The following is a 72,089-nucleotide window of genomic DNA, read 5'->3' as shown; positions in this document are numbered from 1 at the left end:
TTACTCTTTCACTAGGGTCACGAAAAAGATGAAGGGAAAAGAGAGAGAGGTATTTCGGCCAAGGTAGAAAGTGAGGGAAGGCTCAGTTTTTTTGAAGAGAGAAAATTCTGTCAGAAAGCTAATGAAAGCATGTGTTGTGAATGAGCCATCACTTTCTATTTATAGGCAACTACTAGGTTTAGGTTTAGAATTATTTGGCATTAAAATAATGAAAATAATAATTTGAAAAATCATCATTAAGTGGCCGGCCACATGGTGTTATTGGGCCTTACTTAATTTTGCAATTTTATCAAATTTTATCTCTATTTTCTCAAAAACGCCAATTTTCCAATTCTAACCTTTTAAATGCCAAAAATAATTATTTAATAACTAAAATAGATTATTAAATAATATTGTTATTTAATTTAATTTTTAATTAGACATATAAAGTCTATTGATAAATAAATAAACCTAGAAAACTCTTTTCCTTACAATTTCACCCCTGCTTAGTGAAAATTCATAAAATTAGACATAGTCTAACTTTAGAATTATAATTGATCAATCACGAATCAATTAATGAGTCTTACAAGCAGAATGTTCTCAACTAGAATGGGGACCATGGATCTATATGCTGAGCTTCCAATAAGTGAATCAAATTTACCAAGTAAATTCCTACTTATTAATTCTTCGTTGAATCCACTCTTAGAACTTAGAATTGCACTCTCAGACTTATATAGAGCATATTGTATGTTTCACGATACCAATATACTATCTCATTTAACCATTGTTATAATCTTATTGTGATTTAAAGATCCTCTATATAGATGATTTACATCGAGATGGGATTTCTTTACCGTTCTCACCCCTCAATGTATTTTGCCCCTTAAAACACTTAGCTACCTGTAAATGGTGTTTAGTGATCTAATAATTAGTCAGTTAAACAAGAGCTCATCCATTTACTTCTATTTGCTAAGCTCGAAGGGAATCATCACTTGACTTCTATACACCAGTAGAAGCTATAGATTCCATATTTATGTTCAGCACTCCCACTCAATCATGCTATCATGTTCTCGAAATATACGTATCACCCTGACCCGAAAGTAAGCTTAGCTAATAAATCTAAGAACATGAATAGCACTCCTGAGTTGAGCCTAAGCATATCAGGATTTAGATTCTTTTCAATCTTAAGATCAACTACTGATATTGACTTGGAAAGATATGTATAACGGTAAGTTTGTAATATCTTAACTTAGTTGCAATATCGGTCCAGTCCAATGTATACTCCATACATTCGAAACTAGTATACTTTACTAATGTCCTGGAAAGAACACAACACTTACTCCAAGTGTAAGTACACATCATCGCTGATTATCACATTAGTGTAAATCCAATAACACTGATGAAACATGGACCAAAACTTTTGATTCATATGATCACAATCACATTCCACTGTGTTGATGATACTGTAATTGTGAATAAACATATGATCTGGATTTAACTGATTTTGTATGTATGAATGTAATAAACATATTAAACATGTTAAACATATTAAACCATTAGCATGTAAAATTCATGCAAACATCAATCACTTCAAATTTCTTATATTGATAACTAATCAGATTGTAAAGAGTTTTATTTAGGGCATAAAACCTAACAAACTCCCACTTGCACTACTATAAAACAAACTGCGCAAATAGGTCAATCCGATTTCTCGATCTTCAGATCAAGTGTAGTATATTTGAATCCACCCAAACTTCTGGAAACTAGTTCATAAAAACTCTTATGAAACATCCTTTACTATATGTTTTACTTATCAAGGGATACTGAAATCTTTACTGTTTTAAATGTACATCTGAATTAACAGAAGACATATCTCTCATATTTTAAAATATGTAATTGAGATAATACAGTGTAGACTTTTCTTCAGTGATATAACTTTCTGGTATTTTCGAATAGACCAAGTTATAGTTCTTCTCTGGTAGAGCTTGAATTATTATACAATAATTCCTCCACCCCCAAAGTAAGCACAATCTTATAGAAATCGAAATTAGATGGTGAGATACAAAGACAACTGATACACAGTTCCTTAATATCTGACATATAGATCACTTTCATAAATCCTTCTTGAATATCTTCTAATGTTCCCTATTTGATTACATCTCAGATAGCTCCCACTCAATAGCAGATGTCTGGTTAAATAATACTTTTAACCTCTGATTGTTTAGAGAGTTACCTAGTTGTGACTTTTGTATTAGTCTGAAACTTTAAGTCAAGACTAAGTCATCAACGTAGCAGACTAGTATTTGAAGTTAAAAATACATGCCAGAGATTAAAGTAATCAAAATTAAGATACCATAAAATTTTATGAGGATTAAGAATTCTTGGTTCAAGTCATTCGAATGGACTGAACTAGAGTTCTTTATCTTATTCTCATAATTCTGATAAGCTATACCTATCCATGTGAATGGTTAGATTTGCTTTTCAGTAGTGTTCTTAAGTACCTATCACAATTATCAACCTAATGAAGATGGGTATAGAATTTTAAAATTCTCCCACTCAATTAAGGTAGTGTGAAACTTTAACAAAGAACTTTCAAAGGTATCAAACTTTTACTTCTAACAGTAAAAGAGAAATGGAACATACAATCAAGATCAAGAACTTATATTGACAGTAGCTGACTCATTATATTACTTCTATGTTTAAACAAGATATGTGTTTCATAGGGAATTGTGGATTAGACTCCACCCCTAAGAATATACATATAGGGTACTATGGATAACCTCCACCCCTAAGTATATAGAGATTATGATCCACCCCTAAAGGTTGTAAAGATCATGATTCTCTTAGTGTGATAGAGTTTATGTGGAGTTGAATACTATCCGGAGTTCATTAGATATAAAAGATCGTTGAACCGCATAGTTTTCTTAACTTTTCTCCACCCCTATCAGATCATAAGATCCTTTTATTAAACAAATTCTTAATAATTGTATGAGAATTAACAATTATTGATAAACATAGAAATAATTTCTAGTGTTTATATAATATAACTCTATGAAGAGTTGTAAATATTATAGAATTTGTATCAATAATAAAAACACTTACACATACAAACATACAAATATAATGTGGTAATTGTTGATGAAGATAAAATAAATGAAGCTCAATCTCATAATTTGCAATAGGGAATTTCGAAAAAAAACTTTATTAATATTAAAAAATGTATTGCAACAATATGAGAGAAACAGGGATAAATATCCTTAACTAAAATTTGAAATCCAAATTGTCTTTAAACTAAAACAATTAATTCAAAAATAAATTGAAGAGCTTCATCTTCATCTGGACGATTTCACCCTTGGTCCAGCTTGCTGATCCAACTCAATTGAGTTCAAGTAGCTTGGCCTATAAGAAGAAGAAAACAAATAAACAAAGTTAGTCTAGAATCATAAATCCAATTGGATAATAATTCACTAAAACTCTTAAAGTTTATAAAAGGAAATACCTTGTTTCTTTGCAAGAAGTTTAGGACACTGGGTTTCCAATAACCTTTTTCATTGCAGTGAAAACACTTTCCTTTAAGTGTAGCATCACCAGAAGGAGCAGCCTTTTTCATGACTTTTGTTCGCTTCTTGGTGTTCTTCCACTTCTTCTTCGATTTGGGCTTTGAAGCAGAGGCAACATTTGCTTCAGGTTTTATCGTCCCATTACAATTACCAGGATGAGGTTAACTCCCTTTCTTCTTGGGTCCTCCAATCAAATTTTCATAAGTTTGAAGGTCATTGACTAATTCATGAAAGTCAATTTCCTTCTTATTCATGACATAATTTGATGTGTATGGTAGAAATGCTGGAGTCAGGCTATTCAAGATAAGACTAACTTGAGTAGCACTGTCCATTTCAGCACCATGATCCTGGGCTTCTTGGAAATAACTGGACATGAGGAGAACATGATCACGCACGTTTTGATGAGGTTTCATCCGTGCGTTAATGTGCTTCTTAGTCGCGTTAAAGCGTGACGGAAGTGATGCCTTACCGAATAGCTCATTTAACTTCGTCATAACTTCAGCAGCCTTCTCAGTTTTAGAAAACCGAGTTTTGAGGGTGTCAACCATGCTAGAAAGCATAAAGTATAGAGCTTTGTCATTTGCCTTCTGCCAACGCTCATACTTTTCTTTCACAGCTTTGGATGCATTATCCCCGAGCACTTCAGCTGACGGCTCAGTTAAAACAAACAAGGCACTTTCTCCTATGAGAGCAATATTAATGTTCTCATTCCATTTATTAAAGTTAGATCCATTCAGCTTGTTTTCAGTCAACAGTGATAACATGGGATTCATTTTGACAAAACAGGATACTACAAAATAATAGAAATCAACAAATAGAAATTAATAATGGTTTAACACACAAAATCAATTCAGAAATTATAAGCACATAGCAAGTAGGAATGATATGAGAAAATACTTAAAAATTCAATCCTAAATAATTTCTAAGGTTTTCAACAAACTGATATCAGTGTCCCGTTTAGGCGAGAGTCAAAGCTACCATCCATTGAATAGAGTTGTCAGCTCATCTAAAATGTTAAACATTCTAGCAACCTTTATTCGATCAAGATCAGAATCCAGCGTTGTCCCGTTTAGGCGAGAGTCAAGGTTATTCTATCTCATGAGCTTCTACCATTGTTTCGCAATTTGCAAGTCAAATATGGTCGCCACCATTAGGGTGATCTATACCATATAAAACACTTACAAACCACTTATCATGCGAGATTAAACGGTGCAAAATTGCTAATGAACGTTCCTCCATTAGGGAGGATTACTCACTAAAACAAACGCGGTGTAAAATCCACAATGGAGATCGAATATCTAAATAATAATAAAGCTCATTGTTTAAAATGTATTTTCTTTATTATTCTAATAAATAAATCTCATTAAATTCTATTTAAGAATTAAAATTCAAAAATAAGAATTTAATATAATATTTATAAAATTATACTTAGATGGTGATTGAAATAAAATTAATTATTTCCATCTTAGTAATAATCTTAAATATAAATATTAAGGAAATTAATTTAAGTTGAATTAAATAAATAATTAGCAACTTAAAATTTCCTTTGAGAATATATTTATTGGGTTCGAAAATATAATTTTCGAAAAATAATAAAAAATAGAAAGGAAATACTTCAAGCAAAAATATTACCTATCTAGATTTTCTTTTGACTAGTTAATTCAATTTCTAATAATATATATATATATATTTTAAATTCACTTATTTTAAACTAATCAATTAAATGAAAAAATCATTGACTTGAGTTAGTCCAAGAATTAATTAAAATAAATAATTAATTTACAACTCAATCTATTTTTCAAAAAAAAAAAAATCGAAAATATTGCATAAAATGCAAATTTCGAAATTGATTAATAAAATAAAGAAAAATATGTATATTGAAAATTATTTAAATTTAAGTTGAAAAATTAAATTTCAACCTAAAAATAATTTTCTATTTAATTAAGTGTCATGAAAAATCAATAAATATTTAAGTATCATGATGAAAATCAACTTAGATATTTAGATTTTTCAAGTTAATTAAATGTATTAAATTCAAGAAATAAATAATTAAGTGTAGAGAAGGCTTAATTATTAATTTCTATTTAATACTAGGAAAAATATATTTAATAAAATTGTACCAAAATTAATTATTTAAATAATTAATTTCACAAAAGTATAATATTTTTCCTATTTAAATATTAGAAATAATAAGTAGTCTAGAAATTATTATCTAGAAAATATCTTATTTGACTAAGTATCTTTTCAAAATTTGAAAAAATATCTAATTTAAGTTATATAGAAAAAATCTAAAACTTAAATAATTTCAAATCTAGATTTAATTAAATATCACAAATTAAGTTGTAACCACTTAATTTGAAGATATCTTTTAAAGTTAATATTTGAAAAGATATTAACCAAAAAATATCTAAGATATTCCATTTCAAGTTAATATTTGAAAAGATATTAACTTAAAAAATATCTTAAGAATCTTTAATAATTGATGCCTAAGATTCCTCAACTTGATTTAAAATTTAAATCAAATATTCAAATTTAAGTTAGTTAAGAAAAATCAGTTGATACAACTAATTTATAACTTAAATAGGAACATTTAATTAAATAAGCTCCAGAAAGAATCCAGTTAGTTAAAATTCTACATTTAATTAAATACAAGAAAAATACAAATAGTTTGTCTAGAAATAATATCTAAACTAAAAGTGTTTTTCTTAAAATTAACTTTAAAATATTAAAATGAAAATAAATTTTCATATATTTTAAAAGTTAATTATGTTGCTAATTCAATTTTTATTAGGTCAAACTAATATAATTAACCTAGTACAGTTATTCAAATCAGGCAAATGGGCCTTCACAATTGGGGTAGTTCATGTGAGGGGGTGCTGGGTTCAGTATGTCGTACCCACTTCTATGGCACCCAACTCTCACACAAGGCCCAAAAGAGAGGAATTTAACCTTAAAATAAATAACTGTTATTAATTGAATAGGTCCAATAACTAAATGGACCTAAATAAAATCTATCATGGTGTGACATTTTATTTAGCAACAACCTATATGCATCTATATAATAAAATAAACATAAAGGCTCAGACAGGCACACTTTGGATGGATCCTATCATGTTGCTAGGTCATACACAGATGAAAGAAGATTGTAAAATTTACCTGTTACAAATTATTAACTTGACCAAGGGAGCCATCAGATCATTAGATCTGGCAAAAAGTAACCATGGCTATTTGCAATCAAGTAATAATAGGTTTTTAAAACTTACACACAAGCTAAAAGCACATACTCCTGCAACAAGGTTAGCTGGATAGTTGGAAGTAGGATTTATTTAATTTTAAATAAATAATTTCGAAAAATAAATAATTAAAAAAAATATTTTAATTAATTTCGAAAAAATAAAAAAAATTTAATTAATTTTCGAAAATAAAAAAAATTTAAATTTCGAAATTATCTAAAAAATAAATATTTGAAATTAAACATACTTTTTAAAAAATTAGGTTTCAACCAAACTAAATATCATTTCAAAATTTGCTAACTACTTTTAAAAATTAAATGTTATTTTAAAAATAAAAATTAAATAAAAAATTAGAAAAGATAAATAAAATATCTTTTCAGATTTTAAATTTAATTTGAATAAAAAAAATAACAAAATTTAAAAGTTAGCAAAATATCTTATATCTATTTAAAATTACATGATTATAAATATCTTATTTTAAATTTAAATATGGTCAAAAAATCTAAAAAAAATTTAATTAAAAAATCTTAAAAGATAAGATATTTTTAAAATATCTTAAAAGATAAGATATTTTTAAATATGTTAAAAGATATTATAAATATCTTTAAAAGATATTATAAATATCTTAAAAGATATTATAAATATCTTAAAAGATAAGATATTATAAATATCTTAAAAAATCTGACCTTAAATTTTAAAAAAAATATAATCAAATTTAAAAATAAGATAGATTTTTAAGCAAAAAGATAAATACTAATTCTATTCAAATTTAAATTACACTAATATCTTGAATTAAATTAAAAAAAATATTAAATTAATTCAAAATGATAATTAGAATTGAATTAGGAATAGTAATAGTATATATACAAAACCATACAAAAAATTGGAAGTTAATTCCATGAAAAAGTATGAAAAATTGAAGAAAATAGAAAAAATTCGAAACTGTACGGACAGTTCTGCGATCGCAGGAAACTATCAGCACAGTCCCGATTTTGTCAAATCTTCAAAAAATCATAACTAATTCAAATAAAATCCAAATTGAGTTCTGTAAAAGGCTAACTTGCTTAACGTTTTCCATACTATCCAATAAAAATAATTCCAGAAACGAAATCACAATTATTTTTCACGAAAATTTCACAAACATCAATCAATCATCAAATAACACTCAATACAACATGATACCATCCAAAGAACATACAAACAATCGTTTTAAAGTCCAAATTACATGTAAGTAAATCAATTACCATGGCTCTGAGGCCAGTTGTTGGGAATTATTTTACCAGGATCTTACATCTACTCACAAGTATGTTTATTAACATCCTAAATATGAACTTTCTAAAACGATAAAATAAACACATATAAAGTTAAGAAAACCTTACATTGATGCAGCGGAATTAATGTCTCATTCCACTCAGATCTCTAACCCTTGATTCCTTTCTGTAGCAGAGTATAATCAAGATCTGAGTCCGAATGTCCTTCTTCTTCAAATTTGATCCTTCACAGTCTTCCATGATTGAGTTACTGCTTGCTGTGTGTGGGCACTTACTCTTTCACTAGGGTCACGAAAAAGATGAAGGGAAAAGAGAGAGAGGTATTTCGGCCAAGGTAGAAAGTGAGGGAAGGCTCAGTTTTTCTGAAAAGAGAAAATTCTGTCAGAAAGCTAATGAAAGCATGTGTTGTGAATGAGCCATCACTTTCTATTTATAGGCAACTACTAGGTTTAGGTTTAGAATTATTTGGCATTAAAATAATGAAAATAATAATTTGAAAAATCATCATTAAGTGGCCGGCCACATGGTGTTATTGGGCCTTACTTAATTTTGCAATTTTATCAAATTTTATCTCTATTTTCTCAAAAACGCCAATTTTCCAATTCTAACCTTTTAAATGCCAAAACTAATTATTTAATAACTAAAATAGACTATTAAATAATATTGTCATTTAATTTAATTATTAATTAGACATATAAAGTCTATTAATAAAAAAATAAACCTAGAAAACTCTTTTCCTTACAATTTTACCCCTGCTTAGTGAAAATTCATAAAATTAGACATAGTCTAACTTTAGAATTATAATTGATCAATCACGAATCAATTAATAAGTCTTACAAGCATAATGTTCTCAACTAGAATGGGGACCATGGATCTATATGCTGAGCTTCCAATAAGTGAACCAAATTTACCAAGTAAATTCCTACTTATTAATTCTTCGTTGAATCCACTCTTAGAACTTAGAATTGCACTCTCAGACTTATATAGAGCATATTGTATGTTTCACGATACCAATATACTATCTCATTTAACCATTGTTATAATCTTATTGTGATTTAAAGATCCTCTATATAGATGATTTACATCGAGATGGGATTTCTTTACCGTTCTCACCCCTCAATGTATTTTGCCCCTTAAAACACTTAGCTACCTGTAAATGGTGTTTAGTGATCTAATAATTAGTCAGTTAAACAAGAGCTCATCCATTTACTTCTATTTGCTAAGCTCGAAGGGAATCATCACTTGACTTCTATACACCAGTAGAAGCTATAGATTCCATATTTATGTTCAGCACTCCCACTCAATCATACTATCATGTTCTCGAAATATACGTATCACCCTGACCCAAAAGTAGGCTTAACTAATAAATTTAAGAACATGAATAGCACTCCTGAGTTGAGCCTAAGCATATCAGGATTTAGATTCTTTTCAATCTTAAGATCAACTACTGATATTGACTTGGAAAGATATGTATAACGGTAAGTTTGTAATATCTTAACTTAGTTGCAATATCGGTCCAGTCCAATGTATACTCCATACATTCGAAACTAGTATACTTTACTAATGTCCTGGAAAGAACACAACACTTACTCCAAGTGTAAGTACACATCATCGCTGATTATCACATTAGTGTAAATCCAATAACACTGATGAAACAGGGACCAAAACTTTTGATTCATATGATCACAATCACATTCCATTGTGTTGACGATACTGTAATTGTGAATAAACATATGATCTGGATTTAACTGATTTTGTGTGTATGAATGTAATAAACATATTAAACATGTTAAACATATTAAACCATTAGCATGTAAAATTCATGCAAACATCAATCACTTCAAATTTCTTATATTGATAACTAATCTGATTGTAAAGAGTTTTATTTAGGGCATAAAACCTAACAGAACGTTCCTCCATTAGGGAGGATTACTCACTAAAACAAATGCGGTGTAAAACCAACAATGGAGATCGAATATCTTAATAATAATAAAGCTCATTGTTTAAAATGTATTTTCTTTATTATTCTAATAAATAAATCTCATTAAATTCTAAATTAAGAATTAAAATTTAAAAAGAAGAATTTAATATAATATTTATAAAATTATACTTAGATGGTGATTGAAATAAAATTAATTATTTCCATCTTAGTAGTAATCTTAAATATAAATATTAAGGAAATTAATTTAAGTTGAATTAAATAAATAATTAGCAATTTAAAAATTGCCTTTGAGAATATATTTATTGGGTTCGAAAATTTAAAGTATATAAAAATACAATTTTCGAAAATAATAAAAATAGAAAAGAAATACTTCAAGCAAAAATATCACCTATCTAGATATTCTTTTGACTAGTTAATTCAATTTCTAATAATATATATATATTTTAAATTCATTTATTTTAAATTAATCAATTAAATGAAAAAATTATTGATTGTAGTTGGTCCAAGAATTAATTAAAATAAATAATTAATTTACAACTCAATCTATTTTTCAAAATAAAAAATTCGAAAATATTGCATAAATAAAATGCAAATTTCGAAATTGATTAATAAAATAAAGAAATATATATTTTGAAAATTATTTAAATTTAAATTGAAAAATTAAATTTCAACCTAAAAATTATTTTCTATTTAATTAAGTGTCATGAAAAATCAATAAATATTTAAGTATCATGATGAAAATCAACTTATATATTTAGATTTTTCAAGTTAATTAAATGTATTAAATTCAAGAAATAAATAATTAAGTGTAGAGAAGGCTTAATTATTAATTTCTATTTAATACTAGGAAAAATATACTTAATAAAATTGTACCAAAATTAATTATTTAAATAATTAATTTCACAAAGTATAATTTTCCTGTTTAAATATTAGAAATAATAAGTAGTCTAGATTTTAGTATCTAGAAAATATCTTATTTGACTAAGTATCTTTTTCAAAAATTTGAAAAATATCTAATTTAAGTTAGAAAAAATCTAAAACTTAAATAATTTCAAATTTAGATTTAATTAAATATCAAAAATTAAGTTGTAACCACTTAATTTGAAGATATCTTTTTAAGTTAATATTCGAAAAGATATTAACCTAAAAAATATCTAAAATATTCCATTTTAAGTTAATATTTGAAAAGATATTAACTTAAAAAATATCTTAAGAATCTTTAATAACTAATGCCTAGGATTCCTCAACTTGATTTAAAATTTAAATCAAATATTTAAATTTAAGTTAGATAAGAAAAATCAGTTGATACAACTAATTTATAACTTAAATAGGAATATTTAATTAAATAAGCTCCAGAAAGAATCTTAGTTAGTTAAAATTCTATATTTAATTAAATACAAGAAAAATACAAATAGTTTGTCTAGAAATAATATCTAAACTAAAAGTGCTTTTCTTAAAATTAACTTTAAAATATTAAAATGAAAATAAATTTCATATATTTTAAAAGTTAATTATGTTGCTAATTCAATTTTATTAGGTCAAACTAATATAATTAACCTAGTACAGTTATTCAAATGAGGCAAATGGGCCTTCACAATTGGGGTAGTTCATGTGAGGGGGTGCTGGGTTCAGTATGTCGTACCCACTTCTATGGCTCCCAACACTTACACAAAGCCCAAAAGAGAGGAATTTAACCTTAAAATAAATAACTGTTATTAATTGAATAGGTCCAATAACTAAATGGACCTAAATAAAATCTACCATGGTGTGACATTTTATTTAGCAAGAACCTATATGTATCTATATTAAAACAAAATAAACGTATAGGCTCACACAGGCACACTTTGGATGGATCCTATCATGTTGCTAGGTCATACACAGATGAAAGAAGATTGTAAAATTTACCTGTTACAAATTATTAACTTGACCAAGGGAGCCATCAGATCATTAGATCTGGCAAAAAGTAACCATGGCTATTTGCAATCAAGTAATAATAGGTTTTAAAAAACTTACACACAAGCTAAAACCACATACTCCTGCAACAAGGTTAGCTGGAGAGTTGGAAGTAGGATTTATTTAAATTTAAATAAATAATTTCGAAAAATAAATAATTAAAAAAAATATTTTAATTTTCGAAAAATAAAATAAAATTTAAAAAAAATTTAATTTCGGAAATAAAATAATTTAAATTTCGAAATTTAAAATTAAACCTACTTTTTGAAAAATTAGGTTTCAACCAACCTAAATATCATTTCAAAAAAATTTGCTAACTACTTTAAAAATTAAATGTTATTTTAAAAATAAAAATTAAATAAAAATTAGAAAAGATAAATGAAATATCTTTTCAGATTTCAAATTTAATTTAAATAAATAAAATAACAAAATTTAAAAGTTAGCAAAATATCTTACATCTATTTAAAATTACATGATTATAAATATCTTATTTTAAATTTAAATAAGGTCAAAATATCTAAAAAGATTTAATTTTTAAAAAAAATATCTTAAATGATAAGATATAATTAAAAATATCTTAAAAGATAAGATATCTTAAAAAATATCTTATAAAATCTGACCTTAAATTTTTTAAAAAAAAAGATAAGATATAATCAAATTTAAAAATAAAATAGATATTTAAGCAAGAAGATAGATACTATTTCTATTCAAATTCAAATTACACTAATATCTTGAATTAAATTAAAAAATATATTAAATTAATTCAAAATGATAATTAGAATTGAATTAGGAATAGTGATAGTATAAATACAAAACTATACCAAAAATCGGAAGTTAATTCCATGAAAAAGCATGAAAAATCGAAGAAAAACGAAAAAAAAATTCGAAACTGTACGGACAGATTTGCGATCGCAGGAAAATATCAGTACAGCCCCGATTTTTTCAAATCTTCAAAAATTCATAACTAATTCAAATAAAATCCAAATTGAGTTCTGTAAAAGGCTAACTTGCTTAATTTTTTTCATACTATCCAATAAAAATAATTCCAGAGACAAAATCGCAATTATTTTTCACGAAAATTTACAAACATCAATCAATCATCAAATAACACTCAATACAACATGATACCATCCAAAAAAACAAACAAACAATCGTTTTAAAGTCCAAATTTCATGTAAGTAAATCAATTACCATGGCTCTGAGGCCAGTTGTTGGGAATTATTTTACCAGGATCTTAGATCTACTCACAAGTATGTTGTTTAAACACCCTAAATATGAACTTTCTAAAACGATAAAATAAACACATATAAAGTTAAGAAAACCTTACATTGATGCAGCGGAATTAATGTCTCCTTCCACTCAGATCTCTAACCCTTGAATCCTTTCTGTAGCAGAGTATAATCAAGATCTGAGCCTGAATGTCCTTCTTCTTCAAGTTTGATCCTTCACAGTCTTCCAATCTATGATTGAGTTACTGCTTGCTGTGTGTGGGCACTTACTCTTTCACTAGGGTCACGAAAAAGATGAAGGGAAAAGAGAGAGGGATTTCGGCCAAGGTATAGAAATTGGGGAAGGCTCAGTTTTCTGAAGAGAGAAATTTCTGTCAGATTACTAATGAAAGCATGTTATGAGACTGAGCCATCACTTTCTATTTATAGGCAACTACTAGGTTTAGGTTAGGATTTATTTGGCATTAAAATAATGAAAATATTAATTTGAAAAATCAACTTAAGTGGCCGGCCATGGTGTTGTAACGGGCCTCACTTAACTTTGCAATTTTATCAAATTTTATCTCTATTTTCTCAAAAACGCCAATTTTCCAATTCTAACCTTTTAAATGCCAAAACTAATTATTTAATAACTAAAATAGATTATTAAATAATATTGTCATTTAATTTAATTATTAATTAGACATAAAAAGTCCATTAATAAATAAATAAACCTAGAAACTCTTTTCTTTACAATTTCACCCCTGAATAGTGAAAATTCATAAAATTAGACATAGTCTAACTTTAGAATTATAATTGATCAATCACGAATCAATTAATGAGTCTTACAAGCAGAATGTTCTCAACTAGAATGGGGACCATGGATCTATATGCTGAGCTTCCAATAAGTGAACCAAATTTACCAAGTAAATTCTTACTTATTAATTCTTCGTTGAATCCACTCTTAGAACTTAGAATTGCACTCTCAGACTTATATAGAGCATATTGTATGTTCCACGATATCAATATACTATCTCATTTAACCATTGTTATAATCTTATTGTGATTTAAAGATCCTCTATATAGATGATCTACATCTAGATAGGATTTCTTTACCGTTCTCACCCCTCAATGTATTTTGCCCCTTAAAATACTTAGCTACCTGTAAATGGTGTTTAGTGATCTAATAATTAGTCAGTTAAACAAGAGCTCATCCATTTACTTCTATTTGCTAAGCTCGAAGGGAATCATCACTTGACTTCTATACACCAGTAGAAGCTATAGATTCCATATTTATGTTCAGCACTCCCACTCAATCATACTATCATGTTCCCAAAATATACATATCACCCTGACCCAAAAGTAGGCTTAACTAATAAATCAAAGAACATGAATAGCACTCCTGAGTTGAGCCCAAGCATATCAGGATTTAGATTCTTTTAATCTTAAGATCAACTACTGATATTGACTTGTAAAGATATGTATAACGGTAAGTTTGTAATATCTTAACTTAGTTGCAATATCGGTCCAGTCCAATGTATACTCCATACATTCGAAACTAGTATACTTTACTAATGTCCTGGAAAGAACATAACACTTACTCCAAGTGCAAGTACACATCATCGCTGATTATCACATTAGTGTAAATCCAATAACACTGATGAAACAGGGACCAAAACTTTTGATTCATATGATCACAATCACATTCCACTGTGTTGACGATACTGTAATTGTGAATAAACATATGATCTGGATTTAACTGATTTTGTGTGTATGAATGTAATAAACATATTAAACATATTAAACCATTAGCATGTAAAATTCATGCAAACATCAATCACTTCGAATTTCTTATATTGATAACTAATCAGATTGTAAAGAGTTTTATTTAGGGCACAAAATCCAACAGAGGATTGGTCCATGGACGTATGGGAGTCCTTGGGCGACGAGGGAGACTATTCGGACAGTATCGAATGGGGCATGATAGAGGCGTTGGCACGTTAGCTTGGTGTTGGCATCTTGCCGCACATGCTACCTTGGTCTCGAGTGACAAGGTGAGCATAAGTGTTGGGATTTGTCTTACCATGGTGGGAACCTATGGACAGTGTGAGTATCTTGGCTAGAGAGCCTCGATGCATGGATGCACTCATGGATGCTTGCGAGCATGACTCGACGAGACTTGTTCGAGAAACGGAAGTGCGCCCGAGGCACACGGTCGCACGAAAAATGAGCCCATTGTTACTCGGATGGTTGGAAGGCTGAACTTGGCTTAGAGAAGTCAAGGTGCCGCACGGGTGTTCCGCTGCCTGAGAAGGTGAGCCCATGACACTCCGCATGGACTCGGAGAAGCTTAGGCTCTTGCAAAATTCAAATCAATAAATCAAACAAATACACATATGAATACAATATAATTGTGTCATTCCATGGAAAAAAAATAAGCCTTTGATTTAATCAAATCACTCATATCTGATGAAAGCTAGGGCGATGTAAATTGCTTTCTAGACACAATACTGGCAAGAAATTAGTTAATTGCTCGAGGAACATATAGAGGAATAAAGAGGCTTGGTGTCGAGGTAACTCAGAGAATGATCGGGGATATATTGGAAAAAAAATCAATAGAACTCAGAGTGCGCTTCGCTGGTGGAGCAAGAATGTGTTTGGGGAATGTGAGAATAAGATTAAGGAATTAGAATTTGAGCTCCAAACTCTTCAATCCAAAGAAGTCCATGAAGTTGATGAGTTGGCTGAGGAAGCTATCTTAAAAACATTGGGTGAAATGTCGAGACGTAAAGAATCTATGTGGAAGCAACAATCTAGGGAGCTACGGCTCTCAAAAGGCGACAGAAACTCTTATTTCTTTCATGCTTCTACCATGGTTAGAAGGAATAGGAATCACATATGGAACCTGAAAAACTACAATGGATCTTTGTGTTCGAATGCCAAGGAGATTGGCACGATTTTGAATGACTATTTCATTGACCTATTCTCTTCCAAAGGAGCTGTGTCTTACGAAGGTTTGGATGATTTGATTAGTGATTCTATTTCTCCAATGGAGAATAGCTTTCTTACTGCGGTACTCGATAAGGAAGAAATTCATTCCCATGTGTTTCTTATGCACCCCTTCAAGGCTCCTGGCCCGGATGGTTTGTCGGGGTGCTTCTATCGCAAGTGTTGGCAGATGGTGGGAGATGACGTTGTTAATTTCATCCAACGGTTCTTTACCTCTGGAATTTTGGACCCTGGTCTTAATCACTCTTTCATATGCCTTATTCTTAAAGGATTTAATCCGGATAGCGTGGATCGGTTTCGACCTATTGCTCTTTGTAACTTTGTCTACAAGATTATTGCCCGTATCATTGCGCATCGATTGAAAGTTGTTCTTGATCATATCATTGCCCCAACACAATTGGCGTTCCTTTCGGGAAGGTGGATTGCGGAGTCAACTCTTCTCACTCAAGAGATTGTGAATGCTATCAAGAAAAAGAAAGGAAAAGGGGGTCTCTTAGCCATCAAAATGGATATGAACAAAGCGTATGATCGCTTGGAGTGGGGTTTCTTGAAGGCTGTCATGGAAAGATTCGGGTTTTCTCCTCATTTTATCAACTTGGTGATGTGTAGTGTGTCAACTGTTTCTTATTCCATCCTTCTCAACGGGAAACCTCTGAAAAGATTCAAGCCAGGACGTGGAATCCGACAGGGGGATCCCATGTCACCTTATCTATTTCTCCTTTGCAATGAAGTGTTCTCTCGGCTTCTTACTCTTGAACAAGATAGAGGTTTACTCCATGGTATCAAGGTGGCACGAAATGTCCCTGCTATTTCTCATCTCATGTTTGCGGACGATACCATCATTTTCTCTAGAGCTAATCTCAGGGATGTGGAGACTTTGAATGGTTGTATCCAAAAATTTGAAGATTGGTCAGGACAAATGTGTAGTAAACAGAAATCGGGGATCCTCTTTTTGGGTAATTGCTTTAACTCGCTTCGGGCAGCCATTGAGAGCAATTTGTATATGAGTGTTGTCCCGGACTCAGAGAAACACTTGGGTAATCCTTCTATTTTCGGTCGGAGTAAGAGGAAAGATTTTAACTTTCTCAAAACCAAGTTGGTGGAGAGACTTGAGGGGTGGAAACTAAAGTCGCTTTCTAAGGCGGGTAGAATGGTGTACATCAACTCGGTCGCTTTGGCCTTACCGAATTACGCTATATCTACTTTTAAAATCCCCCTCTATTCTTGTCGAGAGCTTGATGCGGTGGTTCGAAGGTATTGGTGGAATGGCTCGCTCGACAACCAGAATATGTGGGCTGCCAAGTCGTGGAATTCTCTTTGCCAACCCAAGATGAGGGGGGGCTTATGCTTCCGCCGTTTCAAAGATATTAACCATGCCTTACTTGCTAAACTTGCTTGGTTTTTGGCTTGCAAAGTAAATAGACCTTGGTGTAATATTCTCAAAGGAAAGTACTTTCCTAGAGACTCTTTCTGGAGTGTTCAAGAAAAGAATTCTGATAGTTTCTTGTGGCGAGGCATCTTGGGAGCTAGGAATAAGATTTGCAAGGGGGCTTGTACAGTCCTTGTTTTGGGTGAGGATGTTGATGTGTGGTGGCAGCCGTGGATTCCATGGTTAGACTATGATCAATTTCGTGAATTGATGGAAAGTATCCGTCCCAAAGCCCCTAGTCTTAGAACTGTGGAAGATTTGATGTATAGAAGCACAAGGAAGTGGAATATGGGCTATCTACGATACCTTTTCGGTTGTGATGTGGGTAACAAGATTGGCGACATCCAAATTGATGTAAATGCTACCAGTGACTTTCTTATCTGGAAGGAGTCTCTGGTGGGAAATTTCAGTGTTAAGGGGGCTTATTGGATTGACCAACAAGAGAGGTTTGGAGATAAAGATGTGTTATGGAGCTGGATTTGGAACTCTAAGGTTCATCCACAGATGAGTTAGATGTTATGGAGAGCGTGTTCGAGTTTGTTGCCTACGGGTGACAAATTTCTCCCCTTGGAAGCAAACACATGTCCCGTATGTCATATGGCCCCTGAATCGGCTATTCATCTTTTTGCTAAATGCAGCTTTGCTACTGCTTTATGGTTCTCTAGTCCTATGCCCATCAGGATCGACAGGGTGGCGGGTGACAATATGCGGGAGGTCATTCGCAATCTTTGCAGTCTTTTGACTCCTCTCTTCAGCCCAAACTTCTCAACTGCATTGGGGTGATTTTGGATTGCATTTGGAAAACCAGGAATAAGGTGTACCATTCTGTGGATTATATTCCTTGTGTGAATTTGGTCAGAGGGGAAGTTTCCAGCAGAGTGTCTGAGTTATGCCATGATGTTGAGGCCAATCTGAGTCTGTTGAACAATCATAAGGGGGATGTCTCGCCGAAGATATACACGAACACTTTTATCATGGTGGACGGTTCTTTCAAGGATGGTAACTACGGGTGTGCTATGGTGGCCCTGGATAAAGGATCTATGGAGTGGTGGCAATGCACCTCCTTAGGTGTGGGAGAGTCTGCGTTGGAAGCTGAGATGCAAGCTATTCTGGTGAGTCTGCAGTGGGCGTTTCTGCAACAGTGGGATAATTTTACAATTATCTCGGACTCAAAGGTGTTGGTGGAGGCTCTTCGTTCAAAAGAAGCTCCGGCTTGGAAGTGCTCTGCGCTTTTTTCTCTTATTTTACTGAAGCTATCTCAATTTTCTTGCTGTTATTTTGTTTTTGCTAAAAGAGAGTACTTCTCTTATGTTGATGGCTTAGCCAAGTCGGCAAGAGCTTGTAATGCTGGCTGGCAGAACTCTAAGGGGGAGGAATTTCCCCCTGTGAATCCCAGTTCCCTTCTTTCTTCAATCTAATTCGAACTGAGGTTCTTTCAAAAAAAAAAACATATAGAGGAATAATAGTAATTTAAACTTTAAAATCAAATATCATGCCTAAATTTAACTACCCGCATCAAGAAGTACCACCCATACATTGGAGAACACTCGAATATGTTGAGAAGCCTCGTCGATATATCGTCTAATATTGATATTGAGTTGAGGAAATCAATTTGAAGTTTGAGAAATTAAAAACAAAAACAGAAATTTAATTGTTTTATATTCGGGAATAAGAATAGAATAAAAAGAATAATTAAGGTTTGAAAAATAAGATGATTGACATGTCATCATGTAATAAGTAAAAATAAAAAATATTAATTTAAAAAAAAAATAATTAATAACAATAAATATTATTCATTTGATCAAATTTAATTGTCAATAATTAAATACTCATTTGTGGGTAATACCCACTAAGAGCACACTCATATATATATATAGAGAGAAAGAATTAATCTATGTATCTTGGTATTTCAGTGAGATTTCGCTCACAATAAAAACAAGAAGGAAATAAATTTAAAAGGTGGTAATGTAATTAATTGATTTTTCTTATATATTTATTTATTCTTATATGCTCTCATAAATATTTTTTAGTTTCTTTTGTCTTGTATTTTATACATGCAACATTTAATTATGCGTTATATATACATTTAGGTGGCGTTTGGTTGGAGGTAATGAAATGGAATGGAATGGAAAGGAAACAGTTTTCATTCTATTCCTTTGTTTGGTTGCATTTTAAAGTATTGGAATGACATTCCAATGGAATGCTCTTTCTACCATTTTGGTGGAATGGCTATTCTATTTTAAAAAGAAAGGAATGACCATTGCAATGTAACAATAAAAAAAATTTAATTATTTTTTTTATCATTTTTTTTATGCATTTTAAATTTTATTCTATTCCTATTCCTATTCATATTCCCATTCTTATTCTTATTCCTATATTTTTATTCCTCCCAACCAAACGCTTTCTTAGTAGTTTATGGTATATAAGATTATTCGTCGTGTATTCTATCATTTTAGAGGTTATTAATTTGTGAGTGGATATTTTTAATCATTTAAACTTTTGTTGTTCACTTGTACTTTATCCATGTCAAGTTTTTAGCTAATGGTAAAGTTGAAATATACAAGAGTGATGATCACTAAATTTCTTAGTTATTATATTTAGGCTTTATTTTAAGTATGCTATCACTCTCAAACAAAATATAAGAATAATGTTTGGTAGAATATAACTAATAAGTAACCCACATAAATATATATATATAACCTAAATAAAAGCCACAATATTTTGGACTTCTTTTCATTAATTTACACATATACCCTTTTCAATCTATAAATATAACAATACAAACAAAATACAAAATATTTTGATTTTTTTTTTCTCATTGAATTACACTTATACTATATTAATAAAGTTATAGATGCTACTAGCTTATATTTCAACATTTTTTTCTCATCATATTTAAATATTATTATATAGTATATTTTGGAGGTATTATTTAGTATAATTTAAAATTAGTGAATGAAATCAAATGGACATTAAAAACTAAGTAAGAATAAATTTGTAATTTTAATATTTGAAAAATAACCTAAATAAAAGCCACAATATTTTAGGCTTCTTTTCATTAATTTACACATATACCCTTTTCAATCTATAAATATAACAATACAAACAAAATACAAAATATTTTGATTTTTTTTCTCATTGAATTACACTTATACTATATTAATAAAGTTATAGATGCTACTAGCTTATATTCCAACATTTTTTTCTCATCATATTTAAATATTATTATATAGTATATTTTGGAGGTATTATTTAGTATAATTCAAAATTAGTGAATGAAATCAAATGGATATTAAAAACTAAGTAAGAATAAATTTGTAATTTTAATATTTGAAAAATATTATTATAACAATAATAGCCAGAAAAATATACCACATTATAGATTTATTAATATTATATATTCAAATATTTGAAACAAAGTATATTGTATTAAATAAATTATTTTACATATCAAATCCTATTACCAAAGAATTTCAAAAATTAAAATAAATAAATAATAATAATAATACATGAAGTATAATTTTTTTAAAATAATCAATTAAAATCGTAAAAATAATTGTAATAATATGTGCATACGTTAATTAAAGAATAAATTCTCTATTTTTCATTTTTATATTACAATAATTTTTTTCTAAAAAAATGAGAGAATTAAAGATAAAAGTATGCCAAAAAAGAATATGACACTAAAAAATTATATACTAATAAATGTAAGTGGAGCTATATATATAAGATATTATGTCAAAAATTAACATGATATAATAATATAATTTTTCTTTTTTAAAGGAATAATATAGATTTTTAACTTAAGCAAAAAAAAAAAATTAAATTTAAATGAGAATTATGTTTATTGTGGATTTTAAGTTATTTTGAAAGATGTTCTTTTAAAATTACTAATTTATTTAAAAATAAATTTAATTTAATATAACATAATATTCATATACAACGTACCCAACACGTAAAAAAAAAAAAAAAAAAACTTCACTAGTATATATTAAAAGATATGAAAATAGTATAGGATTTTAGTGATGGGATCAATGCTATAAATTGATTGAAATCAATCATTAATCAATATATATAAAGGAGAAGAGTGAAGCGGTGACATGAAACTCTAAAACTATTTTTCTCTACTCTCCTTAGTTCTCTCATTTTTAATAGCATAAATCTATAAATTATATTTTACTATTATTTTAATAAATCAATTAAAAACTCAAATATCTAACTTTAAATCTTCAAAATTTTTAAAATCATCAATCATCATCAATATATATAAAGGAGAAGAGTAAAGCGGTGACATGCCACTCTAAAATTATTCTAAAACTATTTTTCTCTACTTTTCTTAATTCTCTAACTTTTAATAGCATAAATCTATAAATTATATTTTACAATTATTTTAATAAATCAATTAAAAACTCAAATATCTAACTTTAAATCTTCTACAATTTTTAAAATATATATAACTTTAAACTTATATATTGATTGTTCCTTCCAATTCTCTCTCACGTGTTTTCATCTTCTTTTTTTTTTTTATGAAGATTATTTTATATAAATAAATATATATATATATATCTCTCACTATTTCTTCTTCTTCTTCTTCTTCTTCTTCTTTTATTTTTTATTTTTTGTTTTTTTGTTTTTTTTTTGTTTTTAGTAAAGATTCTCCATCTATCTTTAATCTTATTTATTTTTTTCTCTTTATTCTTTTATTTAATTTAAGTTTAAGTAACTATTAATTTTTGATGTATACATGACATCTCGATATTAACATAAATAGTAAGACCTCGATTTTAAATATTTCTCTATAATTTGAAGATATATGAACTTTTTTTTTTTTTATGTTGACAACTTCACTATCATCGATATCTTCGAATTATTCATAATTTACTCATTAGTATAAATTATTTAATGTAAAAAAAGTAATTTTTTATTGATAAATTCATAAAAAGTGATGAAAAGAATATTGTAACTTTTTTTCCTCATTCTCATATGATACCCTCTATTCTTCATTATATATATTTCTATCACTCTTTATATAATTATTTTTAGTATTTTTTTTTTCGAAAAATGTATTTTAAATCAAACTTTATATATATGTATAAATATATATATATTTTTTTTGAAAAAAAATAACTTTAATTTATGATTTATAACTGTTGATATTATGTTTTAATTATATAATTATAATTATAATTATGATTTATTTTAAATGTATATATGCTTATGATTTGTTTTAATTATATATATAATTTTTGTTCTTTCTTACCTACTTATAGACCATGCTTCAATATCTTTATCTATTTTTCTCTTAACTAGAAAACAAATCGCGCTTCCCGTGTGGTCATATTCTGTTTAGTGATAATAAAATTAATGAAATTAAATATATATATTAAAAAATACTAAAAAAATATATACTTTTTACTAAAAGTAAAATAATTTAGGGTGATTCTACAATGCACCCCTTAAAATGGATGTACTGATGCACCCTTAACTTGTTTCGGCATCTAGAAGAATTTTTTAGTCAATTTTTTTTTTCATATTCATATATGTTATATCTATTTAAGATATCCTACAAAATTTTGAAAAATTTGGAATAATTTACAATATAGAAAATAATGTTCAAACAGTCTATTTTACACGCGTATAAAATAAAATAGCCACGTGTGCAACACGATGTTTGAACGTAGTTTTCGGCGTGTTAAACTTTTCTGAATTTCTTAAAATTTTGCAGGATGTCTAACGTACATGACTATGAGAAAAAATTAGACCAAAAGATTATTTCGGATGCTAAAACAGATAGGGGTGCATCAATATATCCATTTTAAGGAGGTGCATTGTAGAATTTTCCAATAATTTACTACTTTATTAAATTTAATTCATATGCTTTATTTAATTTATTTACTTATTTTTAAAATTTCTATAAAGATTGATGCATTATATATTATTTTAATAAATAAAATACTTTTAGAAGTTATATCAAGAATAAAATTTTAGAAAAATAATAAATTTATTGAGAACTCTAAAAAATTTAGAAAGAAAATCATCATAAAATTTTTATTTCAAAAAGAAAAAAGTCAAAATATATCTTCAAATATTATAATAAAAATTAAAAATTAAAAAAATAGAAAAACATGAAGGAAAAACTGTTAGACTATAATGTAGTATATGTAATATAGCATATACAAACGATATGAAATGCAAAAAATAAACTGTAATCATATCAATAATATATGCAACAAAAGGATCGATATACCTCCAGCCATTGATCTTTGAGCTTCAATCTCCGCGATAACTTCGGTATTGGAGTTCGGGCTTCCTCACTCTCTCAACTCTCTTTAGATGGAATTTGCTGAATGAATTCAGAATGAGTGAGAAGCTCGGGGACCGAGACCCTATATTTATAGGTGAGATACTCCATCAGTATCTGTGCCACATTAATTGTCAAAATATTTTGACAATTAATTAGGAAATCAAATCAGGTAATGAATATAGAAATCTGACCATATATAGAATATTACATAATTGATTTTGTCCAGATTCAATGAATAAAAAATATTCATTTATCAGAAAATCAATTATTTATTTATTTCCTTAAATAGAAAATTATTTCCATAAATAGAAAATTCATTTCTAATATTAAAATATTCTAATATTCTCCCACTTGGTCAGCATTTAAACTAAAACATTCAAACCCAACGTTCCTCATTATATAATAAACATACGAATCATAGCGACATGTCCTCATTATGAATCGAGTATTATCTTCCATGTATTACAATACATTTACTATATAACAATGTACTTTATGTGGCAATGTACTTAAGTGAATAAACCCTAAACCTTATGTTTATTCAGGTCCTCTGAAATTTTTCTCGAATGTAAAATTAAGATGCGCATAAATATGAGAAAAGTCAAAATAAGAGTTTCATTAATAATAACTTTATTTGTACAAATTACATAAGGGAACCAAGTCCCATGTTCTCTACATGATCCTTGAATTTATGAGGTGGCAAGCCTTTTGTCATAAGATCGGCAATCATCAATTCAGTGCTAATGTGTTGAATGACCACTTTATTTTCTTTAAAACGTTCTCTAATAGCTAAGTACTTAATGTCGATGTGCTTACTTCGACTTCCACTTTTGTTATTCTTAACCATGAAAACAGCAGCTGAATTGTCACAGAACATCTTTAATGGCCTTGCAATGGAATCGACCACTCTAAGGCCTGAAATGAAACTCTTTAGCCATACACCATGTGATGTAGCCTCAAAACAAGAAACGAACTCAGCCTCCACAGTAGAAGTAGCAGTCAAAGTTTGTTTGTTACTCCTCCAGGACACAGCTCCACCAGCAAACATAAACACGTAACCAGATGTAGATTTACGTGAATCAGTACAACCAGCAAAATCTGAGTCTGAGTAGCCAACCACTTCTAAATTGTCAGTTCGTTTGAACATCAGTTTGTAATCCTTAGTACCCTGAAGATACCTCATTACTTTCTTTGCAGCTTTCCAGTGGTCTATCCCCGGGTTACTCTGAAATCTTCCTAACATTCCGACAGAATAAGCAATGTCGGGTCTTGTGCACACCTGAGCATACATTAGGCTTCCGACAGCAGAAGCATAAGGAATGTTCTTCATTTGTTCTCTTTCAAAATCATTCTTTGGACACTGGCTCAACTTTAATTTATCAACCTTCACAATTGGAGCAACGCTCGGTGAACAATCTTTCATATGAAATCTTTCTAAAACTCTGTTGATGTAGGCTTCTTGAGATAAACCTAAGATACCTCGGTATCTATCTCGATGAATCTTAATGCCTATGACATAGGATGCTTCACCCATGTCTTTCATCTCAAAGTTCTTTGAAAGAAATTGTTTCATTTCACGTAGCAACCCTTTATCATTGGATGCAAGAAGAATATCGTGCACATATAAAACAAGAAAACAGATCTTACTCCCACTTTCCTTCAGGTATATGCATTGATCCATGACATTCTCTTCAAATCCAAAGGAAGAGATGACATCATGAAACTTTAAATACCATTGACGGGATGCTTGTTTTAATCCATAGATGGACTTCTTAAGCTTGCATACCAAATCCTGACCTTCACTAGAGGAGAATCCTTCTGGTTGTTTCATGTATACCTCCTCCTCTAGATCACCCTTCAGAAAAGCAGTTTTTACATCCATCTGCTCCAGCTCTAAATCAAAATGAGCAACTAATGCCAAGATGACTCTGAGGGAATCTTTCTTTGATACAGTAGAAAAAGTCTCCGTATAGTCAATTCCTTCCTCTTGAGTGAATCCTTTAGCAACAAGTCTTGCATTGTACCTCTCAATGTTGCCTAATGAGTCTTTCTTAGTGTTATAGACCCATTTACAGCCAATGGCTCTCGCCCCATTAGGGAACTTTACAAGTTCCCAGACTCTGTTGCACCTCATAGAATTCATTTCATCATCCATAGCATTGTACCACAATTTTGATTCTCTGTTGTTCATAGCTTGTAAAAACGTTTCTAGATCATTTCCAATTCCAATATCAGATTCTAATAAATACACAACATAGTCTTTGTAAATCTTTGGTTTGACAGGTCTAGTAGATCTTCTTAAGACTTCACCAACAGGCTCTTGGGGAGCAGCAGCTGGTTCAGCAGGTTCAGCAGGTTGTTCAACAGTTGCAGGCAACTCTTGAACATCTTGATCTACTGGATTATCATTACCAACTTGTGGATCTTCAGTGATTGGTAATGGTTGTTCAACATTCGTTTGAACTACAGGCGTGTTAACCATTATCAATCTTGCTTTTGATGTGGAAGGTTCTGAAGGATCTTTCTCAGGACCTAAGTCCTTTGATTGATCACTCCCACTGATCAAGGCATTCTCAAGAAATTTTGCATTCCTTGATTCCACAATTCTTGTGCTATGAGATGGACAATAAAACGTGTAACCTTTAGACTTTTCAGCGTACCCTATGAAGAATCCGCTTATGGTCCTTGGGTCCAATTTCTTCTCTTGTGGATTATATATTCTGACTTCAGATGGACATCCCCAAATGCGTACATGATTTAAACTTGGTTTCCAACCTTTTCTTAATTCAAAAGGAGTTTTTGAGACTACCTTCGTTGGAACTCGGTTTAATATGTACACGGATGTCTTTAAAGCTTCAGTCCACAAGGATTTAGGAAGGTTAGAGTTGCTACTCCACACCATGTCCATTAATGTTCGGTTTCTTCTTTCTGCAACACCATTTTGCTCGGGTGTACCGAGCAAGGTGTAATGGGCAACAATCCCATTTTCTTCAAGAAAATTCACAAATGGACCAGGTGCTTGTCCATCTTCTGTGTATCTACCATAATACTCACCTCCTCTATCTGATCTCACTATCTTAATTTGCTTGTTGCATTGTTTCTCTTCTTCAGCTTTAAATATCTTAAAGACATCTAATGCTTCACTTTTATTATGAAGTGAGTAGATATGCATGTAGCGTGAGTAATCATCTATGAACGAGATGAAGTATTTCTGACCATGTGAGTCCATATCTGGACTACATATATCAGTATGTATGATTTCTAATATTTCAGAACTCCTATGGACACCAGTTTTGACAGACTTGGAGGTTTGCTTTCCCTTAATGCAATCCACACAAGTATCAAAGTCAGTAAAATCTAAGGTATTGAGTACCCCATCTTTTACCAACCTTTTAATTCTATCAATGGAGATATGTCCCAATCTCCGGTGCCATAATGTACAGGAATCCTCTTTCATAACACATCTTTTGGTGCCAGCGTGAACATGCATAACATTATTTGTGGTATTATTATGTAAATTAAGGCACTAAAGACCATCAGACAAAATACCATTTCCAACACATTCAGATTTATAATATAAATTGAAATATTTGTCTCAAAATGTAAAGGAAAAACCAAAAGGTATAAGTCTTGAAACTGAAATCAAGTTTCTAGAGAAACTTGGTACGTAAAAAGTCTTTTCCAATTTTAAAATAAAACCAGTGCTTCAAACTAAATTGCATGTTCCAATAGCTTCCACATATGAGCCCATCTTGTTTCCAGATAAGATGCTTTGCTCACTTGCCATTGGCTTCCTTAGATTTTGAATATCCTGCAAGGAATTTATTATGTGAATTGTTGAACCGGAATCAATCCACCATGTGTTAAGATTAACATTAGCCATATTAGATTCATAACATACTAAGGAAATTGGATTACCTTTGTTATCCATCCATTTCTTGAACTGGCTGCACTCCTTTTTCGCATGTCCCTTTTGTTTACAAAAGAAACATTTGATGGAATCTTTCTTTATGGCAGCCTTGGGAGCCACGGGCTTTTTCCTTTGTTCTTCTTGAATGGTTTGCGTTTCTTAGGTTGAGTGGTCAGGTGAATACTTTCTCCTTGCTCCTGTAGGAGCCTGGCTTCCTCTTGAACACACATGGTCATCAATTCATTGATAGTCCATTTTTCTTTATGTGTGTTGTAGGAAATTTTGAAAGGCCCATACTGTGGAGGAAGATTGTGAAGGATGTAATGAACCAGGAAGGTATCAGGAATGATAACGTTGAGTTTCTTCAAATGAGCAGTGATGTCCCTCATTTTAGAAATGTGTTCTCGAACTCCTTTAACACCGATGAGTTTTGTGGACGAGAACTGTAAAGCCCGCTTAGTTAATTTGGAAATTAGCAGTTATTTATGTTAATCATGAAATTATTTATAGCTATTTAAATAATTTAGTATTGATATTTATGGAATTCAGATATGCATAATTATGTCATCAGCAGTTTTTATATTTCGCATTTCCGGTGTCCGGTATTTTGGAACGCGGCGTTTGGCTCAGTAGAAATCACAACTTAGTATGTTAGTATTTTGGGGACGGGTTTTAGACATTGGGAATGTCGGGAATGGCCGGGAATTTAGAATGTCCCAAAAATACCCCTTTAATATGATTTTATTGATTTTATGGTGGAGGGGCAAAATGATCTTTTTGCCCCATTAGTGTTTTGTCTTATATGAGTTTATTAAATAAAATAAATGTTTATTTATTTAATTGCTTTTGGCTGAAATGGGTTTAATAAAATGGCATTATTCTTCATTTCTTTCTTTTTTCCAACACTTAGTCAAATTTTAAAGAAATTAGAAAGTTTTAAAAAATAGAAAATTCTCTCTCTTTTCCTCTTGCATTTCGGCTGAGACTTGGGGTTCAAAGCTAGGATTTTTGGTGGTGATTCAAGCCCTAATTTGCTACTCTAGAGATCTCTTGTTGTGGTATGTGTTCCCTAGTTTCTTCTCTTTAAATTTCTTGAGAAAAATGTGAAAAAAAATGTGATGCATGCATGATTTCTAGTTGAGTTTGCTGCTGTGTTTTTATGGTTAAATTGTGTGATTCAAAGTATGTTATGTGATGTTAATTGAGTGGTTTGAAGCATGCTAGATAGGGTGTTCAAAGCTTTGTTGTTTTTATGTAAAATATGTGATTTTTTTGGATGAAATGATATGATATGTTTCTGTGTTATTGCTGGATGTTTCAGTTAGTTTGCTGAGGTTATATTATGCTAGTTTAAGGGGTTTTAAGCTAGTTTGATTGCTTGTTTAGGTGGTTTGCTCAAGCTTGAGTTTGGAACTCAAAGCTTGAGCTCCAATGGCAAATTTTGTATTTGTGGTTTCTGGGTAGGCTTGTTGCCTTGGATTTGTTCTTTAGGGTATTTAGAACAGGTCTGGAAAGTTTGGGACCAATTGGGGTCGAATTGGTCAAGTTATGAGATTTTATGGTTGCTGCCTGCGAGGAACCGGAATTCCGGTTGAGCATCCGGAATTCCGGATGGGGTCCTGAATTTTCCCAGAACCGGAATTCCGGTTGGGCAACCGGTCTGCCGGTTGGGGGATTTTTCAGAACCCTAGTTTTCCTCGTTTTTGGGTTTTTAGGGGTATTGCAATGCTTTTTATCGATAGGGAAACTTTTAGTTTCAAGTTTTAGTCCCCGGGAAGTGATTTAGCGTGTCACTTATAGCGTTGTGATCTTTATGGTTTAGGAGCCAGTAATCCGCCGTTCAGCTTCAGTTCCAGTCAGGTTGACCGGCACACCTGAAATCGGAATCCAGGTAAGATTAGTATAACAGTATGCATATGTAGATTACATGTTTAGCGTGCATGTAGGAAGCCTGCTAGATTACATTAGATATGTATTTAGGCTTCGAACCACCCAACCCTGTCACGTCGGTACAGGCTGGAGTATGACCAGCAGCCGGAGTATGACCGGTTCGACCGATCAGGCTGACACTTGGTTGGTGGTTCAGTGCTATTGACCTATCCCGTCGGTACAGGCTGGAGTATGACCAGCAGCCGGAGTATGACCGGTTCGACCGATCAGGAGGATACTTGTCAATAGTACCGTCCCCTGAACGTTCAAAACTCAGTACCATGTTGGACATGGCAGTAGTGCTCAGTACCATGTTGGACATGGCAGTAGCGGGACTCAGTATCGTGTTGGACACGGCAGTCAGTTTTATGTATGATATTATTATGCTTTTCTTACTGAGTCTGTCGACTCACAGTTTACGTTCATGTGTAGGTAAAGGCAAGGCTGTAGCTGATGGACCGTGACCGAGCATATGAGATTGTACATGTCGGGGCGGTTAGGCCTGGAGCGTACGATCCTCGGGACGGAAGTGAGATTTTTGTAACTGTCGTTAGACGACTTTCATTTTGATGTAAAAGTTGAACAGTTAAAACGTTTGTAAATATTTTTATAAATCGGGATCCCGAGACTTTTGTAAAATGGTTTATAAGTTAATGAAAAAGCAAAATTTTTAATTAATCACGTTTTTCCATAAACCTCGTTGATTAGCAACGAGCTGCACAGTACGTTTAAAAATCACGTAATACGCCTAAAATAGTTAGGGTGTTACAATTTGGTATCAGAGCCGCCAGGTTGTCTTCCGAAGATCGTCACGACATGTACAATCATCATCAGCAGTTAGCTCGGTTCACGGTTCAGTAAGCCTTTATTGCTTTAGTAGTTTATTTTATTCAGTTATGAAAAAGAAAAGCCTGTTAGGAAGCATGTTAGTAGCCTGATAGTAGAATAGGCGCATGTTTCATTTCTAATTTCCAAATTAAGCGGCATTAGTAAGCTCGCCTTGAATACGACCTGATATGCCAACTCTTGGTTTCGCAGGCGGTTCTAATTAGATGGACGCCAGGCGGACTACCAGGAGTCGGGGCAACTCCGTGGGGTCGAATCAGGGAGAGGGAGCTCGGTTTCCCCCACCTGCTAGGGGCCGAGGCAGAGGTCCCCGAGGCAGGGCTCGTGGTCGGGGTGTTGAGGACCCGCCACAGGCTGCCCAGGCTCCCCCAGCCGATCAGGGAGCCCCGAATTGGGAGTTGCGGTTTGCGGAGATGCAAGCCCGGATCGAAGAACAAGACCTCGAGATTCAGAGGTTGAGACAGCAGGGTGCTCCTGCAGTTCCAGTGCCCGTAGTTCCAGTGGCACCTGCCCCTGCTGCCCAGGCCGAGATGGTAGTGGCGGCCCATAGATTGGAACCTTTGTATGAGCGGTTCCGGAAGCAAGCACCTCCGGTATTCCTAGGAGGTCCAGATGTATCGAAAGCCGAGCAGTGGCTTACGGTGATCACCAGAATCTTGAACTTCATGGGTGTCACCGGTAACGACAGAGTGGTGTGCGCCACATTTCAGTTCCAGGAGGATGCCCTGGTATGGTGGGACATGGTGTCTCAGATTCACGATGTCACCACCATGACCTGGGAAAGGTTCCAGGAACTCTTCAACGCGAAATACTATAATGAGGCGGTCAGAAGCGCCAAGAGGAAAGAGTTCGTTCACCTGACCCAGCGGGAGAACATGAGTGTCACTGAGTATACTACTCAGTTTGACCGGTTGGCGAGGTTAGCCTCGGGAATTGTGCCGACCGACTTCAGCAGGAAGGAGAAGTATCTGGACGGGTTGAGTCCCAAGATCAGGCATGACCTGATGATTACCACTGACGACAGCACCACCTATGCTCAGATGGTGGAGAAGGCACTGCGAGCTGAGGGCGCAGTGGGGTGTATGTCAGATTCAGCCAGTACTCCGGTTGGTGGCGGAGCTCCTACCCCTCCTGCATCAGGCTTTAGCAGGGGGAGTAGTGGTTCGGCCATTGATCAGAGGAAGAGGGCACCCACTGCTTCCGGCGGCTCGAGTCAGAACAAGAGGTTCCGGGGGAACCAGAACAGAGGGAGTCGTCCTGGTGGTACTGAGACCCGATTCTCCTACCCCGAGTGCCCTATCTGCAAGAGGCACCATCGGGGAGAGTGCAAGGGGCAGGGATGCTTTCATTGTGGCATGCCCGGGCACTTCAAGAGGGAATGTCCCCAGCTCCGGCCAGAGGCACCGAGAGCTCCAGCGGTACCCACTCCAGCCAGGGTATTCGCGATCACGCAGGCTGATGCAGATGCCAGCCCATCAGTTGTTACAGGTCAGCTTTTTATTAACAACTCGCTTTATTCAGTGCTGTTTGATTCTGGGGCTACACGTTCTTATGTGGCGGCCAGAGTCTTTAGTAAGTTGGGTAGACCCTTTGATAGATATGAATCAGGGTTTGGAACCCTGTTACCTGGCGGAGAATTGGTTATCTCCAATAGGTGGATTAGGTCTATGCCGATCAGGATAGATGGTAGAGAGTTAAGCGCTGATCTGATAGAGATGAGCTTAGTCGAATTTGATATTATTTTAGGAATGGATTTCCTATCTAAATATTCGGCGAGCATTGACTGTAAGAGGAAGATGGTGGTCTTCCAACCGGAAAGTGAAGAACCGTTCGTATTTGTGGGTTCGGTTCAGGGATCTCGGATCCCGGTGATCTCGGCTATGTCAGCGAGAGAATTATTGCACGGTGGGTGCTTAGGGTTTCTGGCCATGGTAGTGGACACCACTCGGCCAGACACCATTCGGCCAGAGGACATCAGTGTGGTTCGGGAATTTTTGGACGTTTTTCCCGAAGAACTTCCAGGGTTACCACCTCATCGGGAGATTGACTTCGTGATTGACTTGGCACCAGGGGTGGATCCGGTTTCTAAAGCCCCGTATAGGATGGCTCCAACTGAACTTAAGGAATTGAAGATTCAGCTCCAAGGGTTGCTTGACATAGGGTTCATTCGGCCCAGTGTGTCACCCTGGGGAGCCCCGGTTTTGTTCGTGAAGAAGAAGGATGGATCTATGAGGATGTGCATCGACTACAGGGAGTTGAACAAGCTGACGGTGAAGAATAAATATCCATTACCTAGGATCGATGACTTGTTCGATCAGCTTCAGGGGAAGACGGTCTTTTCTAAGATTGATCTCCGTTCGGGTTATCATCAGTTGAGAATCCGAGAGGAGGACATTCCAAAGACGGCTTTCCGCACTAGGTATGGACACTACGAGTTCCTGGTTATGTCATTCGGACTAACCAATGCTCCTGCAGCATTCATGGACCTGATGAATAGAGTATTCAAGGATTTCCTCGATATCTGTGTGATTGTGTTTATCGACGACATCCTCGTGTACTCTCAGTCAGAAGAGGAGCATGAGTTACATCTTCAGATGGTACTGCAACGACTTCGAGAACATAGACTCTACGCCAAGTTCAAGAAATGTGAGTTCTGGTTGTCTCAGGTGTCCTTCCTAGGGCACATTGTGAGTAAAGATGGGATCAAGGTGGATTCCGGAAAGATTGAATCCGTCAGGGATTGGCCGAGACCGAAGACAGTGACAGAGATCAGAAGCTTTTTGGGATTAGCTGGGTACTACCGTAGGTTCGTGGAGGGGTTCTCCAAAATTTCAATGCCCCTAACCGAGCTTACAAAGAAGAATCAGCGATTTATCTGGTCAGATAAATGCGAAGCTAGTTTTCAGGAGCTGAAACAGAGGTTGATTACTGCTCCGGTACTAGCTTTGCCTTCGAACGAGGAGAAGTTCGTGGTCTATTGTGACGCATCCAAACAGGGTTTGGGGTGCGTATTGATGCAAGCCGATCGGGTTATCGCTTACGCCTCCCGTCAGTTAAAGGATTATGAACAGCGATACCCGACTCATGATTTAGAATTGGCCGCAGTGGTTTTTGCACTGAAGATTTGGCGGCATTACTTGTATGGTGAGAAGTGCGAGATCTATACCGACCATAAAAGTCTCAAGTATTTCTTTACTCAGAAAGATTTGAACATGAGACAAAGGCGTTGGTTGGAATTAGTGAAGGATTATGATTGCGAGATCCTCTATCACCCCGGAAAAGCCAATGTAGTGGCCGACGCCCTGAGCAGAAAGGGTCCCGGGCAGGTAGCTAGCATGGTTCAGATCTCACCCCAGCTAGCCGAGGATATGGTTAGGTCCAGCATTGAGTTTGTGGTAGGTCAGCTTCACAACTTAACGCTGCAATCTGATCTGCTAGAAAGAATAAAGGTTGCTCAGACATCAGATCCGGAGTTAGTGAAAATCCGAGATGAGGTATTGGCTGGTCAAGCCAAAGACTTTTCAGTGTCAGATAGTGGGATGCTTTTGTATAAAGCCAGGGTTTGTGTCCCGAACAGTGTGGACTTGAGAAACGAGATCTTTGAGGAGGCTCATTCTACTCCATATTCTCTGCATCCCGGCACCACCAAGATGTACCAAGACTTGAAACCGTACTTCTGGTGGAACGGTATGAAGAAGAATTTGGTAGAATTCGTATCGAGATGCCTCACGTGTCAGCAGATCAAGGCTGAACATCAGAGACCTGCAGGGCTGTTGCAGCCTCTAACCCTACCAGAATGGAAATGGGAGGATATTACGATGGATTTTGTGGTCGGGTTACCTAGGACCACGGGTATGTATGATTCCATCTGGGTAGTGGTGGATCGATTTACGAAATCTGCTCATTTTCTGCCGGTCAGAACAACATTTACAGTGGATCAGTTGGCAGAGTTATATGTCAGGGAGATAGTGAGACTTCATGGGGTACCGAAGTCTATAATTTCGGACAGGGATCCGAAATTTACCTCCAAATTTTGGCAAAGTTTGCAACGGGCAATGGGTACAAAGCTAAAATTCAGTACAGCATTCCATCCTCAGACAGATGGTCAGTCCGAAAGGACAATTCAGATATTGGAGGATATGTTGAGAGCCTGTGTTATGGACTTTGAGGGTTCATGGAGTAAATACCTACCGTTAGTGGAATTTTCATACAACAACAGTTACCAGAGTACGATAGGGATGGCACCCTATGAACTGTTGTACGGTAGGAAATGCAGATCCCCTATCCACTGGGATGAGACAGGGGAGAGGAAATACCTAGGTCCAGAGTCAGTTCAACGGACCAATGAGGCAATAGAGAAGATTAAAGCTAGAATGCTTGCCTCCCAGAGTAGACAGAAGAGTTATGCAGATCCGAAACGTAGGGATGTTGAGTTCCGAGTAGGGGACCATGTGTTTTTGCGAGTATCTCCGATGAAGGGGATTAAACGTTTCGGGAAAAGAGGCAAGTTATGCCCTAGATTTACAGGACCTTTCGAGATTCTCGAGAAGATAGGTCAAGTGGCATATCGGTTAGCATTGCCTCCAGCTTTATCAGCAGTGCACAACGTATTTCATGTCTCAATGTTGAGAAAATACGTTTCAGACCCCTCTCATATACTCAGTTATGAGGGCCTTCAGCTTCAGTCAGATATGTCTTATGAGGAACAGCCAGTGCAGATCCTGGATAGGAAGGATAAAGTCCTTCGGAATAAGACCATAGCGTTGGTCAAGGTTCTCTGGAGAAACAGTAAGGTGGAAGAAGCCACCTGGGAGCTAGAATCAGATATGCGAGCTCAATTTCCAGAGTTATTCAGGTTAGATTTCGGGGACGAAATCCTTTTAAGGGGGGGATAGTTGTAAAGCCCGCTTAGTTAATTTGGAAATTAGCAGTTATTTATGTTAATCATGAAATTATTTATAGCTATTTAAATAATTTAGTATTGATATTTATGGAATTCAGATATGCATAATTATGTCATCAGCAGTTTTTTATATTTCGCATTTCCGGTGTCCGGTATTTTGGAACGCGGCGTTTGGCTCAGTAGAAATCACAACTTAGTATGTTAGTATTTTGGGGACGGGTTTTAGACATTGGGAATGTGGGGAATGGCCGGGAATTTAGAATGTCCCAAAAATACCCCTTTAATATGATTTTATTGATTTTATGGTGGAGGGGCAAAATGGTCTTTTTGCCCCATTAGTGTTTTGTCTTATATGAGTTTATTAAATAAAATAAATGTTTATTTATTTAATTGCTTTTGGCTGAAATGGGTTTAATAAAATGGCATTATTCTTCATTTCTTTCTTTTTTCCAACACTTAGTCAAATTTTAAAGAAATTAGAAAGTTTAAAAAAATAGAAAATTCTCTCTCTTTTCCTCTTGCATTTCGGCTGAGACTTGGGGTTCAAAGCTAGGATTTTTGGTGGTGATTCAAGCCCTAATTTGCTACTCTAGAGATCTCTTGTTGTGGTATGTGTTCCCTAGTTTCTTCTCTTTAAATTTCTTGAGAAAAATGTGAAAAAAAATGTGATGCATGCATGATTTCTAGTTGAGTTTGCTGCTGTGTTTTTATGGTTAAATTGTGTGATTCAAAGTATGTTATGTGATGTTAATTGAGTGGTTTGAAGCATGCTAGATAGGGTGTTCAAAGCTTTGTTGTTTTTATGTAAAATATGTGATTTTTTTGGATGAAATGATATGATATGTTTCTGTGTTATTGCTGGATGTTTCTGTTAGTTTGCAGAGGTTATATTATGCTAGTTTAAGGGGTTTTAAGCTAGTTTGATTGCTTGTTTAGGTGGTTTGCTCAAGCTTGAGTTTGGAACTCAAAGCTTGAGCTCCAATGGCAAATTTTGTATTTGTGGTTTCTGGGTAGGTTTGTTGCCTTGGATTTGTTCTTTAGGGTATTTAGAACAGGTCTGGAAAGTTTGGGACCAATTGGGGTCGAATTGGTCAAGTTATGAGATTTTATGGTTGCTGCCTGCGAGGAACCGGAATTCCGGTTGAGCATCCGGAATTCCGGATGGGGTCCTGAATTTTCCCGAACCGGAATTCGGTTGGGCAACCGGCTCTGTAGGTTGGGGGATTTTTCAGAACCCTAGTTTTCCTCGTTTTTGGGTTTTTAGGGGTATTGCCATGCTTTTTATCGATAGGGAAACTTTTAGTTTCAAGTTTTAGTCCCCGGGAAGTGATTTAGCGTGTCACTTATAGCGTTGTGATCTTTATGGTTTAGGAGCCAGTAATCCGCCGTTCAGCTTCAGTTCCAGTCAGGTTGACCGGCACACCTGAAATCGGAATCCAGGTAAGATTAGTATAACAGTATGCATATGTAGATTACATGTTTAGCGTGCATGTAGGAAGCCTGCTAGATTACATTAGATATGTATTTAGGCTTCGAACCACCCAACCCTGTCACGTCGGTACAGGCTGGAGTATGACCAGCAGCCGGAGTATGACCGGTTCGACCGATCAGGCTGACACTTGGTTGGTGGTTCAGTGCTATTGACCTATCCCGTCGGTACAGGCTGGAGTATGACCAGCAGCCGGAGTATGACCGGTTCGACCGATCAGGAGGATACTTGTCAATAGTACCGTCCCCTGAACGTTCAAAACTCAGTACCATGTTGGACATGGCAGTAGTGCTCAGTACCATGTTGGACATGGCAGTAGCGGGACTCAGTATCGTGTTGGACACGGCAGTCAGTTTTATGTATGATATTATTATGCTTTTCTTACTGAGTCTGTCGACTCACAGTTTACGTTCATGTGTAGGTAAAGGCAAGGCTGTAGCTGATGGACCGTGACCGAGCATATGAGATTGTACATGTCGGGACGGTTAGGCCTGGAGCGTACGATCCTCGGGACAGCAGGGCTGAGATTTTTGTAACTGTCGTTAGACGACTTTCATTTTGATGTAAAAGTTGAACAGTTAAAACGTTTGTAAATATTTTTATAAATCGGGATCCCGAGACTTTTGTAAAATGGTTTATAAGTTAATGAAAAAGCAAATTTTTTAACTAATCACGTTTTTCCATAAACCTCGTTGATTAGCAACGAGCTGCACAGTACGTTTAAAAATCACGTAATACGCCTAAAATAGTTAGGGTGTTACAAGAACTCTTGGATGAGGTTGATGAACAAAGATTTATCTGAAGTGTCAAATTGCTCATCCATCACTTTGATAAAATCTTTCACCTTCTCAGGTGGCTCCACCGATCCACGCATTCCCATAGGAATTCTGGACATAATGAACATGATGCAAAGACGATTAGATTGCTCCAACTTTTCACGCAGTGCAATCTCAGTAGCAGTGCTAATATCAGTGATAGCAGCTGGTTCATCTTTCCTTATTGCATAGTCCATGTCAGTGCAAGCTAGGTGGAGAAGAACTCGTTCCTTCCAGATTTTGAAGTTGTCACTCCTAAGCTCAGGGATTTCACTTGTGATTTTAGCGTATATAGAGGTGGATGAAATAGCTGCAAGAATAGGATTACAAATTTAGATGTTAAAAGAAAATAGAGGCTTTAATGAATTCATGTTTTACCAATGTAGAAACATGATGAAGATAAAAATTTTATTAAATCTAAAATTCCCTGTGGGCTAAATTTTAAATATAATAAAATTATATGAACTTTATGATAGATTTAATGAAGTATTTAATTTAGATTAATGGAGGAATGAAATCTATCTTTAATTAAAATTTGTGATAACACTATTAAATCAAATCCTCATAACTCCCTGTGGGGTAAATTAAGAGATTTTAACTTAATATATTATCCTAATTAATTATAAAAATATAATAAAATCCTTGTGGGGTAAAATTATTATATCCAAATAATTAATTACAAGTTTTGTCCATTAAGGTGAATTTTAATTAATATATAATTTTATATAATTAAAGATGCTGTGGATACTCTCTAATTATTTAAAATTATATTTTCACTTAGACATTAGGTATTGGGCTCTACCTAAAAGTAATTTCGTTATTAACATAATAGACTGTTGGGTTTTATGCCCTAAATAAAACTCATTTCAATATAATCAGATTTACTTATTAATATAGATCAGAAATAACATTTAATGTTGCATGGTTCACATGATTTATTTCATGATTATATGTACATAATGTATAAATTCATCTGAAACCCTTTTCACATACTTGATCCTGTTTATTGTGCCGTCAACACATTGGAAAGTAAACATGACTATGTGAATAAAGTTTCCTAGATTTATCAGACACAGGGTTTTACTGATATGATAATCTACAACAGAGTTTACTTGTATTTGGAGAAATACTATGTTCTTTCCAGAACATTGGTTAAAGTAAAGCTCAGGTTGGATGCATGGAGTATGCATCGGAAGGGACCGATATTGAACTTTGACTTAGATTTATTAAACTTACCGTAATATCTATTCAAGTCAATATCGCCTAAGTTGATCCTAGATCAAATGATCTTAATCCTGATATGATTAGGCTCAATCTTGAAAGGCTATTCGTGTTCTTTGATTTGTTAGTTAAGCCTACTTTTAGGTCAGGGTGATACGTACATTTTGGGAACACGGTAGTGCAATTGAGTGGGAGCGCTAGCATAAACATGGAATCTATAGCTTCTATCTGGCGAATAGTAAGCAAAGGATGATCTCCTTCGAGCTTGACCAAACGAACATAAATGGTGGAGTACTCATTTCACATTAGCTGAAATATCATTTATACGGGGTCAAGTGTTTTAAGGAATAAATACATTGTAGGGTGTAACGGTAATTTAATCCCTTTACAGTGTAGATCATTCATATAGAGGATCATTGATCACATTAGGATTATAACAATGGATAACTAATGATGTGTCTATATGGTGGAACATATAGAGCATTCTATATACTGAGAGTGCAATTCTGAGTTCTATGCGTGGATTCAACGAAGAATTAATAAGTTAGTGAATTTTAGTGCTAAATTCTTGATCTACTTATTGGAAGCTCGGTTATATAGACCCATGGTCCCCCCACTAGTTGAGATAATATTGCTTGTAAGACTCATGTAATTGGTTTTGATTAATCAATTATAATTCACAAATTAGACTATGTCTATTTGTGAAATTTTCACTAAGTAAGGGCGAAATTGTAAAGAAAGAGTTTATAGGGGCATATTTGTTAATTATGATACTTTGTATGGTTCAATTAATAAATATGATAAATGACAATATTATTTAATAATTATTTATAGTTATTAAATAGTTAGAATTGGCATTTAAATGGTTGAATTAGGAAATTGGTATTTTTGAGAAAATCAGATACAAAAGGTGTTAAAATTGCAAAATTGCAAAAAGCAAGGCCCAATCCACTAAGTGTAGGGCCAGCCACTTTTGTAGGAAATTTAAACTGATTTTTTTCATTATTTTAATGCCAAATAATTCAAACCTAACCCTAGTGGAATGCTATAAATAGATAGTGAAGGCTTCAGGAAATTTACACTTAAATTTTCTATTTTTCCTTCAGAGAAAAACCTGAGCCTTCTCTCTCCCTATCTTTAGCTGTCACTTCTTCTCTTCCCTCTTGAGAATTTCGAAATCCTTAGTGATTACAGTAGTGCCCACACACATCAAGTGATACCTCAATCATAGTGAGGAAGATCGTGAAGAAAGATCATCAGCAAAGGAGTTTCAGCATCAAAGATTCAGAGAAAGAGATCCAGGTTCAGATATTGATAATGCTCTGCTACAGAAAGGAATCAAGGGCTAGATATCTGAACGGAAGGAGTCATTATATTCCGCTGCACCCAATGTAAGGTTTCTTAAACTTTATATGTGTTTATTTCATCGTTTTAGAAAGTTCATATTTAGGATGTTAATAAACATACTTGTGAGTAGATCTAAGATCCTGGTAAAATAAATTCCAACAACTGGCCTCAGAGCCATGGTAATTGATTTACTTACATGTAATTTGGACTTTAAAACGATTGTTTGTATGTTCTTTGGATGGTATCATGTTGTATTGAGTGTTATTTGATGATTGATTGATGATTGTGAAATTTTCGTGAAAATAATTGTTATTTCGGTTCTGGCATTATTTTTATTGGATAGTATGGAAAAAATTAAGCAAGTTAGCCTTTTACAGAACTCAATTTGGATTTTATTTGAATTAGTTATGATTTTTTGAAGATTTGACAAAATCGGGGCTGTGCTGATAGTTTCCTGCGATCGCAGAACTGTCCGTACAGTTTCGAATTTTTTCAATTTTCTTCAATTTTTCATACTTTTTCATGGAATTAACTTCCAATTTTTTGTATGGTTTTGTATATATACTATTACTATTCCTAATTCAATTCTAATTATCATTTTGAATTAATTTAAATTTTTTTTAATTTAATTCAAGATATTAGTGTAATTTGAATTTGAATAGAATTAGTATTTATCTTTTTGCTTAAAAAATCTATCTTATTTTAAAATTTGATTATATCTTATCTTATTTTAAATTTTAAAAAATAAGATATTTATAATCATGTAATTTTTAAATGATATAAGATATTTTGCTAATTTTTTAAATTTTGTTATTTTATTTATTTAAATTACATTTAAAATTTGAAAAAGATATTTATATCTTTTCTAATTTTTTATTTAATTTTTATTTATAAAATAACATTTAAAATTTAAAAGTAGCTAGCAAATTTTTGAAATGATATTTAGGTTGGTTGAAACCTAATTTTTTCAAAAATTGTAGGTTTAATTTTAAATTTATATTTTAAAAAAAAAATTTAAATTTTTCGAAATTTTTTTATTATTTAATTAATTATTTCGAAATTAATTATTTAATTTAAAATTAAATAAATCCTACATCCAACTATCCAGCTAACCTTGTTGCAGGAGTATGTGTTTTAGCTTATGTGTAAGTTTTTTAAAACCTATTATTACTTGATTGCAAATAGCCATGGTTACTTTTTGCCAGATCTAATGATCTGATGGCTCCCTTGGTCAAGATAATAATTTGTAACAGGTATATTTACAATCTTCTTTCATCTGTGTATGACCTAGCAACATGATAGGACCCATCCAAAGTGTGCCTGTGTGAGCCTATGTGTTTAATTTTATTATAGATGCATATAGGTTAATGTTGCTAAATAAAATGTCATAGTCATTGATAGATTTTATTTAGGCCCATTTAGTTTTGGGCTTATTCAATTAATAACAGTTGTTCTTATTAAGGTTAAATTCCTCTCTTTTGGGCCTTGTGTGAGAGTTGGGAGCCATAGAAGTGGGTACGACATACTGAACCCAGCACCCCCTCACACAAACCACCCCAATTGTGAAGGCCCATTTGCCTGATTTGAATGACTGTACTAGGTTAATTAAACTAGTTTAACCTAATAAAATTGATTAGCAACATAATTAATTTCATTTATTTTGAAATTAATTTAAGAAAAATATAGTTTAAGGAATTTTATATTCTAAGCTAAACTATATGTATTTTCTTGTATTTAATTAAATATAGAATTATAACCATATAGATTCTTTCTGGAACTTAATTTAAATTTTTCATTAAATATTCCTATTTAAGTTGATATTTAGTTATCTTCAACTAACCAACTTAAATCTGAATATCTTTTGAATTCAAAATTTCAAAATTAAGTTGAGGAATTTTAGGCATTGGTTATTAAGATTCTTTAGATATTTTTTTTAAGTTAATATCTTTTCAAATATTAACTTAAAATGGAATATTTTCAAATTAAGTGGTTACAACTTAATTTTTGATATTTAATTAAATTTAAATTTGAAAATATTTAAGTTCTAGATTTTTCTAGTACAACTTAAATTAGATATTTTTTCAAATTTTGTGGAAAAGATACTTAGTCAAATAAGATATTTTCTAGATAGTTATTTCTAGACTACTTATTATTTCTAATATTAAATAGGAAAATATTATAAATTGTGAAATTAATTATTTAAATAATTAATTTTGGTACAATTTATTTTAAGTATATTTTTCCTAGTATTAAACTAGAGATTAATAATTAAGTCTTCTCTACACTTAATTATTTATTTCTTGAATTTAATACATTTAATTAATTTGAAAATTAAATATCTAAGTTGATTTTATCATCATACTTAAATATTTCTTTTTCATGACATTTAATTAAATAGAAAATTATTTTTAGTTGAAATTTAATTTTTCAACTAAATTTAAATAATTTTCAAAATATATTTTTTTTTATTTTATTAATCAATTTTCGAAATTGCATTTCTTAAATGCTAGAATTTCGAATTTTATCTTGAAAAATAGATTAAGTTGTAAATTAATTATTTTAATTAATTCTTGGATCAACTTAAATCAATGATTTTTTCATTTATTGATTAATTTAAAATAAATTGAATTAAAGTATATTATTAGAAATTGAATTAATTAGTCGAAGGAAAATCTAGATAGATGATATTTTTGCTTGAAGTATTTTTCTAGTGTATTTAATTAAATAGAAAATTAATATTTAAGTTGATTTTCATCATCTACTTAAATATTTGAAATTTTTCTTATATATTTAATTAAATAGGAAAATTATATTTTTTTGTTTTAAATTAATTTTATTAATTAATTTTGGGCCAACATTAAATTAGAATAATTTTTCCAGATTTATTTTTTATTTTAATATGCATTTTTCGAAAATTGTATTCTTATATACTTTAATTTTTCGAAATGCAATATATATTTATAGAAAATTAAATTTGAGTTGTAAATTAATTAATTTTGTAACAACTTAAATATTTTTTCTAAATATTTATTGGAAATTATTACTAAGATGGAAATAATTCATATTATTTTCATATCCATCTAAGTAAAATTTATAAATATTAAATTAAAATTTATATTTAGAATTTTTCATTCTAAATTGGAAATTTTAATTAAATAAATATATATTTAAAATAAATAGAATAAATAAAGAGAATAAAAGAAAATACAACTCTTTTCAAATAATGAGCTTTATTATAGAGACATTCGATCTCCATTGTGGGTTTTACACCGCGTTTGTTTTAGTGAGTAATCCTCCCTAATGGAGGAACGTTCATTAGCAATTTCGCACCGTTTAACCTCGCATGATAAGTAGTTTGTAAGTGTTTTGTATGGTATGGATCACCCTAATGGTGGCGACCATACTTGACTTGCAAATTATGAAACAATGGTGGAAGCTCATAAGATAGAATTGCCTTGACTCTCGCCTAAACGGGACAACGCTGAATTCCAATCTTGATCGAATAAAAGGTTGCTAGAATGTTTAACATTTTAGACGAGCTGACAACTCTATTCAATGAATGGTAGCTTTGACTCTCGCCTAAACGGGACACTGATATCAGTTTGTTGAAAACCTTGGAAATTATTTAGGATTGTAAGTTTTAGTATTTTCACTTGTCATTCCTACTTACTATATGTTTATAATTTCTGAATTGTGTATGAATTTATATTGAACCATGTTATTTTCTGTTATTAAGTTGTAGTTTAATTTCGAATCTTCATTGTTGGTCTAACTTGGCTTGTTTATCTAATGAGATAAATCCCTAGTGGATTTTCACCATTAGACATACATAATAGTGTTAGATCTCGAAAGATAAATATTGTATATGCGACATCTAGCTGTTCATCAATTGATGACACCTTAGACTAGTATTTTTACGATATGAAACAAGAAGATTATATAAATAAGATTACTTTGACTTTCGCTAATCGAAGCATCGTTGGATTCTTATTTTAAACGAAATTATCCTAATTCCTCTTAGCTTATTCATTTCGAATTAGCTTTCATATATATCATTGGATGAATGGTCTATAAATCATTTCATGTCATTTTATATGACGCATATGATTATAATCCCGAAATTCTATTCCCAATTGATATAAATCCTCAATCTTAGAAATCTCCTACTTGTATGGGCAAATCGACTTAGAGTTTGTATTAGTAGTGGTGGTCCAAGAAAGAATTACTCATTATATTTGGTTGAATTTAAGTCTTTGACTTTAATTTTAGATTCCAAATAGAAATTTTCTTATATTTCTAATTCCGTAATACAATACAGTTACACTTTCTCAAGTGTTTAATATCCATCTTCTATTAATGGATTAAAACTGTATGGAATATGAGTTAGGTATTCTGTGACCAGGATCCACTTGCACTATTCTAAGAACTCTTTGATGTAACTAAACCTATATCATCAATAGACACTACCACATTTTTTTAATCTATGGCATTTGTATCTTGTTCATAATGGATTTGACAAGATCAATCTCTGCAAAGAGTTAATATGCCTATATCCACTGAAAGTAGTTCATCTCATTCGCAGATGGATGTACATTCAGGGGTGGATATGAGTTTTTCGTTGTATTCTTAAAACGATAACTCTAGATTATACCTTATGCAAAGAAATTTGAAATGTTTGAAAAATTTCATTAATTTCTAGCAATGGTTAAAACCATTAAGGTAAGTGGTTAAAGATCTTGCGAACTGATAGGGGTGGAGAAATAGTTAGTAGATATGCAGTTCAAAGATCATTAAATTGATTTTTGAATTATATCCAAACTTACCTCCCCAGAAATTTCGAGTTGCATGTTGATGATTAGTTACTAGTCGTTGCCTAAATCCTTCTATGGTAATACAATTTCGAATGATGTAATGGTTGTATACTTAATGTAAATCATTACTAGATTCATGGATGACCTAATCAAAATCTTAAGAAAAGCTAGAACTGTTAACCATGGTTTCTTAGCTATTCTAAGTGATTAGGGGTGGACCATCCCATTGTCAATAGATAAGAAAGTGTTTGTTCAAACAAATACTACTTTTCTAAGAAAATGACTAAGTCTGAAAACAAGTAGCAAATAAAGGAGATATTTAATTCTTGATTCCAAAAGTGTTCTATCATCTTATATGACATATGATGATCCCACTGCCTCTGTTGTCTTGTCACAACCGAAGAGATCAATACCATTTAGTTTTCTTAGACATAATTCACGGTACCTTGTCGTAGTGGGAGAGTTTCTAGGAACTCACCTTCTTATGATTTGGGAGACACTAGTGATTAAAATCCATTGTGAGTTTAAACAAGTAATGGATTGTCAAGATAAGAAACTAAGAAGAAAGCCAATAGAACTATGGTTTAATCCATTCACATGGAGTAACCTAAAGTTTTCTATTACAAGGACATAAAAGGAAATTTTGTTTATAAGTCCATTCAATGGACTTAACAAAACTTCTTGTTCCTAGTATTATAGGTTTGAGTTTATCTAAACCTATGGCTTGTGGTATAACTGGTAATTACTTACTCTAATGCAAGCAACTTACTTTAGTAAGATGCTGAAGCATTTTCTTTCTAATGGCAATCTATAGAAGCTTCACAACTTCTTAGGTATAGATTTTATTTATCTAAGGAAAAGTCTTGACTATTCCAGAAAAGATAAAGCCATGAAAGAATTTCTTACATCAACAGTGAGAGGTCTTAGATATGCTTTTGTATGCCTTAGACCAGACACCTGCTGTTGAGTGGGAGTAATGAGTAGGTATCAGATTAATCCAGGAGAAGAACATTGGAAGACAATCAAGTAAATCTTAAGATAAAGAAGAGGAACTATATGTTAGTCTATAAGAGTGTGTTTAAAAACTCTTAGACTACACCATATCAGATTTCGAAATTTGCCTTAGTGCTAGAAAATCTTTCTGATAAGATGGTGGTTACTCTGGGGGTGGAATAGTGATTTTGGAGAAGTTTAAAAACCTATCTGAAGTCTCTAGGTCTACCAGAGAGAGACTGAATGTTAAAGCTGCAGGAAAGGTACTTATTCAGTCTAAGGAAAGTTCTATACATCTTTGGCACCATTCCAAATTGCCTTAAACTACTAGTGTTAATTTCCTGATTAACCAAAAGTAGTTGCCAAAGGTATAGAATCCAGTATCCCAAGAGAGTAAACATATAGAGAGGAATTTCACATTATCAATGATTTTGTGATTAAAGGAAGAGTAATGGTGGAGAAAAGGTTGTGGTTAATTCAACCTTTCAGATCCTATTACGAGGAGTTTACTACTACTACACTTGATTTGTATATCAAGGTGTTGAGATTATTTGAAACGCACTTTTTGTTTTATATTAGTGCAAGTGGGAGTTTGTTGGGTTTTATGCCCTAAATAAAACTCATTTCAATATAATCAGATTTACTTATTAATATAGATCAGAAATAACATTTAATGTTGCATGGTTCACATGATTTATTTCATGATTATATGTACATAATGTATAAATTCATCTGAAACCCTTTTCACATACTTGATCCTGTTTATTGTGCCGTCAACACATTGGAAAGTAAACATGACTATGTGAATAAAGTTTCCTAGATTTATCAGACACAGGGTTTTGCGATATGATAATCTACAACGAGTTTACTTGTATTTGGAGAAATACTATGTTCTTTCCAACATTGGTTAAAGTAAAGCTCAGGTTGGATGCATGGAGTATGCATCGGAAGGGACCGATATTGAACTTTGACTTAGATTTATTAAACTTACCGTAATATCTATTCAAGTCAATATCGCCTAAGTTGATCCTAGATCAAATGATCTTAATCCTGATATGATTAGGCTCAATCTTGAAAGGCTATTCGTGTTCTTTGATTTGTTAGTTAAGCCTACTTTTAGGTCAGGGTGATACGTACATTTTGGGAACACGGTAGTGCAATTGAGTGGGAGCGCTAGCATAAACATGGAATCTATAGCTTCTATCTGGCGAATAGTAAGCAAAGGATGATCTCCTTCGAGCTTGACCAAACGAACATAAATGGTGGAGTACTCATTTCACATTAGCTGAAATATCATTTATACGGGGTCAAGTGTTTTAAGGAATAAATACATTGTAGGGTGTAACGGTAATTTAATCCCTTTACAGTGTAGATCATTCATATAGAGGATCATTGATCACATTAGGATTATAACAATGGATAACTAATGATGTGTCTATATGGTGGAACATATAGAGCATTCTATATACCGAGAGTGCAATTCGAGTTCTATGCGTGGATTCAACGAAGAATTAATAAGTTAGTGAATTTTAGTGCTAAATTCTTGATCTACTTATTGGAAGCTCGGTTATATAGACCCATGGTCCCCCCACTAGTTGAGATAATATTGCTTGTAAGACTCATGTAATTGGTTTTGATTAATCAATTATAATTCACAAATTAGACTATGTCTATTTGTGAAATTTTCACTAAGTAAGGGCGAAATTGTAAAGAAAGAGTTTATAGGGGCATATTTGTTAATTATGATACTTTGTATGGTTCAATTAATAAATATGATAAATGACAATATTATTTAATAATTATTTATAGTTATTAAATAGTTAGAATTGGCATTTAAATGGTTGAATTAGGAAATTGGTATTTTTGAGAAAATCAGATACAAAAGGTGTTAAAATTGCAAAATTGCAAAAAGCAAGGCCCAATCCACTAAGTGTAGGGCCAGCCACTTTTGTAGGAAATTTAAACTGATTTTTTCATTATTTTAATGCCAAATAATTCAAACCTAACCCTAGTGGAATGCTATAAATAGATAGTGAAGGCTTCAGGAAATTTACACTTAAATTTTCTATTTTTCCTTCAGAGAAAAACCTGAGCCTTCTCTCTCCCTATCTTTAGCTGTCACTTCTTCTCTTCCCTCTTGAGAATTTCGAAATCCTTAGTGATTACAGTAGTGCCCACACACATCAAGTGATACCTCAATCATAGTGAGGAAGATCGTGAAGAAAGATCATCAGCAAAGGAGTTTCAGCATCAAAGATTCAGAGAAAGAGATCCAGGTTCAGATATTGATAATGCTCTGCTACAGAAAGGAATCAAGGGCTAGATATCTGAACGGAAGGAGTCATTATATTCCGCTGCACCCAATGTAAGGTTTCTTAAACTTTATATGTGTTTATTTCATCGTTTTAGAAAGTTCATATTTAGGATGTTAATAAACATACTTGTGAGTAGATCTAAGATCCTGGTAAAGTAAATTCCAACATAGACAATCACTGAGATTAGTGCTCCTAGTGTGGTCGTCCGAAGATCATTAAAAACCGTTCTAGATATGAGCATTTGTCCCAGGTTCATATTTTCTTATGTCAAACCACAAAACTATTTACGTTTTATTCATATTTTATTCATTTTATAAAGTTTTATGAATATTTTATGAAACTTAATTGCTAAATAAAATATTCAACCTATCTTAATGTTTGAATATTTCTAAATTATCTAGCACTATAAAAAGAATTTATGTATAGCATTTAAATCATACAAATCTAAATTAATTGCATTAAACATAAATTTGTCAAATAAATACAAAATAATACAATTAATGTATGATTATTAATTAAATGCTAATTCCTTAATATGAAGTTAATGGTAGATTTTTCAAAATTAATTTAGACAATAAATTGCATAAATTTGGTAATATATAATTAAATGCACAAATTAGCACAATTTTTACATGCCTAAATAAAGCATGTAATAATTACCAAATTAAACAAATTTCCATTTTTAATTTATACTAAATATATGTATTAAACAAAAATAGAAAAATTAACTAAATGCAATTTATTGACTAAATTAAGACAAAAATAGGAAAATAATTAATATTCCAAATAAAAAAAATTATAAAAATTCGGAATTTTTTATTTTTATTTTTTGAAAAATCACACTGCGAAACGACATGTCGTTTTTGCAAAAAGCAAAACGACACGTCGTTTTTTCCATTCTGTAGATGACTGAAAATGCATGCAAAACGACACGTCATTTACTCTCCTGAAGGGCTGCCTCACAAGACGAAAAACGACATGTAGTTTTTCACAGTGTGAAAAACGACATGTCGTTTACTATAAACGACAGCTTCAAGATTCCATCCGAACGACACGTCATTTTCGTAAAACGACACGTCGTTTACCACAAAACGACATGTCATTTTGCATCGTCTTCTTCAGCCAGACTGGGTCTTTTTGACCCGTTTTTCAGCCACGCGGATCTGACGGACCCGACCCAAACCCGATCGGAATAGACAATTCCGACGACCAAATTGCGTGTTTTCAAATCTAAAATGTTCTAAATCAAATAATAAAGAGATCCACATAGATTTTATGCACGAAAACACGAAAAAATATAAACTTTAATAACACGAAGTTAATCGGGTCCGAAAAAGTTTTAACTGAAATTTTTTTCCATCTTTAAGTTTTTCATAGGATTTTCAATGTTTAGATCGATCTATAATACTATACGAATATAGTAATGTATATAGAATTCGAAATAAACACCGAAAAAAATGAAAAACAGAAAAAATTAAACTTTACACCGATAACTTTATATTATATATATGCATGTATATATCACATAAATGAAAATGAATATTATGAATATTATTATGCGATAATACAATATATATAAACATATATACATATATATGTAAATATACCAAAAAGAAATATATATACCGTACGCATATAAGCATATATAATATATATAAACCAAATGTATATATAAAATGTATATATATAATATGAATGTATGAATAAAAGTATATGTATATACATATGAATTTTATATATATACTAGGGATTGGATGAATATGAACACGAACTAACGAAACAAATATATATATATCAACAGTGTATATATGTATACATATATATATATGAAACTCAACCAAAATCAAGGTAGCGATAAAACCGCTCTGATACCAACTGTTAGATTATAATGTAGTATATGTAATATAGCATATACAAACGATATGAAATGCAGAAAATAAAATGTAATCATATCAATAATATATGCAATAAAAGGATCGATATACCTCCAGCCATTGATCTTTGAGCTTCAATCCCCGCGATAGCTTCAGTATTGGAGTTTGGGCTTCCTCGCTCTCTCAACTCTCTTTAGATGGAATTTGCTGAATGAATTCAGAATGAGTGAGAAGCTCGGGGACCGAGACCCTATATTTATAGGTGAGATACTCCATCAGTATCTGTGCCACATTAATTGTCAGAATATTTTAACAATTAATTCAGGAAATCAAATCAGGTAATGAATATAGAAATCTGACCATATATAGAATATTACATAATTGATTTTGTACAGATTCAATGAATATAAAATATTCATTTATCAGAAAATCAATTATTTATTTATTTCCTTAAATAGAAAATTATTTCTATAAGTAGAAAATTCATTTCTAATATTAAAATATTCTAATAAAAACTGCAAAGAAGCTAACGCTAGAAAGAGATTGGGGGAGAGAGATGATTATATGTATATAGATTTAAGGGTAGTGTGATTATTAAACATAAGAATTATTAAAATAAAAATATATAATAAAAAAAATAATTGAAATTTCAAGCGGTTTGAGGATTTTTTTTTTTTTGAAAATTTACAATGATGAATTATATATAAAATTTTAAAATTTTTGAATCTATATGATTTTTTTAAAATTAATTATTTGGATTGTATATGAAATTTTAAAATTTTTGAATATATAATTTTTTTTATAAATTAATTAGTTAATTAATATTTATAAATTGAATAAAAAAATATTAAAAAAATAAGAGAATTAAGGAGAGAAGAAATAACACCTATTAAAGAGATTTTAGAGTGCCACACGACCGCCTTATACTTCTCCTTTTTATATATAGATATAGATAATTAAAATATATCTAATCATACATAATAACTAACAAAGAAAAATCAAACTATTTATTTATAATTTTTAAATTTATGATAATTATTAATAATCAAAAAATTAAAATTTCTAAATATCTATTCTCTCCTTAATTCTCTCATTTTTCTAATTTTTTTGTTCTACTTTAAATTTTCTCCTTAATTTTCTCATTTTTCTAATTTTTTATTCTGCTTTATGTAATTAGAGATCATTAATCAATTAAAAATTAAAAAAAACAACTATCTATTTATATATAATAACTAATAAATAAATATATATGTATTAAAAAAATTAATCTACATATAATTTTTTTAAGAGAGAGATATAGTTAATATTAACTAATATAATATATTAAAAAAATTATTAACTAATATGTCAAAAATATCAAAAGTCTAAAATGATTATGTTTATCATTCTCTGTTCCCTCACATAATAAAAGTAAGTACTTACCGATCATTGTTTAACTTATTTTATGTACAAAGCAAACTTATTAGAAAGAATATTAATGATAATTACAAGAGTCAGATACGGTGATGACATCAACTTTAAATACAGTGGTGATTATAAATGAGATACGATGATGATTGTTGTCTTAAAATTATATAATGAATTTTCTATAGATTTATTATTTTCTTTCTATTTTAGATCTCTATTTTGTGTAAGAAATATTTAATTTTTAATTTTTTTTAGTATAATGTGTATTTTAAAAAAAAAAAAAATTGCTGATTTTTTATTTATATAAGAAGGTATATGATAATATTTTAATTTTTAGAATTTTCTATATAGATATTATTATTTTTTTAAATAAGCATTTATATATATTTTTTTAAAAATATACATAAAAATAAATTTAAAATTATTTGATGCTAAGTTTTCGCGACCTGTTTTCTAGTGATACAAATAAGCCATCAAAATTTAACCATTTATGTTTTTTTTTTTTAAATTTAAACATAAGTAACTTATCATGGCAAACATTGGTAATAATGACAAAGACTTTAATTGCTATATATAATCCACCTCTCTTTGGGTAGGTCCCAAATCTCAAATAACTCAATATGTTATTTCCCAAAAAGAGAAAGTGGAAAGATTTTCTTAGTGTCCCCAATCATTTGACATTTGTTAGTGCCAATTAGGAACCCAAATCAAAGTAAAAAGGGCATTGATAAGAGTTTCAATTGTGGGGTTTATTATTTTGACAAATTAAAACGAATGTTAAGACATATAATATGAAAGACTAAAAAAAAAGTGTATAATATATATTTTTTAACAAGTCATTATAATGCTCAACTGACCCCATTACATAACATGATATTTATAATTTTATTTCCACATGAATTTAACCAATCCAAATTGAGATTAGCGGAATCCAATAATTAACCCACAATTACTAGCTATAGAAAAATTAACCATTTTTGCACATTACTTGAGATTGTGTCTCGACATCTCACATGAGTTAATTAATATTATTGTTTTATTTTTTATTTTGTCAAAAGTTAATTAATTACTTTGATTGTTAAGAAGATGTTTAACTTTGTATTGCCTTTGCAAATTTAGTCTACATGCTTATCATTTTATTTATGATCATTGCTTAATTTAGTTTACAAGATATTTAAGCTTTTAAATATTTATAGGGAATAGAGCAATCACAAACAAAGATTCATCATTAAAACAAAGCAGACGCGTCTTCTTTAATGAACACGATTTTGCATCTTATCTTCTCACCAAAATCACTTTAACTTTATTTTTTTTTAATTAATTCTTTCATTTACATTTAACGGTTTAAACAATGAATTTATATACAACTAAATTAAAAGAAATACAACAATAAAACCAAGTATTTAATTTACACTAGTATTGAAGATAAAATACATCGCAATAACAATAAAAATATGTATTAATAACATGAATTAAGAAACTTTTCTTGTAAAGAATAACAATCATTTATTCAACATTCCAATTATATATCACAGAGTTTTTGAGGAAATCATGTTTGGGATTAAGGTTGTACATGCTTACAAGGCCTTGACAAAACTCTTGTCGAGGTCAAAAGAGAACAAAAACTTGGCCACCTGTTTGGAACCTAGGCCTTGGCCATCCAGAGCTCCCAAACTGAGAGAGGGCCGGCCAGGGTTCCATGACCTAGCCAAGGACCGGCCAGGGACCCCAAGCCTAGGCATGGGTTGGCCAAACGATAAGGTACACCCTTATGGCCGACCAACTCCCATGAGAAGACTCCATGACTGGCCAAGTCTTGAACAAGACCCCTATGGCTGACCAAGGTGTGTTACTGATCAAAGTGTGTGTTTTTCAAGAACTCAAACATATTCTTCGTGTGTTCCGCGACTTAAAGAGTCAAGAATCACAGCGAAAGTCAAAATCAAAAGGTTTTCGTCAAGAAATCACGCATTACACATCCTAAAACTATCATGCAGATCAAATACCAAAATAATTACACTCTAATGTGGGAATCGAAAAATATTCAAAGCGAAAAAAAAAGCTTCAAAATAACCATGGAAAAATCAAATAAACAAGTGAAGAACGAGATTCGAAAGCTTATCCATTACTAGAAAATGATGTTGAAGAAGATGGGAAGCTTGAATCGTCAAAATAGCGCAAAAATCTCGAGAGATAGAGCACTATGGGGTGTCAGCCTCTAGAGAGAAGGAGGAGCTTTCAAAAGTTGCTTTTTGTAGAGAGAGATTGAAATGTGGGGAAATGAGAAGCGAGTTCCCCCATGAGCTTATATAGCTTCTATGGGATCCCTTCTCACTTGCCATGCAGCATGTAACTAAAAAACATGCAGAAGAGTAATGTTGTTAATTTACTGCTAAGGAATGTGGTCAGACAGTCAAGAACAAATATTGTAAAGCCCGCTTAGTTAATTTGAAAATTATCAGTTGTCTATGATTAATTATGAAATTATTTATAGCTATTTAAATAATTTAGTACTGTTATTTATGGAATTCAGAAATGCATGATTATGTTATCAGTAGTTTTTATATTTTGCATTTCCGGTGTCCGGTATTTTGGAACTCGGCGTTTGGCTCAGTAGAAATCACAACTTAGTATGTTAGTAGTTTGGGGACGGGTTTTAGACATTGGGAATGTCGGGAATGGCCGGGAATTTAGAATTTCTCAAAAATACCCCTTTAGTATGATTTTCATGATTTTATGGTGGAGGGGCAAAATGGTCTTTTTGCCCCATTAGTGTTTTGTTTTATGTGACTTTGTTAAAGGAAAATTAAATATTTATTTATGTTTACTTGGCTGAAATGAATAGTGTATGTGTTATATTTCATTTTCTCTTTTTATCAAATAAATCTCTAAGTAAAGAAAAGAAAGAAAATTTCAAAGAAAAGCCTTCAAAACCTCTCTCTTTCCTTCTCATTTTCGGCCAAGCTTAGGGAGCAGCTAGGGCTGGATTTCTTTGTTGAATTCAAGTTATTTTAGCAAGATCAAAGTGATTTTCATTGAGGTATTTCTTGGCTTTAGCTTCTTACTTTGTTTTTCTTGAAATTATGATGAAAATGGTTGTTGCATGCTTGAATCTTTGTGGTTGTTGCTGCTGAAATATTGTTGTTGTTTCTGAGATTTAAGTATGTTGATTTGTGATTATTTAGGTTGTTAGTAATGAGTGTTAAATTGTTTTGCTCAAAATTGGAAGTTTTAGCTCAAAATATGGTTTTCAAAGAGAATTGATTGAATCTGCTAGGTTGTTGTTGATGTTTTTGTTTGATTTCAGAAGCTATTTCATGCATATTTGAGTAGAATTAACTAGGTTTGAATGCATGTTTGTGGGATTTGCTCAAGTTTGAGTTTAGAACTCAAAGCTTGAGCTTTAATGGTGTTTTGTGATTCTGTGGGTTCTGGGTGATTTTGTTGCCTTGGAATGGTTATTTGGGGCATATAGAACAGGTCTGGGAGGTTTGGATTGATTTGGGTTAGAATTGATCAAGTTAGGAATTTTTGAAAAAATTCCTGCGAGGAACCGGAATTCCGGTTCCAGTAATTCCCAGAACCGGAATTCCGGTTGGGCAACCGGTCTACCGGTCGGGGAATTTTCTGAAACCCTAGTTTTCCTCGTTTTTATGTTTTTAGGGGTATTGCCATGCTTTTTATCGATAGGGAAACTTTTAGTTCCAAGTTTTAGTCCCCGGGAAGTGATTTAGCGTGTCACTTATAGCGTTGTGATTTTTATGGTTTAGGAGCCAGTAATCCGCCGCTCAGCTTCAGTTCCAGTCTGGTTGACCGGCACACCTGAAATCGGAATCCAGGTAAGATTAGTATAACAGTATGCATATGTAGATTACATGTTTAGCGTGCATGTAGGAAGCCTGCTAGATTACATTAGTTATGTATATAGGCTTCGAACCATCCAACCCTGTCACGTCGGTACAGGCTGGAGTATGACCAGCAGCCGGAGTATGACCGGTTCGACCGATCAGGCTGACATTTGGTTGGTGGTTCCGTGCTATTGACCTATCCCGTCGGTACAGGCTGGAGTATGACCAGCAGCCGGAGTATGACCGGTTCGACCGATCAGGAGGATACTTGTCAATAGTACCGTCCCTGTGAACGTTCAAAACTCAGTACCATGTTGGACATGGCAGTAGTGGCTCAGTACCATGTTGGACATGGCAGTAGCGGGACTCAGTATCGTGTTGGACACGGCAGTTAGAATTATGTATGAGTATTATTATGCTTTTCTTACTGAGTCTGTCGACTCACAGTTTACGTTTATGTGTAGGTAAAGGCAAGGCTATAGCTGATGGACCGTGAGCGAGCTTATGAGATTGTACATGTCGGGGCGGTTAGGCCTGGAGCGTACGATCCTCGGGACAGCAAGGCTGAATTTTTGTAACTGGTCGTTAGACGACTTTTATTTTTATGTAATAGTTAAACAGTTAAACTTTTTTGTAAATATTTCTATAATCGGGATCCCGAGGCTTTTGTAATATTATTTTACAAGTTTAATAAAAAAGCAAAATTCTAATTAATCACGTTTTTCCATAAACCTCGTTGATTAGCAACGAGCTGCACAGTACGTTTAAAAATCACGTAATACGCCTAAGGTAGTTAGGGTGTTACAAATATTTCAAAGGCTAAAATATACTGCAAGATTTGTCCGGTTAAGGCTACATCAGTCCCGACTAAGCTGGAAAGTCCCTATCTGCACAGGGACTTAGGGAGAAAATATTATCTCAATTTTTCCCACCTGATATGGCATGTCCACGTGGCTAACATTAATATCACGTGGCAGTACAGCTCGCCAACAAGCAGGCCAAGCCATCTACTCAACACTTGAACTAACAAGGAGTTTGAATATTAAGGAGGGACGACAAAGTGATGAACCAACAACCTCAATGCTGGCCCTATGGCCAGCATAGGCCGGCCAACTTCCAAATACTATATGGCCGAAGAGCATGCACTCTGCAGGTGCATGGTCGATCAACTTTTTGCCGACAAGTTTTGGTGCGCAGCTTTCATCTGTGGATAGAAAGTCAAGAAATGAGTTCGGCCTTAACAACCCAAAAAAATAGAGGGAAAATATTAGCAACTTCCTTATTTTTTAGGGATAATTTAGTAATTTGAACTTTATTAATTTATTATGTAAATAATAGCTTTATTTACGTATTTTTAAGGGATATTGGGGATGTAAGATCTACTATATAAAGGGGATTAGTCAAACCCTAACTCTTTAAGTCTCAAACCCTAAGTCTTAAGCTCTAAGTCTAATAACTCATCTATCTCTCACACACGCATAGCTTGTCTGTTGGGACTATTTTACCAAGATATAGATTTACAGACAAGTATGTTGATTAGCATCCTAAATATGAATTCTCTAAAACAATGAAAATAAGCACATAAGAGTTTATGAAAACCTTACAGTGATTGCAGCGGAATATAATGACTTATTCCGTTCAAGATCTCTAGCTCTTAATTTCTTTCTGTCGCAGAGCATTATCAAGATCTAAACCTGGATCTCTTTCTCTCCTTCGGGTTTGGTTACCACCGTCTTACTCACTATGATTGAGTACTTGACTTGCTATGTGTGGGCATGACACTCTTTCACTATGGGTTCGAATATGGTGAAGAACAATGAAGGAGACTGAAATCAATATAGAAGGAACTCTCTCATCTACTAGTTGTCTGAGAATGACAACTAGATTTGGTTTGGTTGAAAAGTCAAGTTGACAAGAGGATGAGATGAGAGCATCATGTTCTTTTTATAGAATTTTAACTAGGACTTAAGGCTGAATTATATGGATTAAAAAAAAAAATATTGGGCAAAAATTAACACTAGGGTCGGCCATACAAAGGACCAATCTTTAGTTACAATTTTGTCACTTTTTTTAACCACTTATTATTCTCTCAATAATACCATATTTTCCAATTCAATCCTATAAATGCCAAGACTATTTATTTAATAATTATAATTAATTACCAAATAAAATTGTCATTTATATTATTTATTAAGTAGATCATGCAAAGTCTCTTAATTAACAAATTGACCTCAAAACCTCTTTTCTTCACAATTAAGCCCTTGCTTAGTGAAAATTCTTAAATAAGACATAGTCTAATTTTAGAATTATAATTGATTAATTAAAACTAATTAACTGAGTTTGCAAGCAATATTATCTCAACTAGTGAGGGTTCCATGGGCCTATATAACCGAGCTTTCAATAAGTAGATATAGAATTTACCAAGTGAATTCTCTAGCTTATTAATTCCGCCTTGCGCCACTATAGATTTGGAATTGAATAACACTCTCAATTATATAGAATGCTCTATATGTACCACGATATAGATACGTTATGATTATCTATTGTGACAATCTTAATAGTCAAAGATCCTCTATAGATGATCTACACTGAATAGGGATAAATTTACCGTTCCACCCTTCGATGTATTTTATCCTTAAAACACTTAGCTACCTATAAATGATACTTCAATAAACTAATATAATTACTGAAATTAGGTCTCAATCATTTATTTCTATTCAGCCAAGCTCAAAGGAAATCATTGTTTCACTTCTAAATACTTTTAAAAGCTATAGATTCCATATCTATGATCAGCGCTCCCACTCAATTGAACTACCATGTTTCCAAGATGTAAATATCTACCTAAACTATTTGTTAGCTTCCACGAACAACTTGAAGAACATAAATAATACAACTAAGCTGAGCCTAACCATATCAGGATTAAGATCCATAGACCTAAGATCAACCATTGATATTGACTTAGAAAGATATAACGATAAGTTTATGATATCTTATCCAAGATCAATATCGGTCCCTTTCAATGTATACTCCATACATCTGATACTGATAAACTTTGCCAATGCCCTAGAAAGGGCATAACACTTATCCAAAATGTAAGTATACCTTATCGCCGATTATCCAAATTTAATGAAAATGGGAAGGACCCCGTAGTGATTGCAAAATATGTAATAAAGATCTACATAGTTTTGATCAAAACGATTAAATTCTCAAAGAAAGTGTAAAACTCAAATTATCAAAGATGTCAAGATATTGAATATACTCAAGAGAGTTGATCTCTACAAGATTCAGGAAGGGATTCGCCTTTTTTTTCAAATTAGTGTTTGGGGAGACTTTCTCCATGATATTATCATTTATTAAGATAATTCTGTTAAGTAGTTAGGCCTGCACATTTCAAATGACTCAACACACTAGATGAAGTAGGAAGATTGCGAAGGACTCAAACACTTGGAGCATGGCATAACTTAGCAACAAAAATAATATGGATACAACTTCAAAGGATAGGACAAAAATCAACAAAAGAAATGAAAGTGATTCACATTAATGGATAAAATCTACATGTTTACCGAGATTTTTAGAAACTAATTAAGAGATAAATTAAGGATAAAAGAAGAATAAATTGAAGAAAATGTAACAATGACTTTTATGTGGTTGAGGCGTTAATGAGTCTTAGTCTATGAGTTAATATAATTAAGTTTCAAAAAAATAAAAAATTATTTTTCTTTTAAACTTTGTCACTTTATATAATTGTACTCATATTAGTGTTGTCATATGCCTCCTTAACAATTTATCAATTAGTAAAACTTAAAATTTTTATTAATGAATAAAATTATTTTGCTCCCTAACTTTGTCAAAAAAATTTCTTTACCTTTATGATCCATTAGTAAGAATTAAGACATCTCTTAGGCTTTTCATAAATTAGATCATGAGATGGTGGATAATATTCTGACATGCCCATCCATGTAATTGTAATTTCTTATGTTCCTGAAAAAATAAAAAAATAATTAAATTTTCAAAGAAAACTTAATGAAAATATAAGAGTAATTTACAGTATAAAGGAAACTGTTCTGCTGATGTGAAGAAGTGTATTGACTCTGTTTGTACCTCTTTTGCAGATTTGCATGCTTCTTTTTTCCCTTGCCCTGCTCTGGTCTTGCGGGAGACTTGGAGCTTGTTTGACTTTGTAGATTAAAAACTATTTTTTAATTTTTAAAAACTGAAAATATTTTTTTTAAAAAAAAAACTAATTGATAGTGTTTGGTTAAATTTTTAAAAATCTTTTTAAAAAATTGGATTAAAAAAAACAAAAAACTGAAAACATCAAAATGATGTTCTCTGAATTTTTAAAAACTCAGCAACAATTCTCAAACAAATAAAAAAAAAAGAACGAGTTCTCTGAATCGTATTCTCTCTATCCTACAGTGTAATCAGGTATCTTCTTGTTCTTCCTAGAAAGTATTTACAACTCTTCTCATCTTCTTCTTCTTTATCTTCATTTTCTTCTTCTTCTGTGCCCTAGAAATGGCCTTTTGATTTTTCTATTTTATTTTTCTGATTTACTTTAATCAGGTTTTGAATTGCAATGGGCTTACTCCAGATTTGAGTTCTAAAGAGAAGACAAGTTGACAAATAAGGTTAGTTCAGTTTGAGCAATATTTTCTTATGAATTCTTTTGGTTTCAATTGTGTTGTGTGAGATAATTGAGATTTTCTTACATTAGTTGCCTATATTCTGTTTATTCAATTTGTATAAGAAAAACTTTGATTAAGCTCATTATGTTTTGTTGCTTGAGTATGAATATTGTGATTTGGAGTTGTTAGTATGAATATCGTGATGTGGGTTCTTCTGTGATGTTTGGTTTCAGTGATAAGGTATGTTTTCCTTAATAAATTCAAAGCTGTTTTTCAGTATATTGTGGGCTCTACCCTAGTGGTTTTGTTTGGCTAGGCTCTCATTCTCATCAAATTTAGGAATCTTTAAAATATTTGGGTTGCTGGGTTTGTGGGGTTGGTGGAGGGTGAGTTTGACTTTGAGATTTTGCTCTAGAGAGAGTTGAGGTATCACTTTTTTCTTATCATTTCCTTCATATAATATCAAACACTAGATCGACTAGTTAATTCCATAATATTCTATTCTAAATTCTCTCTCAATCTTGGTATAGTATTGTTGTAATTATTTAAGGATCCTAGTTGGGACTTATTATAAAAAGCAGTTGTTCATTGCTTACAGGGCCAATCAAACATGCTACTGTTTCTTATATCGTATCTACAAAGATCCCGGGTCTTTGTATCAATATACGGAACAACAGTATTTACAGAATTTTCTAGCTTTTTTATCGCTTTTATAGTCAATTTCAGAATTTGATCACCCTCTTGGCTGCCTATGTAGTACTTACAAGAAAAATCTATATTATGGCCAAACATTTCTTTTATACTAAGTTGAAAATTCAATGAAAGTGGTGCTATCTTGTTAGGCCCCAAGTTAATAGAATACAGAATAAGAGAATAAATGAAAAGGGTCAATGTATTGGGAGTGCTTTTGTTGTGAGTGAGAATAGGTTAGTATATATATTGGAGAGTTCCCCACTCTTTAATTCTATTCCATTGCTAATCTTCAATTGTTACTACTGTTTCTAGCTACTATTTGGAGATTTTGCTATTGGTTTGAGTATTTTGCAGCAGGTTCTTATCATATCTTGTTTGTTTCCCATGTGCTTCTTTCCTCAAATCATATTGTAAATTTTTCTAGATAATTTTGGTTCAACTTCTGAGTACTGTATGAAATAAAATATGGGTTGCAAATATTTTCTGCACTTGCTTTTTATTATTATAAACCAAAATATACGAGTTACATTACTTTTCTATAAAGAAGTGATTTATTTTCCAGATACAAATAAACAACATACTGTTATATGTACATGAAAATTTGTTTACAAGAGAAGGCATGACTTTAAAATTGATTATGATTTCAGTGATGATTCCAAAACACTCTTTTTGTTTGTTGCAAGTGCAATTGAGATTTTTAGATTATTTGATAGGAGGTTATGTAGAATTGTTGGTATAACTTAAAATTTTAGACTTACATACACAAGAAGATAATTTTTGCTATGGCATATTGCTAGATTTGAAATATGGCAATTGAGAACACAGATGATGATACATGTTTGTGGGGACCAACTATAGAGAAAATATTTATTGATATCGTGGTTGATGAAGTGAATAAGGGAAATATGAAAAGTGGTCAGTTTAGCTCAAAGACATGGGCAAGAGTTCTTGAGGATTTGCAAAGTAAAAGTAAGCGAAAGTATGTAATGAAACAAGTTAAGCAAAAGTTTCATAGGTTACGCACCAAGTATTGTGAGTTTTCTTGTCGAAACAAACTGGATTTGGATGGAGACGTGAAAACTAAGTTTATTTTTTGAAAGAGTTAGTCTTTAATCAAGTAAAGTGATAAGTTAGTTCCTTTTCTTTGTTCAGGCACATCCAAGGGCAGCACAATATCGAAAGAAAGGATGTGATCATTTTAGATTATTGGAACTAATTTTTAGTAAATCAACCGCGACTGGTTATCACCACCGTTCTGCTGCTTTAGGTCCACCCAATATTGATGATGAAAGGGAGATAGAAAATGATTTAGATCATGTAGACATATAAGATATTGATGATAATGATAGTGCTAGTTGTATAGGCTCACGTCTTGTTGATGATATTTTTAAACGTTCAACAAAAAATTCAGCAAGAACAAGTGTAGAGCGAGTGAAAAGACAAAGATCACAATAAATAAGTGATGCAATTTTTGCATGGACCGAGGTAGCAAAAGTAAGAGCTGAGGCTACTTTAGCTAAAGCTGAAAAATACAATAGTAAAAGTGAAGTAGGAGGAAGTCAAAAAGATGAATTTTCTCTCACAAAATGCATGCAAATCCTTGAAGGAATTGAAGGAGATGATGATGATGTTTACATGAAAGCTGTCAAGAAGTTCAAAGATTTAGATTGGAGAGAGACTTTTATTAATATGTCTACTGCTAGAAAGAGGACTTGGCTAGATAGACTTTGATATTATTATAGTTTGTTATGCTAAGGTGATGTTTATTGATACCTATGTCTTTTTTTTTTATATATATATTATTATAGTTTGTTATGCTATGATGATGTTAGCTGGTACCTATTTTTTTTTTTTGAACACTGGATGACTTTGTTATTAATTTCAAACATTATATGTCTTTTTTATATATCTTTTAGCCTATGTTTTTTATTTCTTAAATTTATTTTTTGCATGCTAATATAGACTAAGAACAATCAAATGGATGATTCTAGTTCTAATTCATCCTCTACAGATAGTGATTTTGATGACTTTTCAAATTTTTTAATGCCATACCTTCTATGTGATTACAATGAGAAGTTTATTGAGAAAATCCCTCAACGAACATCTGTTTTAAGTGGAGAGGATTTTGTGAAACAATTATTAGGTGGTCATGAGAGAACATGTTACAAATTGTTGCGAATGGATAAGAATGTATTTGTTGAGTTTTGTACTTGTTTAAAACAAAAAGAATACATTAAGTACACCTGAGAGGTTAAAGATGAAGAGTCAGTTGCTATTTTTCTTATGATTGTTGGTCAAAATATGAGAATGAGACTTATAGCAGATCAATTTCAACATTCCCTTGAAACTATTGATAGGCATTTTTGTCTAACATTGAAGGCAATATGTAAATTAGGACAAGATATCATTCGTCCAACTCAGTCTCCATTACCTTCTCGTATTATCAATTCCTCGAAATACTATCCATGGTTTCAGGTATTTAACTACATTTAGTGTAAGATAAATAATGCTTTCACACATTATTAGTGTATATTTTTTTAATAACTTTTATTTACTTTTTTTAATCAGAATTGTATAGGTGCAATTGATAGAACACATGTCAGTGCATGTGTCCCTGTAGATAAGCAAGTCAGTTACAAAGGTCGAAAAAATGTAGTAACACAAAATATTTTATGTGCTTGTAACTTCGACATGTTCTTTACTTTTGTATCTGCTAGTTGGGAGGGCACTACAAATGATTCCAGGGTATTTATAGATGTAATTACAACACCTGAATATAAGTTTCCACTGCCTAGAGAAGGTATTTGTAACAAAAATTGAATTATTATTTTATTATTTAGTGATGGTGCTTATAGACAACTAATCTTTTGTAGGTGAATATTACGTTTTGGTTTCTGAATTTCCATGTACAAAAGGTTTTCTCCTACCATATCGTGGTGAAAGATACTATTTGCAAGAATACAACAGTGGACGTATTGGATCGCGTGGCATGAAAGAACTATTCAATTATAGACATTCTTCACTTAGAAATGTCATTGAACGGTGCTTTGGTGTGCTGGAAGCTCGTTTTCCTATATTAAAAATGATGCCACCTTACAAATTGAGTAGACAAACTTTGATAGTAATTGCTTGTTGTACACTTCATAATTTTATTCGATAACGCACCCAATATGATCATATATTTAGAGAACGGGAAGAAAAAAAAACTTGAGAGTGAAGACAACATAGAAGGATGTGAAACCACTGTATCAAGATGTGAAGTTAATTTGTCTAATGAATCTGCCGCGATAATGGCACGTGTTCGAGATCGTATTGCTCAAACTATGTGGACGACTTATAATAATAGAAATTAGTCAATTAATTTTAATATTTGATGATACATTCAAGATTAAATTTATTTTTATAAGGATATATTGTACACTAATGGTTATTTTATATCTATTTTAGATTAAAAAATTTCTTTAAGAATTTTGTGATTATATTTTTAAGCAGTATAATATTATATTCACTTATTATTTAAAATTGTTTTTTTTTTTTTAAAAAAAAAAAAACAAATTAGATATTAATATGTTATTGAATTAAATTAAAATTTGTGATGTTTATTTTTTCAAAAAAAAAAAAAAAAGAACAGCACAACACTAAAAAAAATAATAGCAATATTTTTTTTTTGTTTTTAAAAATATATATTTTAAAAAAGTAATTTTTAAAAGTATGTTGTTTTTACTATCCAAACATGTTTTCAGTTTTTGTTGTTTAAAAATTGTTTTTAAAAAATATTAGCCAAGTACCATTTAGTTTTTAAAATGATAAAAAATTGTTTTTTGTTCTCACTTTTAGAAATTATTTTTAAAAAACTAAAAATTGAAAATACAGCCAAACAACCTCTTGGTGTCCTCCTCCTCCGGACTGGATAAAGCTGAATTGTGATGTAAAAGTAGGTTTAGATAGCATGTGTACTGCAATTGTTGCTAGAAATCATTTTGGCAGGGTGATTCGTGTTCATAGGTCTCGATCGGTTGGATTTTTTTGATGCATTATGTGGAGAAGTTGCAGCATGCTCTTTGGCTGTGACATTGGCTTTGGACATTGGGTCCAAGTTTGTTATGTGGAGAATGACTCGAGGGTAGTTATCAATGCTCTCAATGGGAAGGACTCTCATTGGGCACTTAAAACTATGTCTCATTTTGTATTAAGTCCTCTCCTTCGTTTTATAGTTGTAATTTTTCTAATATTAGTAACTTGTAATTTTATTGCCCATATGTGGCTAAATGGGCTTTCGCTCACCAGATGTTTGGTCTTATCCCAGTCTCTTCCATACCGAAAAACTTTGTAACGACCGAGAGGTCTAACTATATTTGCCATATATGATAAGTACACTTTTATTCAAAAAAAAAAAAAAACTTTCAGTTACAAATAAATACCTAAGTTTAATTTTTAGCGGTAGTAATACATAACTTATAATTTTATAACTTTTGTAGGTATCTGACTGTTAAGTGTTAAGTAAATTGCCACGTGGCAATCTCTGATTGGTCCAAGTCATTAAATTTTTATTTTTTTTTAAAAAAAAATAGTTTAAATATACCAATAAGAAAATAACACGTGGATAATGACTTAATATTTAACTTTCAGGGACTTACAGAGTTCTAGAAATATAACTTAGGTATTATTACCACCAAAAATTAAACTTTAGTATTTATTTGTAACCGAAAGTTAAACTTAGATATTTATGTAACAAATTACTCAAAATATAATAAAACTAACTTTAAATTAATTTATAATGATTTTCACAAAAAAAAAAAAAAACTAATTTATAATGAAAACCCCCCATTTTAAGATAAAAATTATATTTGTAAACTAATCTTTTAGAAAAAAAACTTTAAACCAATTTCATTATCAACCAAAAAAAAAGTTAAAACGTATAATATATTAAAGGAGAATCACTTCATATATTTTTTAACTTTTTTTTTGAAAAATTTACAGTTTAGGCTACTAAAGTGGTTGCAGCACTACTTGCAATAGGAATTTCTATACGGTTTTTTGTTTCAATTTAAGTTGCAGCGCTAGTTGCAATAAGAATTTTTATGTAAAATTCCGTAAAAATACAAAAATACAAAAAAAGAAAAAAAACTGTTTTGAAATGTAAAAATGAAAAAGCCACTTGTTGACCGAGATTTTCGGCAACTATTAAAATATAATTATAATAAGGAGCTGTAAGAAAATGAGATGAAGACTTTTTACGTGGTTAGTGCGTTAATGAGCCTTAGTCCACGAGCCACTGCTATTAATGGATGTATTTAATAGAGATTCTACACTTGAGAGAATGTTTTTCTCTCAAATACAGAGAATGTTCTTGGTGAGTTTGTTCTCTCTTGCTCTTTTGCAACCAAGATTCTCGACCCCATTAAATGAGCTTTGAGGGGGTATTTATAGTGTTTTGGTGGGGTAATCCCTAGAATTGTTCTTACACATGTGTCTGTAAGTATCCATAAAGTTGGGCATTTCCGATGAATATACCATGGGTGATGCATGGTCAAATCCCTAGGTGATGTAGGGTTTTTATGGAGAATGTCCTTTTTGTCTTATGATTGACGTGACTCTTCGCAGAGTAGCCGTCGCTAGACTTAAATGATCATTACTGTAGCGCTGCTGTTCGGGGGTTGTGCCGTCAGACTTTATTGCGTGTTACAGTCCCAACACGCTTCCTCCCATGCAGCATTAAATGCGACTTGACTTCTCGGGAGAGACTTGACACATCCCGGAGGGCCTTCACGCTATACTAGCTTCCAGGAATACCTTGTACTCCGGGTGTCTCCTCCGGGACCCATGCTAATAGCGCTTCCTGGTGGCATAGAAAGACTTAGCAAATCTTTCCAAGTTATCTGATCCACGTGTCCCCTCTCGACTGGTTCATGTATTTTGGGCGAATTTTGGAGCAACATTTACCCCCCAAGCCTTGTTTACTTAGTAAAAAGAAACCAAGGCTTGTTCAAGTGTCTCCGGTTGACCCCTCGTTTTCCTAGCTCGAGCCTCGAGCGCGTGGGGGCAAATTAAATGATGTCATTTAATGCAGCGACATGCTTTTTGCAGGAATGTTTCCAGCCGCCTCCTCGGTCTTCTGATACGACTTGGGGGCGCGTGGAGGTGTGTCTGATAATGGCATTAAATGCAGCGATTCACTTTTGCAGAGGTCGATTCGTTTCACGCCCCATGATTGATGCGGCGCATTGATGGTGTCAGACGGATACTCAAACGTTTCCACCGCCTTAATGGTAGATTGATCTGGTCCGTTGATCTTTGGGAATTCGAATCGTGCGTTTCCCCCACCGTTCGATTGGTAGGTGAAGACGCCTGTTCCTCATGCATTTTTGCCTATAAAAGCCACCACCTTTCCTTCATTTCGGTTACTTTCCATTCCTTGCCATTTCTGCTCGAATTTCCCAGAGAGAAAATTCCTCAAAGTAGCACAAACTGCTTTAATACTTAAACACTTCTTTCAGCCTTCCAGCGTTTGACTTCGCCAGTTCTTCTCAACTTTCACTCATCCACATTCAGTACCCCCAGTTCAACGATCTACTGTAAGTTTCTTGCATCCTTAGATAATAACATGCTTATATTTACTTCGTTCGTTTTCTGGGTTCGTACTTAGAGGCTTCTGGGTGTGTGAGTGTTTAAGTTCTTCGAGTTCTGTTTTATGTTTACTGCATTAGTTGTAGAATCGCCATTTATCATGCCCCTGTTGTAGTTTATACAGTTCTGTTTGGAGAAGGCCATGTGTTCTTCTTTTAACAGTTGCTTAGGGCATAAGATGGCTTTTTTTCTTTTTTTCTTTTTTTTTTGCGAAACCACTTTCTGCGATTTCATTGCACCCGACACTTGTTGAGGGATTCTCTCCAGAGTTTCCCAGGTGACACGTGTCCGGAGGGGGCCTCTTTCCAGCGGTTAGGGGACCCCCACTCCCTTTTTCTTGATTTAGGGTTTGGTATGGGACCTAACTGCTGGGTTTTTCTTTTTCCCTTTTGTTTTTCTCAGAACACAAAATGTCTGCTTCTGGCTCAAAATCTTCTAAGAAGAAAGGGAAAAGTATGGCCACGCTGGAGGAGGTTTCTTTGGGACCCGTCGCCCAGGAGGGGTACAAGTCCCGTGCAACTGGCTGGGAAGCGGCCGAGCTTCGGTCGACCCTGACTTGTCCTCACCAGCTGGAGAACATTATTAATGTGGCTGGGATCAAACCCTCTACCTCAGGGACCTTCCACCGGCCTCCTCGTGACTCGGAGACGCCTAATCACAACTATGACGGCTTCGGGGCTTGGAGTCAGACCCATTTGATGGCCGGTGCCATGCTCCCGCTCCAAGATTACTTTGTGAATTTTCTTGTATTTGTCGGCCTTGCGCCATACCAACTTATTCCTCAAGCTTACCGCCTGCTCTCAGGCTTATTCATTTTTTACACCGCCCGTGGCTGGGGGTCTCCCAGCCCGGCGGAAATTTTATATTTTTATGAACTTGTATCCGTCCCCAAGAAAGGGGACAAACTTAAGGATGGTTTTTATGGGTTCCGGATCCACCCTGCTAACGAGGGGATGGTTCCATATAATAGGCAGACTCATGTTAAGGAGTACCGCCACCGCTTTTTCTTCTCGTCCGGGTTCAGGGCCGTGGACCACCCGGAGCTTCTCACGGAGTGGGTGCGGATCCCACCTTACCAGCGGACGCTTCCCACTCAGGCTTTCCTTCGAAGGGCCCAAGCCTTCGCCTCCTACGACCACGTCGATCTTGATGTCGGGGGCCTGGTCACCACGGAGAATTGCAGGAAGGCTAAACTTATCCTTTCTCATCAATCCGTGGATGACTCCAACCTCTCAAAGGTCATCTGCCCCAATGTGAGGGCGCCGGTTGCGGAGAAGGCCTTCCGGGATGAGCTCATTGCTACGGCAGAGAAGAAGTACCAAGATTATCTCTACCGGAAGGCCCAGGAGAAGGCGTATTCTAAGGCCCAGGCTGCCTCTGGGAGAGGGCTTCGCGTGGGGAGTCCGGTGGTGCGAAGGAGCCAAGCCATTGGCGGGAAGTCCGAGGCTAAATTTTTTGACAAGATACTTCAAGAAGAGATTAGGGGTCCTACCGCCGGGAGGCCCCTTCGTCTTGAAGGTTATTCTGAGAATCAGACTTCCCGGCCTCAGCCTTCAGCCCCCGAACCAAACTCGGGTGCTCCCGGTGCTAGCACTTCCGGTGCCGGTGGTAAGTCTCCCTTGATAATTCGCTATGTTCCTTCCGTTGATGAATATACCAGTCATAGGCCCATAGGGTTCGACGAGCGTCTCCGTAGGTTTAAGATGCCGTCGACCCGGTGGGGGGATCATTTGAAGGAATTTTATTTTACGAACTTAGGAGATTACCTAGGTCGGTCCCGGATGGGCTCCGGCCCTCCGGAACCTATTCCCTTAGGTCCGTCGGCTTACATAGCGTCCAGCTGGTTTCGGCCCTCGGACAGTTATCTTGGAGATGATGCTGCCAGCATTAAAGTTCAGGACTTTGCTAGGGCCGAATTAGGAAGTTCGGGTAGGAGTAGCTTATTTGCTGCATCTTTTATAAGCGGTTCCTCACGAACTTCTAACACTTGCTTATTTTTTGGAACAGGTACCTCCATGGATGCCATCCTGGAACAGCTTGCCGGGGTTCATACTCCCGTGGCTCCTCCGGCTTTCACCCCCTCTCCCCCAGCTCCTTCCTTGAAGGTTCCTTCCGGCGCTCCCCCCGAAACCATTGACTTAGTGGATGACGAGGAGGTGCTTCCGGGAGAAGGCCAAGGGAAAGGGTGGGACTTCTCGGAGGAAGCCGCTGAGGGTACTGGAGAGCCTCAAGCCCCTCCAGTGGTAGCAGAGGAGGACGAGGAGGAGCCTGAAGTGGCTCTGATTCGCAAGCGTAAGGGCAAGATGATTGCCCAGGACGAGCCGAAGAGGCCTCGGAGGGCCGACACTCCCGCTCATGGCCTAGACGGCGGGGTTTCCCCGATGGAGGAAAATCCTGCTCCTCCCCACATTGATCTTACCCCGATTCCGGGGGATGAGGTGAGGCAGGAGCTTCGCATAGCCAAACACAACTATGCTATGGACGAGTACTCCCGGGGGTATGCCGAAGTGGAGGCCCTTAGGAGGATTCTGCGAGCTGAGGTTGAGGCGAGCATCAATCACCCGGACTATCATGATCCGTGGAACCTCAATCTGGACCCCTTAACGGACTGGTTCCGTCCCCTCCTAGGGCCCACTTTGGCTCCCTTTGCCGCGGAGATGACCGGTGAGTTCGCCTCTCAGCTTACACGTTGTGCGCCCAAGCGGTTTGCCACTTGTGCTTCCCTGAACTCTATCTTCCAGGTCCAGGACCTCAGCCATTCTCTCACAGTGGTAAGTACTTTGCAATTTTTTGCGTTTCCTTTTTGTTGTTTGTATTTTGTTTTCTTCCTTTGAGAAATTTTTCCTTATACCTCGTTATGGTTCAGCTTGCTGCTGAGGCTGGTCGCCTCTCCAGGAACATCATAAACCATGGCTTCGCTCTGTCCGACTTTGGGGACATGAACGACGTCAGGAAGGTCCTCCAAGACCTCACAGCGGAGAGGCAGATCTACCAGGAGGCTGCCGAGCGCCAGGAGGCAGCGGCCAAGGCCAAGGAAGAGGAGGCCCACCGGAGGGAGGCTCAGGCGGAGGCCATGATCCGGGACGAGGCCCAGCGGAGAGACAGGATGGAGGCCCATCATCAGGAGGAACTAAGGGCTCAAACCGAGGCTGTCGAGAAGGCCAGGCGAGATCTTCGGGAGGCCAGGGAGGCTTTGGATGAAATGGCCGCCAAGGTGAGGTCTCTAGAGGAGACTCACCAGTCGGATATCGAATCCAAGGCCGCTCTAGCTGCGGAGTTGAAGGAGCTTAGGGATTACAAAGATCAGTCTACCAGGAAGGCCAAGAGGGCCGAGCTCCTTTCTCCTGTTTCCTGCGCCCGGTGCCCGAAGCGCTTCGATGATGGTGTCTACATGGCTTGGGCCACCAATGATCAGAGTATCAAGCTTACTTTTTATCCCAAACCCGAGGACATGATTGCCAAATTCCGGGAAAAGAAGAAGAAGCTTGATGCTGCGCTTGAGGCACGGATTGGACCTCGTCTTCCTCCGCGGGCTGACTGAGCTGCCGTATTATTGACCCAGATTCTACCCGTTCTTTTTATAACTCTTTTTTTTTTGTTTGTACATATTTGCTGCTGCCTTAGAACAATTTACATATAAGCGGCAGCTTTTATTTGAAGGGGAGACAATTATATCTTAAGGCCTGTCCCCGGGCCATTTACATGTGTATGACCTACCCTTCGGGCTAGGATATTTTTTTTCCTTATATATATGCGATCTTTATTTGTCACACTTAGGTATTTTAACCTGTCCTTTGGCTCAGGGTTTTTATACTTACGCTCTTTATTTTTGCGCATATTTTTTGACCTGCCCTTTGGGTCAGGATATTTTACTTAGATTGACCTGCCCTTTGGGTCAGGATATTTTACTTAGTTTGTTTTTTTTTGTTTGTCCGTGCGGTATACCCTAGTACCCCCCTGAGTGGCATAGAAACTTTGTTTTTAAGGCACTCAGTTTTATTTAATATAGAGGAGGCATACATTTGGACGGTACAAACCCTTTGAACAAAATCTAAGTTTAATTCGCTATTGGTAATATTTTCTGAGGTGATCGGCATTCCAGGCTCTTGGGACAGTAGTTCCGTCCATTCTTTTCAGTTTGTAAGTGCCAGAACCGATTTCGTCCTCGATTTCATATGGTCCTTCCCAATTTGGTCCAAGTACCCCCACTCCGGGTTCTTGGGTGGCTGGGAAAACCCTTCTTAGGACCATATCCCCAATAGCGAATTTTCTATTTTTAACCTTGGAGTTAAAATACTTGGTCACCTTCTTTTGATAAGCAGCCATCCGTATTTGGGACTCATCCCGGAGTTCTTCGACTTGATCCAGAGCCTCTTGGAGCAGGGCCTGATTGGTGGCCGGATCGTAAGTCGTCCTCCTGTGGGATGGGAATAATGTTTCCACCGGGACCATTGCTTCACAACCGTACGCCATTGAGAACGGCGAGTGACCGGTTGTGGTTCTGGGGGTCGTCCGGTAGGCCCACAATACCCTTGGCAATTCTTC

The 72,089-nt window shown here is 33.4% G+C and overlaps 1 protein-coding gene and 1 pseudogene across 1 annotated transcript; both read left to right on the top strand.

Annotated features, from left to right (window-relative positions):
* Positions 1-31,850: 31,850 nt before the first annotated feature.
* Positions 31,851-32,468, top strand: LOC133036939 (uncharacterized; the record flags this gene model as incomplete). Its single annotated transcript, XM_061113718.1, has 1 exon — positions 31,851-32,468. A coding segment is annotated over exon 1 (540 nt), but the record flags the coding sequence as incomplete, so codon positions are not given.
* A 29,255-nt stretch (positions 32,469-61,723) lies between these two features.
* LOC133036938 (uncharacterized) lies at positions 61,724-64,437 on the top strand (annotated as a pseudogene).
* The last annotated feature ends 7,652 nt before the right edge of the window (positions 64,438-72,089 follow it).

The sequence above is a fragment of the Cannabis sativa genome, chromosome 4, assembly GCF_029168945.1.
Source record: "Cannabis sativa cultivar Pink pepper isolate KNU-18-1 chromosome 4, ASM2916894v1, whole genome shotgun sequence".
In the NCBI taxonomy this organism is placed as follows: domain Eukaryota; kingdom Viridiplantae; phylum Streptophyta; class Magnoliopsida; order Rosales; family Cannabaceae; genus Cannabis; species Cannabis sativa.
This window is presented reverse-complemented; position numbering and strand designations above follow the sequence as displayed.